This window comes from Micrasema longulum, unplaced genomic scaffold, assembly GCF_059751315.1.
Source record: "Micrasema longulum isolate JH-2025_06_02 unplaced genomic scaffold, ASM5975131v1 h1tg000730l, whole genome shotgun sequence".
Classification (NCBI taxonomy): domain Eukaryota; kingdom Metazoa; phylum Arthropoda; class Insecta; order Trichoptera; family Brachycentridae; genus Micrasema; species Micrasema longulum.
The window spans coordinates 1-72089 of NW_028277925.1; the positions used below are offsets into that span (position 1 = coordinate 1).

The 72089-nt window shown below is 33.1% G+C and overlaps 2 long non-coding RNA genes across 2 annotated transcripts; one reads left to right on the top strand and one right to left on the bottom strand.

The window, feature by feature from the left end:
- Positions 1-988: 988 nt before the first annotated feature.
- Positions 989-4897, bottom strand: LOC148279345 (uncharacterized). Its single transcript, XR_015822910.1, has 3 exons — positions 4518-4897; positions 3129-3341; positions 989-1153 (listed from the first exon to the last, which is right to left on the bottom strand). It is a non-coding gene; the product is annotated as an uncharacterized LOC148279345 (long non-coding RNA).
- Positions 1912-2655, top strand: LOC148279346 (uncharacterized). Its single transcript, XR_015822911.1, has 2 exons — positions 1912-1986; positions 2116-2655. It is a non-coding gene; the product is annotated as an uncharacterized LOC148279346 (long non-coding RNA).
- Positions 4898-72089: the final 67192 nt, after the last annotated feature.

Genomic DNA, 72089 nt, shown 5'->3' on the forward strand with positions numbered 1-72089 from the left:
TGAGGTAATGAAGAAATGAACAAATCAAAAATTTGTTTTTACTTAAACTAAGATTAGTAAATGACTTAAAATGAAAAAAATACGGTATTTTAATAACGAATTATGAGGTATATTGATATGTTGTTCATACATCTATCATGGGTACAGCCAGTATTATGGATATTACAGTAGCTCATGGGCAAGTTCCAGAGTCTTGGATATACATTATCAACAGCAAATCGGGAATTAATATTAATAGCTAAAAAACTAAAAATAAAAACCAATAATTCTTATTTGCTATCTGCCTAGTGGATAGTGCTTCTGTTTACCATGGTTCAATTTCTAATAAGGTTGACAGGAATATTTATTTCAAAAGACATTTATACACTGCAATATTTTATAGTCCAAGGACTGCCACCTGATCGAGATACGCTGCGATTGATGTACCAATACATTGTCCAATTTATCATTGGGTGTAGATAAGGCAATGATGATGATTCTTATTCTTAAATATATTTATCTCCAGTAACTGGTAAAAACTACTTAGAGAAATTATTGGTATTTAATAATTAAGAGAAAATACGATTATTGAGTTGTCATTTATTTAGTATAACTCCATATTATAATTAATAATAATGTTTATATTAAAATCAAACACTGATTTGAGTCTACTTATTTAGCTTATTTGATTTTTGAAACAACAGAAAATAAAAAAAATCATACAATTGTTTCGCCTTGTTAGGGCATTTTCAAATTAATGTAAACTAAATTAGTAGACTCGTAGTATCAGCGTTGTATTTTAATATTAAAATTATGATGTTTAATGTTGATTCTTGTTTAATATCTCTGTTTTTGACTTAGAACTAAATATTTTTTTCAAATATTATTATCACTATAAATGGCTGGTTTCGTCATTGTGCGAAGGTGGTACTAATAACAATATTGGAAAATCTGTAGTCAATTCCAGGTCAAAAATAGAGATTATATTGGACAAACAGGTTGATTCTTACCTAGTTTGGTTGCTTCATTGATCAATGTTTTGCAAATCAAGTTAGGGTCAGCTACACCATCCCCTGGTACCCAAAGTCCTCCTTGAAGGTCATCAATGTGCAGCAATGGACACATTTCTTTACATCTTTGAGGAGATACAAGTTCACAAGGAATATTCCAAGCGCTGTAACAAAGGACCACGAAGCAAATAATGAAGAAATCCACCTATTTAGTCAAATTTATTAATGTACAAATATTTGGAATGTGGTCGCAATATGACATTCTGAGATAGTCACGTGTTTATCAAAAAAAAAACACCTTTGGTAATGTTGTTAGCGCATTTAGCTACCATGCACGACGTTCTGTAGTTGATTTTTGATGAGGATTGTTGGGATTGAACATTGGACCTCATGCATGGTAGTATAATATCCATACAACATCCTAACAGTGTAGATGAGTAAAACTACCCAAAAAAATAATTAATAAAACACTCTGCCAATTCACAATATTGTAGTAACACAATGTGGTAATTATAAAATTTACATTTACAATCAAAAACAGATATTTGTAATATTCTTTCTGCTGATATTTCATAATATGTACTATTGACTCGAGCAAAAACTTAAATAATGTATTTACACTTTATGGTAAAAAATGTCGCAGTAATAATGTTATATTGTTATATAAAACAAAATGCAAGAACATTTATTATGCTATATTTAATTATTTCAATATACAATAATGAAGTGGATGCTTCCCTGAAATTGAATTTTGAAAATATTTCCTTATAATTTACATGTTTAGTAAATAACAGCATTTATCAATATTATTCCTGGCCGATTACCTTTCTTTCCCACCCTTCCCTTGACCTATCCTTATGGTACCTACCTTACATCAAGATAGAAGATATTTAAAATTAGAGCATTTGGATTTGGAACAAAACGAACAACATTTTTGACACATTACATTAGATTGAATAAGAGTCAGAAATTGAAGAACATTCACATGGTATCAAAGGTAGGTCCATATCATTATTAGTTTCCTTTCTTCAAACTTTTCCAACCTGAATAAAATTCGTTTTGTCGCTACAATCCGCTTTTCGTTAACAGCACATTATAAATAATTTCTGATTTGCTACAATTGCAGTGCCCTACGTGCCATAAAGAGTGGATGAGGGAATGATGGTGATGATGGGCATAATGTGAATATTTGTGATATTTAAGAAATTTTCAAAAATTTCATAGAAGAACTTAAAGGTAGGGTGATGTCACAAGTAAACATGAACACGGGGATTTAAAAACCTATATTGTCAAAATAACTTGCAAAAAAATGTTTTTGAAATAATATTATAATCATGATAGTAGAACAGCGACGGATGCGGGAAAAATGGGCACTTTTTTTAATACTGGATCTTGATTTTATATGGGCTTTATAAACCAGGTTTAAAAATAAAATATATATATAACTAACCCAAATATCAAAGGTGTACTTTTGTACTTATCGAGTATATAAGCAGTGTTTTTTTAACCTTTTTGAATATGCGACTTTACGAGTAGAAAAAAGCCAGCGACCCTCCCCTCGGATCAACTTTTGCCTTGCTCTGGGGAGTTGGTTGAAAAGCACTGACCGCTCTCATGTAAAGTTGAAGAAAATCACATGCATCATTGTTCTACGATCATGACGATATGTAGTTAAGGCGCAGCAATAAAAAAAACAATAAACATTCTCATTATTTTTTAACAAAAACAATCGCAAAAATACGTAATTAATAAATAATTGACCGCCAGTGACCTGTGATAAAATGAAAATTGTTCAAGAGAGGAAAAATAATATTTGAAGAAAAAAAACATGTTTTGTTAGCACACAAATACTAATTCTAGTTATACAATATTTGTTCTAATATATTAACTAATAATATATTAATAAAACCAAGAGATCCAATTCATTTTCAACTTTTTTTTCCTCTTTAAAACTATTTACACTTCGTCTTTTACAGCATTTAAAATTTCCGCTAACAATATTATTCCCTACTTAAAAACTAATCAGAATCTGTTGAAATATATATATATATATATATATATATATATATATATATATAGACAATAAAGTGATTAGCATAATATACCCGAATCAAAGAAGATATACAAAATGGGACTTACACGGATAGTGCCTTCATTCGCCTATACACATGCATCCGATCTCTGGACCGAGCTAGAAGAAGAGAACCACATTCTTTCCACCCGGTTGAAAGGCCTTGTGATTCTAGATCCTTCCAGAGTTGTAAAGTGGTTTGAGCCAGTCGTACTTGAGACAATGATGGCTTAAATGTTCCAACTAGTCCTGATGACTTCCATTCACTTAAACTTCCAATTCTGGCACAGGAAAAAGATAGTGTCAAAAAATAAACTGAAATATTTTAGATTTTTAACTGAAGTAAGATAATGTTAAAAATACACATAATAAAACGTGGTTGATAGAAAAAACACTCAATATACCAAGAATATAATGGTAGTATTTTATCACATAAAATGTGTATACCAACAAAGCTAAGTTTCAAAAAAATATATATTTCCAGTGTTACCTTTCATTGTGTTTTGCTGATTGGTACACAGGGTATAGTACAGTATATTATAATATGAAATGACACAGTAAAACTAGTGTTAAATCCGTGCCTTGTATCTCCAGGTCTAGGTGATCACTTCTAGTTTCCTTAGGGATATTAAAAAAACTGACAACGAAGGCAAACCCCGAATAATGAGGACCAGGGCCCGTATTGCAATTGGAAATTAACGGTTATTTTCAATTTTATTCCTAAACATGTTGAATTACAGATTGCCAATGAAGAAACTTTAAATTTTCATACAAATATACACATTTTCATACATAAATTTCAATTTTACTTTATAGACAGTCGAAGATAAGTATGTTAACTTTCCACCCGTGCTTCGGTATCCGCATTTTACTCACAATTATGTAGGTATTACTCGTAGATAGGGGGCCAACCCTCTCGGCTTTACGGGATTCTCTCAAAAATAGGCAAATGATTTTTTTATCTTCCGGTTATAGGAATGCAGCTAAAACCCTGAGAATCGATTGCTGTGTGATGATTACTGTTTGTTACAAATAGTTTGTGAAATTGATGCGATCGAAACAAAGGGCGAAAATAAATATATGAATGTAGAATGAATGGATAATGAAAGAATGGTAAAACAGATATACATATATGGCAAGAATGAGTAGGTAATAAATGTAGGATGTGGCATGATCAGATAAACCAAAATCTCAGGTCTGGTCACGTCAAAAGCAGACACAACCGAAGGGCTTGTATGACAGGATGATTAAATGTGGAAGATGCTAGGAATGTATGTCAGGATAGTTATGTGTGGCGGTCCATCCTCTCTACCTACCCCTACAAGGAAATGGCGTGATGGTGGTAGTAGTAGTAGTGATAGTGAATGTAGATAATAAACAAACAAACACTTGCATTAGATATTGCTTAGTCCGTTGCTGTGTTATATTTCAGATTTTTACAGATAAATAATACCTACGTGTCTCTTTCTATTAAATGCGTTTGGGCACCCCATCCTTTCTTTGCTAATTGATATGCAACAGCAGCTCCCATCAATCCACCACCACAAATAACCACCTTCTTTGGCTTGGAAACATTGCTAGAGGCTAACCGTCTGGGTGCTGAGTTGGAATCTCTATTTATATCGTCAGCTAGAGCTCGCTTATTTAAACTATAGAGAAATCGAGAGTTAAAAAAAACTTCACAATTTAATTTTCTTTGGCACGAAAGCATACTAGCAGGTTAAACAATCCACCAGATTCAATAGTGACCACTGCTATAAACAACTGATATTTCAAATATTTATTGAATCAACATTTGACATTCTCGTTGGTTCCCGTGACAATACGAGATTATAAGGAATATAAATTAATTTTGACAGCTGTCAAATATTGTCATAGACAATTTTTTAAAGCCACAAACAAATACACTCATTGGGGTAAAAAAGGTCTTACCGTACTTACTCAAATATTTTGGAACTAATCTGTTAGTAAATTAAAAATTAAAATAAAAAAATTAATTGTTTTAAGATTTAAATTAGAGATTAAAGTAATTAATTCGAGCTTCTGAATTCTAATTACCAATAAATATGTATTTAAGTGATGGAGGGACAAATTAACACAATTAGTGTTATGTTTATAATATTATGTGTGAAGTATGATTTAAAATAATTTTATAAGTATCAAATAATGAAAACGCACGTCTTATTTAAGTGGATTCATAAGTATTCAACTTATGAAAATTTAAGACATGCGGAAATAATAAAAATTAGGCTGGACGGTTAATGATATAAGATGTGTAAGTATAACTTTAACCAGTCAATGACAGAACGTAAGCCCTGTAAATGCCCAGATTTCCGCATTTCCTAATACTTCATTGTTCTCGTTCTTATATATTAAACGTATTTCCTTCGTCTCTGTTGAGATGTCAGTCTTTAAAAAAGAGAGAAAATGTAATTTGGAGTCTAAAGAAGGATATAATGTTTTATTCGTTGAAGACGAATCAATAAATTATTTTTTTTAATTGGTTAAAGCAACACATCCTAACAATAATGATTTGTGCCATATTGTGTGCTTTAAACGTTAAAAAAAAAAATAAATGCAAATACATTTCAGTTTAAAAAGATATATAATTTAAAACAGTAAATTTGGACAAGTGTAAAACTACTTCTGGAGATAATACTGACAAGACATGAGATGAATTTAAAGGAAGAGGAAGGTTTAGTTTTGTGTACAAAGGATATGCATCTTAAATGGGTCCATACAAACAACGCGTGGTCTATGCATTCCTCGTCAAGCCCGCACTCACACCGAGGACAATCCAAAATCTATTTTTGTATCGAATTCCGTTTCTTGAATTTGAGGTTTTCCAGAACTGATTCCAACTAACAAAACTGTTTTTTTTTATCTGACTGAGTTGATCGCAATTTTGTATGTTAAAATTCAAGGTGGGATTTCCGTTAAGCAAGGATCTGACAAAAACAAGAGTACTCTGTAATTGTAATGTTCCGATTTAGAACAAACCAGGTCTCAGAAATAGCGGTGACCTTTATTTTATGCTCATGTAGAAATGACCTTACTTCGTCTTTATTAGAAATTGCACTTCTGATATTCCAACTGATGTATTTAAAAGTGATAACTTTGGACGATTTTCTTCTTCTCCAAGTGGATATATTTAATATATGTGAATGGGGAAGGCGTAACAAACTTAGGTTTAATGTTTCACGTCTTTCACTAGGGCCCAAAAAACACTATATTTTCGCTACAAAATGAATGATCAGAATCTGATATGAACATCAAATGTTAAGGATCTGGGCGTTAGATTTGTGAGCACCCTGACATTTCATGAACACATAGAGACAATCAGTGGTAATGCATTGAAGATGTTGGGATTCGTTCTGCTTACTGCCTGGGTTTTTGAAAATACCCGCGAACTAAGAACTCTTTACAACTCCTTGGTGCGAAGTAGACTCGAGAGTGGCTCGATGATTTGGGGGCCACATGAACTGAAGTACTCTCTCATGATAGAGAAAATCCAAAAGAAGTTTCTGAGATATCTCTACATGGGAGAGTGCGGGTATTATCCTTGACTCTATTCGACTGAGTTTCTTTAGGGTATGCTTGGCTACAACAGTTTAAAGACTAGAAGGAATGTGTATTTGACTACACATTTTTATCGATTGTTGCGCGGTATTGCCGATAATCCTAAGATTATGCTGAGCATTGGTTTGTTTGTTCCTGATAATTTCCTAAGACAGCGTCAGCATAGATTGTTTCATATTCCGATATACAGGACCAACCTGCCGATGGTTATGCCTGTTGGAAGGGCTACCGCGATGCTGAACAACATCGCTCTGGATATTGATCTGTTCCATATATCCGAAAGAGTTTTGCGGAGCAGGATTCTCCTTCTACTTTGACATGAATCTCTTTCATGTATTTTTTTCTTTTTTATAATATGTACGTATTAAATGTATGTTTGTAATGTATGTGTTTTCTTTCAATAAAATGAATTGAATCCTTTTTAACAGTCTCATCGGAATATCATAAATTTTACCCAGATGACACTGGAAGGAAGACCCCAGACACGCAGTCCGTGAGATATAATCGATTCAATGTGCGAGGAATATATATATATATCATAACGTTTATTTTACGTAACACGTTTTAGAAGTAAATTTTAAGGTGTAACTGTAAGAAGGCAATAGTTCTATTTAAAATGGTTGAGGTTTACGTTCAAATATCTCGGATATGTTTCTACACTCGATCGCTAGAAAAACTAGTTCGGGACGAAGCACCAAGCGAATTTTCTCCAGCCACAAGTCACAACCTACCAAGACTGCACGAGCGTGTGTGGAAAGCCAATAGTTGATTATTAGTGATGCGAATAATGTTATTATAAAAACGATTTTTTTCGTTATTGATGACATTTAAAAAAAAACATCAATGATATGATATTTTGATGTTTAGTTGTATCCCGAACTGATTCTGTATAGCATATTTTACTCACGGAACCTTCCGTGCGTGGGTCAAGTGTTTTAGCCATTATATCACGGAGGCCCCCTTTCTAGTTTCTTCCATATTCGTACATGTAGAGCTACACAGGTACTTAGTAAATAATGGACAGTAAATCTGTCAAAACGCAGGTAAATACATACACACGTTTAAACTTGTTCGTAATCTTACAATGCATGATTTGTGAAAACTTGTAAAATGAATACTGAATAATATATTTGTACGTTTGCTAGTAAATATGATATTTAAACGGTTGGATAAAGTTTTTTTTCATAAACATCGTCTTGCTCAATGCTGAGCGTTGTTGTCCTCAGGCACCAGGTGTTATGATACGTCTCCATTCCGTGTTTGAGGGTCAAGTTGGGGACAGCGGTTAATGAGGACTAAGTTAGCTTCTCTATTTGTCGCCGACAAGAAATAATTATACATGGTTGAATCAGATGGAGCAAACCGATTAAAAAAAGAGAAAGGAATGTAAATCAAGGATACCTATATTATGGCCATTTTGCCTTAATCTAAAAAAAATCGAGATATAGGTAAGAAAGAGACGTCTGATCTCTTATCAGACAGACAGCTTGTTTACCGGAAAGCTGTGGGAACACGTAGAAAATTGTATGAATTTAAACTGTTTTGTAAACCTTGACAAAGAAACAGTTGTTTTCCGGAGCCGATCAGAATATTTATTTATTTATTAATTTCAAATCAAATTACATACTCACAAACTTAGGCTGTGCCCATGTTGAGTTAGAATAATTAACACGGGGAAAATTTTGAGTAAATTAAAATAAATAATTACGTATTACACAAAAGCAGTATTGAGAATAAAAATCCAAAAAATAACGTTATTTAAAATATTAAAAAAATGCAATAGAAATTATTCATAGTTACAAACACTATCCAGAAAACATGCATAATTCGAAAAAAAAAGCTTTAAGTATATAAAGATATTAGAATATATAATATTATAATTTCTTTAATAAAGTGACTAACATAATCCAATTTGAAATTTAATAGTAACATTAACATGAATTTAAAAAAATACATAATTTTAATAATAATTAAGATATGAACTATAAAGTACCTATATATTAAAGTAATAAATTTAAATACAAAATATCAGTTTATTCGATACTAAATTACGAAACAAAATCTATAAAGAGGAAACGAAGAAAAATAACAATTAGAGACTCAATATTGAATTGATTAAAGACAATTATTTTATGATATTTGTTCTTTTTCAATTTATGAATTACTTTTTCAAAATTATTGTTTTTCACATTAAAGAAAGGATGTCCCGTATCGAGAGAGACATTTTGTATAATTTTGAAACAAGCTTTTTTAAACAAAATTAAATCATAATACTAAATACATAATATATAACCTAAGTATTGTATAAGTATACCTATCTATGCATATTATTTATTGTATAAGTAGGTATATATGCATATTATATACACATTTATTTATATGTATATATGTGCCTGTGTATATCAATTAGTTTTGTTTTTTTTAAGTGTTATTTTTGAAATTTTTAATTGATCATTAATTCATTAGTTTTTATTTGTTTGGCAGTTTTGTTCCTATTTTATATTATTTTCTACACTAGACTTTTTTTTCCATACATATATTATTTACAAAGAAATATAATGCCAAACACAAGAGCCTGACCTTTTTCGCCGAGTTCACCCTGAAGTGTTCTATTTTTTATTTTTTTGTTATGCTAAATAAAGGTTAACTAATAACATATTAAATGGTGAATTTAATGATTTAATGAGTTAGCATAATACAGACAATTTCCATTACTCTTGATCTTTTAAAAATTCCACTATATCGTCCCAATAGATGTGCAGCAGCTAATAGCATATTCTCAAATACTTTTGCACTTGTGGAGTTCTTTATGACTATCGGAAGATGATTAATGAATTTAAGAGCCAGGAAGGTAAAGTTCCTTTGAACTAGCTTTGAGCGAATGGTCGTACCAATGTAATTTATCCTTGATGCAGATCGCGTATATTTAGCTATGACCTGATTTTATTTTCTGATTTCCAGAAGTTCATAAGTGCCTCTTGAACATATAGCAGCCGCACATTGAAAACTTTACAGCTTTCTAACAGATCTTTTGTTGTGTAGCGTAAATGAATAATATATTAATTAACTAGCTTTTACCCGCGGCTTCGCTCGCGTGGCATTAGGGAGAAATTATTTACGCAATCAATTATTGTGTCGTTTATCAAAAAGAGTTTTCGTTTATCAATAAGAATTTTCCCGATGTAATGATATATTTTATCGGGATTGAAAGAAGCTTGTTCTTCTAATTATCACTGTGAAAGAAATACGACGATTCGTTTGTCGGTAGTGACGTAGCATCGTTATTCTCCTAACAAATCCAAATTAGTTATGTAATTAAATAGTTTTGGCGTTTATCAATAAGTATTTTTTGTTATTATTAATAAAGTAGATTACAGACTTACATTGATTACCAGTCCTCTTAATGCAAAACCAGAACAAAAATCAAACTAACAATAGATAAATCAAGTGAATTATAGACATTTTGACATCCCACCTTACCGCTTTCACATTTTCAAATAAAGTTAGTCATTGTTGATTTTATAATATATATTTTTTTTATTGTACTTTTTAATTCAACAAACAAACACACTTTCGCATTAAAAATATTAGTATATATTGTAATTAGTGATATAATAGTAATAATAAATGTTGATAAAATATTTTTTTCTTAATTGTTTTCTTTGTATAAATAAATTCATTGTACACGTAACTGGTTTTGAAATTTTGAATTAACGAGTTATTCACATTATGCCCAAACTAAACCGTAAAAACCAACCCGTTTCAGTTTGCAACTGAATGTGAAAAATACATACATAAGTTTTAACCGATTTAAAATCATTAAGTTATAATAATTCGTGGCATAACGACTAATAAATGAACGTAGTTATGCAGAAAGCAGCCAGTCCACACTTTTGATAAATTGAGATATTGATGTTATCGGGTGCAGTAAGGTTAGTTCTATGTTCTTCTAAAAACAGCCAGACTGCTTTCATACAAAAAACTCTAATAATCACCATCTGAAAATAGTGTCGATCACAAAAACGGCATTTCTCAATTTGCAGAAAAATAAAAAAGAAATATCTAACGGTACTTTAGAAATGCATAAGGTATATTTTTGGTATTCGGAAATATGACCATATTTCTCATTATCGTAGGCAACTGAAATGGCTCAAAATTAGACAGCGAAAGACCATCACTCCCTCTCACTTCTGTTCAATGTACTTCAAAGTCCTAACGCTACTATATACCTGCGTGAAAAATTTCAACGCTTATCAGTTCATGGTTAACCTCTTCGTTATAATTCTCAAGGCACTTTCTTACTACCCCCTCACAATCCCTTTTTCTTCTCTAACTCATAGAGAGTTTATGCCGCTCGACAGTGGAATCATCTCCCATCCACCATCAAAGATGTTACTACAGTATCTCTGTTTAAATCACATATGAAGAAACGTCTCCTTTCTCTTCCTTAATCTCCTTTCCTCTTTTTTCAATTTTTCATTTTCCCATTGAGTAGTATTGATTTAAGGTAATTTATATGCATATTCATTTATTTATATTTTCATTAATCTTTAGCATTTTTATTTCTTTAATTTCTATTAAATATGTTTTAACTTGAATTATAAAAATAAAACTGTCATTTTATTGGTTGGTTGAAAAAAAATTGCCATTTGGCAATAAGCCCGCCAATGTACAATTAAAATTATGTACAAAAAGTTAAATAAAAAAAATATACAAAAAATCATTGAAACTGGTCAAATACATCATTAGATTCTCATTAGCAATATAAACAAAACTAATGTATTTATTGTTTCTCACTGGTCAAAGTCAAAAACATTTCAACTGTTGTGTAGATTTGATTATTCACTCTTTTTATAAAAAGTGCTAATATCACGGTTTCACTTTTCTATGGCTGACTGATTTCTGCATAACTACGTTCAAATATGCTAGACCCAAGTACAGGGAATCCGAAATCAATTCCCCGTGAGATCACAATTTTATAATGTGATTGTTTCAAGCTGCGTGCATTTCACCTCTATAATGAGTAAATTCAATGCATTAAATTAAAAATATGAAAAAACAAATAAAAAAGGATCACTTTGAACGACGTCGCTAGTTCATCTATTGCGATAGATTTCTGGTTTATGGGAAGCCTACTCACCAATCAGCAGAACTCACCGACGAGAAATTGTAGGGTCACACGCGGAGTAATTTCAAAATTACAAAACTTGATAAAACGCTACATCTATTTTTTATAAAAATTAGCTCAGTTCAACAGGCAACATTTTGCAAGTATTTTTTTTTAAACCACTTAAATATCTCTTTGGTTTCGGCATGTTTGTTGCAAAAAAGCGGTTTCGAATCACTCGATTATCTCCGTCAATTGGTTACGCGCATCGCTATTGATTAGTATGAGGATCGCGTGGGTTATAGGCACTCCAGACTCAATGTATAGGAGATAAGACGACCCCTACATCCTGCGGATATATATTCCGGTTCAGGCTTCTTATCGGAGTCTGCATACAGACGTGCCCCCTTGGCTTGACGCCCTTAAGCACGAAACTAACAAACCTCCCTTGCATAACTTTTACATTAATCGTTTTTATTGATCAACATTTTTTTAACAAACTTCTCATCATCGACGGAACGTATTCTTTGAAAAAGAACATGACGTCTAGACTTATACCGCCCTTATGAATTGTCCATGACTGGTATAAGACACCATAATTCGTTCGTGTAATATTTATTTTTAGAAATTCAAATATTCCGCCTGTGGAATTTTTGCGATGTTGGTAAATCTTCATTTGATATCATGGTCCCCCTATCCACACCCGACGGTACATAGGGCACTAGATTAGTACACCACATGCAGAATACCTTGATCATCTTTTACACAAAGGTAAGGTGATAAGTCTTATTCTTCAGATACCGATCTAGGGACAGTGAAATATTTCAGTGTAGAGTGTAGAAACACCTTTTTAATTGATATTTCATCTCAAGATAGGTAGACGAACTACTACACTACCAGCGGTGCTATTCTGAACCGCTCTCGAGGCCGCAGAAAAAGCTTTTATCTCACGTATTTTTTATGAAAATACACGAGATAAAAGTTTTTTCTATGGCCGCGAGAGCGGTCCAGAAGAGCATCATAGGGATGATATTCCAAACGCTCTCGCGCAGTAGAAAACTCTTTTATCTCACGTATTTTGTACGTAACTACACGAGTAAAAGTGTTTGTTTATGGCCGCGAGAGCGGTTCAGAATAGCACTGCAGGTCGGCTTATTCCGACTCCATCTCCTCTTATCTGAGAGTAGCCATCGAGTCGAAAACACTTGGTTCTGGTTTTGTTTCACACACAGAAACGTTTTCTTCATCTGCCTGGATATAGACTTGATGTAGGTGAGATTTTTTTTATCGGATCCGTTAGGTACTAAAGGTCGTTTACACGTGGACAATACGATATTATTTTGTCCCGGGACTCGACCATTGTTTACGTCTAAACGGCAATTTGCAGGACAAAACATTGTTCTGAGACATTGCGGTTGAAACAGACGGGCAGGCTGTCTCTGCGGAACAATTATTACCCCAACCACCGAGCACGACCGCATTGTCTTCGAGGACCTCGAGTGAACGCGTACTGACAGGACCTTATATATGGCGTTGAAGACTGTGAAACAATGCTTTCTGACTATCAGGATAAGATGAAATGCATGACAAGTGGAAATGAGACTTGAAATGAGATCTATGTATATGATCTAGAAACAACCGACCAATCAATCGAATACCGTGCAAAAGGTGAGTCAAGACCGAAAAGATCGCGCCAAAGTCGTTCTAAAATCAAGATCATGTTCACAGTTTTCTTCGATTATCGTGGTGTGGTGCATTATGAATTCCTTCCAACGCGACGGGCCAAACTGTTAACGAGGAATATTATTTGAGCGATATGCAACGTTTACGTGAAGCTATTCGCAAAAAGAGACCAGAATTATGTATGACCAGAGGCAAATTTTATATTTTGGTTTATTCTTTAACAATTCCAATATATCTTGGTGTAAAGTAATAATAATATATTAATAATACTCATGGTTTATTAATAAAAAATAACAATTTCTTTATCTACTACATACACACTTCGGTAATAGATTTCTCTAGATCATGTCTAGTCTGCCTAACTAGGTACAACCTGTTTTAAGGCAGACATTTTTATGCAAAATAAACAATAACATTACTACCGTCTAGTCAATTTATTATACAGTTATACAATATTAATTTATACCGTTTATTCTTTAAGAATATTATTTGAGTAAATTTTTCGATTTTTCTCTACTTAAACCCGGTAACCAATTTTTTACAAATTTATTTAATTGAATCCGGGTCATGGTTTTGCAATGTTCGGGTAACATATTTATTATTTTGGAGCCCAAAAACCTGAAATTTCTTTGCTCAAATTCAGAGTTTGTGGTAAACCCCATCCTCGAGTTTGACTTCTGGTAGTATGGGAGTGTTCCTTTTGGGATTTGGCAGAATAATTTTCTTTCACAAACATAATTATTCTAGATATATATAATTGCCTTATATCTAATATATTGAACACAATAATCCACTCCAAGCCTGCTTACCTCGGGTCGTCAAATACGACTTTTCGTACAGTATAGGGTTCTGGTGAAATTGACAAAGAGGACCACATTTACCCCGTTTATTCTGGGTAAATTGTCGGTCACCTCTCAGCTGTGGCCTTATGGTCAACAGTGTGAGAGGATCTTGGTCTCCTTTCCAACCCTGTCCCCAAAACTTCATTGACGAGATGTCTGGCGTCCCGAAAACGCCTCCTGGAAATGGAGATCCTTTTAAAAAGTCTTCAACAACACCCAGATCATCTATCAAAAGAATCAACAGTAGTCCCGAACTGACAAAAGCCGTCCAAGCCCAACCACAGACGAGAGCAGCTGCAAAAAAAACTGCTTCTTTGTCCTCCGTTATGTCACAGAATAAGGGGGAAAATGCCTCACAAGTTAAGCCCAATAAAATTCCAATGATTTTTAGCCAACTCAATCCTTTAGTTGCAACTGAAATATCAACAAATTATAATAATAAAAACACTGAACTGACGCCACCGTTACCATTTGATTGTGCAAAAGATTCTCCCATTTCCGTTTCGCACTCACCCAGAAAAAAATTCCGAATCTTTTTCGGATTCTCCTCTCCGAATCGTTATGGTTGCTTCCGAAGCACTAAAAATGGCCGAACCTCTTTAAGGAACTATAACCAAAGAGATAAAAGATAATATCATAAGCAAGTTAATATCAATAGTACAAGAAGGAACGGCTGTAGTCCAGAAATTCCATCAACTGGACAAAAAGGTTTTGGAAATGGAACTGGCTTATACATCAGATTTACTCCAAAAAGAAGAAGAACATTCAAACACTTTAAAAGATCTAAAAAAAAATGATGTAAATAACAGTATTAATAAAAATCTATATAACCAAAAATTAATGAGCTATGCGTCGATCACTGCGAATAGGCAACAAGAACCAAGGCACGCAGTGATCGTTTCATCGAAGGATAAAGACGCTACTCACGAGAGTATCACCAACTCGCTTAAGAATCACCAGAGCTAAAAATAGGAGTTAGCAGTTTGACTCGAGCGAAAAATAATAAAATTATTATAGCGTGCCCGAAAAAAACAGATGCCATCAAGATAGTCGCCGAAATCCCGAAAGTTTCCAAAAGAATACTTTGCGCTGAAGAAGGAAAACTTAAAAAACCAATACTTGTACTGAAAGGAATAGGAAAAGAATATAAAGATGAAGAAATTCCCAAAATGGTAATTCAGCAAAATGACACAATATTTGAAGCCGTTAATAAAAAAAAACCGGAAGAATGCTTAACAATAATAAGAACTGCCAAAAATAAGAACGAAAACTTAAGAAACGTCTTTATTATGGTTGATGCAAACATAAGAAAGGGACTGTTGGCAATCGAAAGAGTTAATATTGGCTACACGAGAATACATGTCGAAGACTCTTCAGCTCTTCTCCAGTGCTATAAATGCATGAATTTTGGGCATTCAACATCTTAGTGTCTCGAAAAGAAGGACAGATGCCTACACTGCGCAGGTGAACATAAATCAATGGATTGCTCACATAAAAATGATAAATCTATGACTAATTGTTGGAACTGCTTTAAATCTTCGCGTGGCAACGAACATGTTACAAAACATAAGGCCAACAGCAGGACCTGTCCTTTTTTACTCAAAATGGAAGAAAGAGCCCAGCGAAGAATTGACTATGGCTTATAAGTTGCATACTCGTCCTCTTAAGATACTTCAATGGAACCTTCAACGCTGCAGAGTAGCAACTGATGAATTGTATGCTAATCGTAATCGCGTAGATATTGCAATAGTACAGGAGCCATATGTAGGCGCTTTTAACAACATGAAAGCACCACCAGGCATTGTAGTATTTCAAGCGCCTCAAGTCAGCACACGAGTAAAGGCTGCAATAATAGTATTCAAAACTGATCTTTCCATTATGATGCTAAGTCATTACTCACGAACTAATGATGTTTACGCTGAACTAACGCTACCAAACGAAATCCTGGTAATTGGATCAATTTACATTGAACCGGATCGAGATCCTATTCCATCACTAAATATATTGCAAAATGTAGTAAGGATTAATAATAAAACTGTACTTGCTGGCGGAGACTTAAATGCCAAAAGTTTGTGGTGGGGTAGTAATAAAACAGATAGAAGAGGAGAGGCTGTAGCAGATTGTCTTTCCGAATTGGATTTCTACATTCTTAACTCTAGCCACAAGCCTACATTTGAAACGTTTCGTGGCACTCTTCACATAAAAAGCATTATTGACGTAACCTTTTGCTCGACTTACGTCTTAAAAAGTGTTACAAATTGGGAAGTTGCTGATAAATTGAATTCTCTTAGCGATCACAATCCTATTACTTATACAATAAATACCAGCACTAAAATACCACACAAATAGTCTAAAATCTTCAAATATCCAACTAAAAATGTAGATTGGAATTTGTTTAATTTCTACGGAATATGAGCCCCAAAAAAGCACCGGGCAATGACTACTTTACATTAGATATATGCACTAAGGTTACAGAACTATTTGAAAATAAAGTTTTAGAAATGTACAACGCATGTTTATGACTTCATTGCTTTCCTATCTGTTGGAAGTGCTCTAATGTTATTGCTATACCAAAACCTGGCAAAGTCGAGAAAAACGATGTTAAATCGTATAGACCTATTGGGCTCATTCCAGTTTTTGGAAAGGTTTTGGAGAAACTTATGATTGATAAAATTTCTTGGCACCTTAATAAAAAGCTAAGCCCAAAACAATATGGCTTCACACCCCAGAAGTCTACTGAAGACGCCTTAAATGCAGCCATCAGCTCTATAAATGAAGGAAAAAATAACCGCCAAATCGTCATAGCTGTCTCATTGGACATCCGTGGAGCCTTTGATCATGCTTGGTGGCCATTCTTAATATGTCAACTACGTCGAAAAAACTGCCCTAAAAATATTTTGGAACTAGTTATCGACTATTTTGAAAAAAGAGAGGTCAAAATAACACACAAAATATAACTAAACACAAAAAGACTTCACAAGGATGTATTCAAGGTTCAGTTTGTGGTCCAAGCTTTTAGAATATAATTTTGGATGATCTTTTACAAATAGATTTTGGAAATGGAATTGACATACAAGCGTTTGCCGATGATGTTTTTCTGACAGTCAGAGCTCAACTTGTGTCTGAAGCCGAAGAAAGAACAAACTGTGCCCTTTCGACAATAGCTGATTGGGGAAAAAAGGTTAAACTTAACTTCTCAGAGGAAAAAACAAAAGGATGTTAGTAACAAAAAGAAAAGAAAGTCTTCCTAATTTATTCATGAACGGTGTAAAGCTAGCTCTTGCTGACTCTATTAAGGTACTAGGTGTAACTATTGACAAGCATCTCAACTGGTCACTTCATGTAGATAACGTCTGCAAGAAGGCTACTAATCTTTCTGGAATGCTTGTGAGAGCGGCAAAACCAACATGGGGGTGCTCTCCTGCGGTAATGCAGCAAATATATTATGGTGCTATTGAACCTCTTGTTACATATGCGGCCAGCTTATGGGGTGAAGCGGTAAAAAAGAAATGCAATAAGAAAAAACTTGACAGCTTACAAAGACAATTTGCCATAAGATCTTGTATAGGATACAGAACCATTTCAGTCATCCCTGCTCAAGCTCTAACAGGATTTACCCCTTTAGACCTTAAAATTCAAGAAAGGAAGGACATTTATAATGTCAAGAAATTTGCTAAGCTGTACTCCATTCCAAATGATCGCAAGTATCAAGGAACTGCAAACTATTTCGATTTACCTCACCCGTGCGAAAGAATTCCCGAAAGTATTATTTTACTTGACAAAGATATACCTCCTTATGCTCCTAATGAAATTAGAATCTTTACGGATGGTAGCCTGCTTGACGGCAAAGTGGGAGCGGTATTCGTTCCTTTTGAGAGTGATAAAGAATTACCAGGCATAACATTTAAATTAGATAATTTCTGCTCAGTTTTCCAGGCTGAACTACTCGCAAAACGAGAAGCTCTCGAATGGTTATTAAAAAAACCACCAGAGAGATGGGTTATTGCAAAAATATTATCAGATTGTCGTTCGGTCATTCAAGCTATAACGGATACTCGGTCGGTTAATTCATTCATTGTAGATATTCAGAGTAAAATTAAGCATTTAAAAATAAGAGGGATAAACATTCAAATTTGCTGGACATGCTGGTATCGTAGGAAATGAGAGAGCGGATGAACGAGCAAGAGCCGCAACTTGTAAAAGAACGGCACCTTTCTTCTCAGAATTTCCTCTTAGTTTTGCTAAACGCTGTATAAAACAAAATACGCAGCAGCGTTGGGAGGATCATTACCGCGCTTCTTCTGCAGGTAAAATCACTAAAATGTTTTTCCCAACGCTGGCTGATGCAGCAAACTTCCGTCATCATCACCAAAGTACTTTCGAAACGACCCAAATTTTTACCGGACACGGAGCTATGAGAAGTTATCTATATAGGTTTAAATTAAGGAATGATGACTATTGTCCGTTATTTCAGTGCCCATTTTTCAGTTTGCAACGCCATAATCTTGAAGCAGAATGCAGGAAGATGGAATATCCTTAACAGATATCCACACTGTAGTTAAAAGTAGTTATCACGCGCCATTGTTCTTGAACTTTGCAACAATGGTGATTGGACTCATAAAGGTAATAAACCAAAATCAGTGATCGAACATCCCATTTTTAAGACAAACAAAAACGATTTTTTCAGAGTGCCTTAATCTTGTACATGACACGTAAGGCTACTAAATACAGGGGTCCAAATATATACATAAAAAATATATATTGAATTCCTCGAACAACTTGACGCTGGAGTACCTGAAGGGTTTTTTAAAAAACTATTTTAATAATCGATTTTTGAGCAGTTTTGAGAGGTTTGATTGATTTATTGATTTATTAGGTATCCTATTATGCCATAAGTTATAATTGAGTTACATAAAATATAATATAGTTGTTTGCGGTCAATTAATTAGGGATAAAATGTTACGTATCGACTTGAAGATATGGGAAAGTTTTCTAATTTTTTGTGTTATATATTCTGTGTTCTGTCTATTTAAAATATTTTTTTAGTTTTTTATTATAATAAAATATATATAGTTTTTCGTAGACTCGCTCGTAATAAACGTCATCGTGTATTCATTTTTGCAGTGTTCACGTGTAAAATGCAGCTGAATTTTCGTACTGTCCCAACGTTCTGTTTTGCGCGGTCGAGGTTGTTCACGATATATATATTTTTTCAATTAAAAAAAAAAAAATCAGACAAAATTACGTGATCTCTTCAAGTGAAACGGAAGGCCTACTGATGTCTATCAATAGTTCAGCTTCTCTTGAATTAGTTTTCTGCGATTTCCTCTCCATTAAAAAAAGCGGATAATTTCCTATAAAAGTCTACCTATATTGCCAAAATTCCCTCCTTTTACCAAGTGAAGGTAAAAATCTTATTTTGAAACATAAACCCAGTACATTATAAGCAAGATCAATAATACTACGACCAGACATTATTGCCATAACAATTGTATTGTTCACTAGTAAATGATACTTTGGCAAATTCAGAAGATCGAAAAAAATATAATTTAAAAAAAATATTGAACATCTGAGCAAATAGGGATCCCATACGACAAAGTAAATAACAAAAAACCCATGGGAAATCCATTTAAATTTTAAATAAGAATTACCATTTTCTTGGTCGCATATGTGGAAGAAAGCGCAGTAGATATGTGTGTAGTTGAGGCTATACGAATTCCATTTATTATGCAATAACTGTTCCTTTACACTCGGGAAATGCTTACAAAGAAGTTGTTCTTCTTCAGAAATAGGTTTCACTCTTGTTATGCGTATAGTTTTTCAATTTCTATTCCGTAAAAAACACACATATCCATTATCGTACAGCATCACGAACGAAATATTTTATAACATATGGCCGCACTATAGGGCAAGCGGGCGTATATCATCCTTAAATTCAATTTCGTCTAATGTATTTTAGGGCTAAAATAATTTTACATATTTATTCTAGATAAAGCATTATTTTTTTTAATTCGTTCGTTTTATTTATTACGAGCTAAACCCGGCAATGCTTTGCTATTGCTAAATTTAAGTACATACTCAAATACAGATTAAATGAACACAATCGAAAGTTTGATATCAATTATTGTATTTACTCCGAATTAGATATGTACGTACGCATTGTTTTCCTGTCACTGTCTTGCAGATGCCTCCCCGATACTCTGCGAAAAAGACAACTGCATATCAGACCCTTTGTTAGAATAGATAAAATCGACGTTTCATTGACCCGTTATCCGCACCTCAAAACTGAATCAATTCTGCTATTTTTTTAGACAGAGTATCAGAATAAAATTTTCTGTATCGGTACATTTTGCGTTTCAAAAAAAATACTTATGTACAACGTACACCGTGCGTACGAAGATAGAAAATAAAACTGTGCATTTTTACAGCTAAAACAAAAGAACACGTCAATGGTAAATATCTATAAAGTGTAAAAAATCAATGTTCTACTGCCATAATCCAGAGAGAAAATACGGGAATACGTTTGTATGAAGAAAAGTCGGACTGCGTTTCCTCTAAAGATTAAACATTATTAAGTATACTTACAAAACTTTAATAAAAAATCTTTAATAAAAACCGTTCTAATATACGTAAAAAAGATGGTGTAACTTTTCAATGGTAAGTAGGTAACTAGGTACTTGTTAACGATTGAATTCCAAAACTTAAAATAATTCGTTTTCAAAAACTGAATTTTAAAAGGTACCTAGGTACTTGTTTATGGATGAATTACAAAACTTTTAATAATACATTTTCAAGTATATAATTATTTTTGCAAATTTTAAACTCTGGTCTTCTCTGTATTTAGGAATGTGATTTTCAAAAATGTATGAAATATCAGTTGATACAATTGTTATATTACCAAAAATCCAGTGAAAATAAATAAATGGGTACAAACCATAAGGAATTTAGGGAAATAATCTGATTAGGATCCATAAAAAACTAATGTTGTTTGTAAGCATTCAAAAACAAACTTTTTTAACACTAAAAATCAAATCTTTACAAATTTTCATTATATGCATTCTTGTCGAATGCAACCCCGGTGATGGATAAAAAAAAACATTCATGCTTCTAACTTTTTTTTCTAAATACGCATGTGGCAAAGATCTACATTTCGCTGAAAACCGCACGTAAATTGGTCGAGTAGTTATTCAGTCCATCGAGAACACACATACGAACATTGCATTTTAAACCCTGTCACATCCGAAACCACGATGATCAGTATGAGCAAAAAGGCATATTGGCACATTAAAATAAATTTTTAGAACGACTAAAATCTTAAAAAATAAAATATTTAAAAAACAAATGGTTGCTTACTTCTGCAGGGGAAAAACGAAGAGACCAGTCTGTCGATGTCGGTCACGACGAAACCCGGTCACTGGTAAAAATTTATAAATAAAAGTGGAACAAAACTATATACGTATTTTTGTTATTATAATTAAAATGCAGTTCCACCAAGAAATGTCAGTAGAAAAACAAAAATCATTTTTATTATTTTTTTCACACATTTTCAAGAAACTTCGCGCTACATTTTAATGCTATATTTTTATCGCGCGTAAGAATACATTTTTTACATCCACTTTCTCATAGGGCTGAACTTCCTCATTAAAGAATAAATATTTAAAAACATAATTGATGTAAATTTAAACGAAAATTTGTAAAAATAGGTCGAATTTTGTGATAAAAGTCCGTCGATTTTATGACGTCATACAATACAGTTTTTTTGTGTTAACTCTAAAACTTACATTCGATATCCACGGGATGTCATCCCTTATCACTCAATTTCGGCTATAGTGGGGCATCAGTCACATAGCCTTTTTACCGTTGCGTCAACATGTATTAACGTGTCATGGGCTGGTCTAAGTGGCCGTTTGAACATCCACTTTTCCTCTACCCTTCTATCTGTTGACCTTTGTGAAGCAAAATAGTTGAAAACTTCAATTAATGTTTCAGCCATCAGCAGGGAACGTCCAGGGCGCGGGGGTTGAGATCCTTATACAGGCAGGGGAAAAACAGAGTCTCATAACTCATTGTACAAGACTGTAAGATTATACAATGAGTAACTTGAAGAAATGGAAATCCTTGAAATATTTCAATCTATTTGAAAGAATATGTTCTTGAAAAATTTATCAAAAAAATATGTTCCTTGAGTGTTAACTGAATATTTTTTTACATTTTATATACATAAAATTCTAACTTTGTGGTTATTAATTACAATTTTATTTATTAATCATTAATTTCTAAACAAAACAACAACAAACCATCATGCCGTTTCCTAGATAGAACGCCATATCAATCTGTCTTTGCATACAGACATCGCTTCCTCTATATTCATACTTAAAAAGAAACAGTTACGTTCTTGAGATCAACTCAAACATTAAATTTTTTTCACCTCATTCATCATTTTCATCTAGCTGTAAATTACTCACCTTAAGAAAATGGAAATCTATTTGAGGTAGAGTTGGGTTCGAACCTCGGACCTCTGATCCGTGAGTCAACAACACTAGCCACGGGACCACAACCCTATTTATTAATTCTTACGCACGCACGCCGTTAATCAAACTCTTGACATGTCCATCTTGAAGTATTTGTTGGATTTTATCATGCCATGTCTTTTTCGGTCTTCCTCGTTTTCTACATCCATCAACATTCGCATCATAGATCCCTTCAGCCGTTCTTTCGTTGTCCATGATTTTTTTTGCTGTTAATTCATTGTATCCCTTTCTTCTTTTGCTTGAGTTCATGTTGTATAGGGCAAATTCTTCTAATGTTTTGGAACTAACACTGCATTCCTTCACTGTCATGCTGGGTAATTAGAAAAAGGTGATTGCACTGACCATGTATATTTGATTGATCACAAATTGAAAATACTGCAGTCAGGGGTACGAGGAAAGCAGTTAAAGTTTCAATGATGTATTATTTTCGCGGTTTGATTGTAAAGAAATATTAAATTTTCGCTTAGTTAGACAACGAAACACGTTGATTCCTCTATACACGTTTCCGAGCCAGTGTAGTCTGACGATTGGGGAATATACAAAACAATTATGTCTACCAGATGCCACAACAAAGTTAGACTGCAATCTTGTACATTTATTTGGTACTTTGATACTTATCAGTCTCGTTAAATCATTTTTAAATTCAGTATTTTTCAGACCATAAGTTGCACTTTTTTACTCTGAAAATTCAACCAAAAATTTAGGTGCGTCTTAAGTCCAATGCGTTTATTCGTCTTCAAAATACGGTAACTTAATAAATAATAAATAAATAAATATATATAAAAATACCGAATGAAGTTGGCAAGCAGTAGTCATAATAAATAAATCTAAATGGCCAGCTTTCCATATGCCTTAATAGTTCCATTGTCTCAGTGTTGGTATATTTAGGTACAAATATAAAATTATGAGACGATTGAAAATCTTGTGTTTGTCTACAAAGATTTTAATAAACTAAAATATTGTTATTAAGTGAATTGAATATCCATAGTTATAATCTGGTTGACCGAAAAAAGTTAAATGGGAACAATATCCTAATGATAAAAAAATAAAATGTAAGTTAAGGCTGTAGTCTGGTAAAATGCACGTAAATGAAGAAATCATACATTTTTTTTATTTTAAAACGATTGATATTTTTTAATAGCGCAATAATAAAAAAACATAAATTCGATAAAAACAATAATGTTCAAAAATATACTTAAAAGTTTTACATAACTAAAATATAATTAGTTTTAGACCGGCAGATTACGCCATTTCAAATTTAGACTAAACTTAGGTATCTGAGATCTCAATAAAGACTAAGTATCGAACTAAAATTTGATTGAATAATTTGAAGATAATAAATTGAACATGAAAGTGTCCTAAGTAAGATTTAATTAAGATTTAATGATTTAATTTTTTTGTTTTCGAAATGAAAATACAAGCATTTTAAATCACATACATTTTTGTGACATTTTCCTATATTTCTACGTAAGATTATGCCTTCGCCAATATTAAAAATAAACTATATTTATTGAAATATTTTAGTTGAAACCTTTTTTTATAGAATTTTATTCTACTTTTTTTAAAAAGAAGATAATTCTGGTGGTAATATTTAATTTAAAACAATACCTGATCAACATTTTTATGACCTTCATACCTGCCCTTATCGGTACCGGTAAAAGGCCTTAAAGGCAAAATAGAAGTTAATATTATTTTTATCAAAAACAGAAAGCTAAGCAATATTTTAAAAGCAGGAAAAGTAGTCAAAGCAAGGGTAGATTTTCTTGACAGATTTCACGAAAGTGGTTTGTTTCTAGGATACACTTTCGTTTAGTGAGGAAAAAAAAACATAGATGTCACTACCAGTATATTAATACAAGAATTCAAAAGTTTAACGTGTTGATGCTTGGTTGATGTAATTTCAAAGATTTTACTCAAAAATATTAATAATTTAATAACATAATATTTTCAGCTATTTAACCATAGATAAAGAACCTCTTAAAGAAGGTAATACGTAATTCTAAGCTTTTGCAGGGTAACTGGCTAGTTTACGTAATCAATCTACACTGTGTCCAACATAAACCTTTCTGCCTATGTTTGGTCATCCATATTAAATCGTCATCATCATCATACGCCTGTCTGCTCCTGATGTATACGGCACGGCAGGTAAGGTGATTAGCCTTACGCTTCGGGCGCCAGTTCAGAAACGTGAGATATTAGTGTAGAGCCACTTATTAGTTTGCGATCTCAAAAGGCGTGAAACAGGGATGTGTAATGTCACCATGGTTGTTTAATCTATACATTGACAACTGTATGAAAGAGATAGAATGTATGGGTATTGGAGCAAAAATTTATAATTTTTCAGTAAGCTGCTTGTTGTATGCTGACGATGCAGTTCTGTTAGCAAGCAACAAGGCTGATTTGCAGCAAATAGTCTCTAGAATGTATGATGTATGCCTGGAGAGCAAATTGGCGATGAACGAAAGTAAGTCAAAAGTGATGGTATTTGAAAGGGATAGTGAGGTTACTGACTGCATAATAAATGTAAACAACGAATGTCTCGAGCAAGTAGAAGAATTTGTGTATCTGGGAAGCATGTTTTCAAGAGATGGAAGAGTAGAAAAAGATGTTGAAAGAAGAGTGAATGCGGGAAACAAAATGAACGGAGCACCAAGCACAGTAATTTCTAATAAAAATATATCAATCGAAGCTAAACTGGCAGTGCACAACGGAGTTTTAGTCCCAACACTTATGTATGGAAGTGAAACATGGAACTGGCAGAGGAAGGATGAAAGCCGAGTGAACGCGGTTGAAATGCGATCTCTTAGACGAATGTGTGGGAAATCAATGTATGACAGGGTTACGAATGATGAAATCAGGCGAGAGTGTAAATCTGAGACAAGTATAATTGATAAGATTAAGAAAGGGTCTCTGAGATGGTTTGGTCACGTAGAACGAATGGACGACGAGAGAATGGTAAAACAAGTATATATGGCAAAAATGAACGGCAACGTTAGACGAGGACGACCAAGGAAGACGTGGCATGATCAGATAAACCAAAATCTTAAGTCTGGTCATGTCAAAAGCAGACAGCACCGAAGGGCATGTATGACAAGATGTATGAATGTGGAAGAGGCTAGGATTGTATGCCAGGATAGACGTGTGTGGCGGTCCATTCTCTCTGCCTACCCCTACGGAGAAATGGCGTGATGGTAGTAGTAGTAGCCACCTATTTAATCAATATTTCATCTCATGCATGGCAGCCGACAGGCCAACCACATCACAACGGAGCGGACTTATCTCACACATTTTAGGATCTATGCCTGAGAATAACCAGCGAGTCGAAAGCACTTGTCCAGGATTTTATTTCTCGAACAACTGTAATTTTCATAAGACAGGGCAAGTCATTTTTTAAAAAGATATTATATGGTAAATAAGAGTATCCTCTTAGTCGGTGGTTCCCTAGCTAGGACGCTTGACTCGCCCACCGAAGGTTCCGGGTTTGTTTTTCGGTGAGTGCACAAAAAATAAATGTAATTCTGCTTGAGCCTGGGAGTTCTGTGCTATAATTCATCACTGTTACTGGCCTGCTGGAATGTTGTGGTGTAAAATAAAATATTTGCTAAGCCAAAAATGTAGTTTTTCAATACTACAGTGAAAATGCTAAAATATCTAAACTTCAACTATCTCGCGGCAAATACTATCATAAAAAAATATTTTTAGGTTTATTTTTCCCTTAATCTGTAGTACATCTTTTTCGCATAAGGCCGTTATGAATTTCCAAAAAATAAGAAATCGAACGACCTACTACGTGTACCAGCGCGCACGTAGTGGAGTTGAAACATTTATCGGTGTAGGCAGTAAGTATTTTGGCGGACTTATGGCAAAAGGAAATATCTTCCAGCCAACCAAAAAACAGACTGATCAAAAGAAGAGTTGGTCAAAAACTTGTACAATATAAATACACACATATATCTCAAATGGTAGATCTTCTTCTTCTTGCGGTGCATTACCAGGTCTCCCCGGCGTTGGCGATCACCACAGCGAAAGTATGTCGGTCCTGCGCTACTCTTATATTCCGCAGTCAGGACAACTGTTCATTGGATTTACTCGCCATAGTGATTCCTGGGAAAAGATGGCCAGAGTAGTTTCGCGTTGCCTTCTCTGGTGGATTTTTCTGTCGGGGTTACCTTCCCTTAGCTGGTTGGTTCTGATTTGGAGGCGCCAGAAACTCGCCTTTTATACTCTCGTTATCTGCTGTGATCACACCGTTATGAGTTCTTTGTATATATTTAGACCCATGTATTTAGTAGCCTTACGTGTCATGTACAGGGCTAAGGTACTCAGGATTTTTTTTTGTTTGTCTTGGGAATGGGATGTTTGATCACTGATTTTGGTTTATTACCTTTATGAGTCCAATCACCATTGTTGCAAAGTCCAAGAACAATGGCGCGTGATAACTTCTTTTAACGACAGTGTGGATATCTGTAAAGAATATTCTATCTTTTATGCATTCTGCTTCAAGATTATGGCGTTGTAAACTGAAAAATGGACACTGAAATAACAGATGTTCGATACTCTGTGAAAAAATATCATCACATGGACAATAGTCATCATTTCTTAATTTTAACCCATATAGGTAACTTCTCATAGATCCATGTCCGGTAAAAATTTGGGTCGTTTCAAAAGTATTTTGGTGATGACGACGGAAGTTTGCTTCATCAGCCAGCGTTGGGAAAAATATTTAAGTGATTTTACCCGTAGAAGGAGCGCGGTAATGATCCTCCGTTATGAGTGTGATCCCATCACCCAGGGTTCGCGACGTGGATCTAACGAGTTGGACTAGTCAGTAGTGTTGCCGGTGGAATGCAACTGGGCGTTCGCTGCATTTTATAGAATCACACCCTCAATCAAGATTTGACTCACTGCGACCCAGTTCGAACAGATGAATAAATAAAAATATAATATAGCAGCTGCTTTTTGAAAAATTGAAGTCTAGTTATGGTAAAGTTTGATTTGAACCTGTATAAACTCTACTGCATAAACTGTATTTTGTAATTCCCGAAGAGAATAACTGAAAGGGGAATGCTTATAATGATTTCAGAGTAGTTTCTTCATACGATTACACGTTACATTGTTATCACGCTCAATAAAATGTTTTTAAAATTTAATTTTGGGTGGCACATACTTCCGCACTAAATGAAATCTCCGAGTTGTCCGGGAATGAGAGAATGCGACGCGCCGTATATTCAGTTTCCAGTTTCCAGTAATCTCCCAGTACCTAGCGCGTGACATCCACGCCACGAGAGATAAAAAGAATGAAGTTTATACGCTATTTATCATTTCGTTGTTTCGCTGTCACACCATTCGTAGGCATTTTTATATTTCATTTTTGCACCCCAGCCCACTCCATATAGGGAGACACAGTGGCGGCTACTCCCCATGAAGTGAAGGGTTAAATCGGTTAAAAACGTACGAGAAGATTTTTCACTGCAAGCTGCGTAACGTTAATAAAGTTGTTGAGATAATCGCTGAGACCTGAATCGTAATTCACTCCATGATAAATTATAATAAAATAATTAATTTTTAATCGTTTCTGGACTATTGACGCTGTGGTGGATCATTTTTTAAATGCTTTTATTTAATTATTATTTGTCTAATTAGGGTAAAGCATTAAAAAATGTAGTAGGCATTAATTTTTTATTTCAAAACGTGACTAAAGTTAAAACTTTCTGATTTATTAACGATTGTGTATAATAATATTTTCCTTCTGATTTTGCCCACCTATTTTCGTTACTTTTTTAAATAAACTAAATTTAAAGATAATATAAGCATACAATAAACATATTTCAAAGTCATTTGATTATAATTAAAAAAACATGAACAAAGCTGGTTTTAGTATCTGTAAATGACACTAAAATAAAATCTATGTTGTTGTTTTAATGAAAATCTTTGATGTAAGTAAGTCCAGGACACTTACAAAAATGTTTTTTCAAAGTTTATGCACCAGTTTTGGGCGAAAGTACTTCAACTCTTTGAATCACAGTGGCATATAAAACGTACGATATATTCAATGATTTAAAAAAATTCTAGAACCGTAAATATTAATTACGACATTGATAACACAATACAGACATTATATTTTTGCTGACAAAGTCACCAGACTCTTGACTGATTTAAAGAGTTGTTTATTTCCTCAGTGGCATAGTGGCAGTTAAATTTATTCCACCTGGTAAGGCGTTTGGTTTTTTTTTCATTTATTTATTTTACACTTAATAATCTAAGAAGTCATTATTTAATATTAAAATAAAAAGCTGTGCCCCAAAGAGTTAAAACCGTAAAACGATTATACAATTAAAGTAAATATAAAACAACTTTGTTTTTAACCACTTCTTATTTTTTTCTACCGACCGGTTTTTAAGCTACACAAGCTTCTTAATCAAGGTATTTAACTAATGAACCTTATCCTATTTTATTTTAACGATGTGTACTAAATATAAAATAGAAAGATATACATCTTATTTACTGTGGATTTAAAGATCGCACCCATCTTACTTCGCACCTTCCATCTTTTTAACGAAAGAAATACAGTTTTAAAAAAAATATATCAAAATTGCAATAGGGACGTCACAAGAGCAAAATTTTTTGTTAATATTTTTTTATTGTTTTACTTATTAGTTTAAATTATTTTATTATTAATTTTATATATGTACGCGTATGTATGTGCATTAGTGTGTATGTATGTATAAATATATATATATATATATATATATATATATATATATATATATATGCATGTTCATGTGTGTATGTAAATACGTGTATGTATGTATGTGTATGTATGTATGTATTTATATATGGATGTGTGTGTGTATGTTTATGTATTTTTTTTTTTTTAATTTTTTTTTTTATTTTCTTTTATTCAGGATGTATGTTTACATTTAGATACATTTTCATGTCTTTTTTCATTGTTTTGTATTGACTTACTATTTCTTCTTCTTTTCTTCCTTCCCTATTTTCCCATCCCACTTCCTTTCCCCCCTAGCGAACAGTACGTTTTGTTTTTTTAATATTTTTTGTTCCTATATGAAACCCATAATTGGTTTTGTTTTTTGTTGTAGCTTGTGTAACTTTGAAACCGGTCGGTAGGAAAAAAAATAAGTGTCTGTAAGCAAAGCTGTTTGTTTGTTATTTTACAATAACGAAAAACCACAAGGTAAATCTGTATATTAAAATATTTTTCTGTTACAACATGCATACATTTATTCTGAGATCTGCTTTCGTATTTGCTGTACTAGAAAGCATTGTTGTAAAATTATTTTATTTATACTGTCTGGTTTGAAAGGATTTAAAGGTATGTAGATATATTTTACTGGGTGTTTATACAATTAGAACAGTCTTTCCATAACAACGCTGGTGCGTCGCATATTCCTTTCAGAATTTTGAATTGTGTTTTTCTCCCCCATTTTCTAATTAGTTGATTACACACAAATGTAGGATTTGCGATTTGCCCCGGGCGTGCGTTCATGATTTCGCTGTTTAATTGGCATTACTCCAATAGATTTTGATCCATCTAGCAACATTAAGCTCCTATCTACAATACGTATGCAATGCGGTAAGTCCTTCCAATTGTGCATATTGCACAGGAATAATAATCTGTGAATGTACGCTACAGGCATTCATTGCCGAAAGTGGAAAATTTAATCGTTATATAGAACACTCTCCCAAATTGTATAGAATAAGCCGCTTTCATTATAATACCTCCCATTGGGGGTGAGCAGAGACTCTTCATGTACCTACGTAAGCCACGTGAGTACACCATTAAAATAAACGATAAAATTTGATTCAGGTATGCTTTTACTTATTATGCCGAGTATGAGTTTTTGATAAGGAGGGATGAGTAAGACCTAAAGAGTAAGAACTTTAAAATTGCGACGTAAGTTTTATCGTACGTTGAGAGCACGCAGAATGTTTTTGTCGCAAAAAAAACTTCAAACTTGGCTTTGAGGTGATGCGAGGTAGCCTTGATTTTCAAAAGTTAGTACCAACATTCAGTAAGGCCTCAAGATAAAAGTTTGAATTGATTAAGCTTGTAAACGTTAAAACCATAAAATTAAGAATAGTCCAGAAACCGCATACGTGCATTAAACAGAAGGTGACTAAACTACTAGAAAAATACTAGAAAAAATAGTTTCTCACAGGCTCGTTAACTATATCGAGCGGAATTCTTTATTTTCGGTAGGGCAATCGGCATACCGACGTTTTCATTCCACGGAGACGGGAGTGATAAGAGTACTGTCTGACATTATAACGTCGGTGGACTCTGGTAATCTGGTGTTGATGGCTCTTCTGGACATGAGTGCTGCATTTGATACTGTAGACCATAATATTTTGCTTGAACGTCTGGAGAAAACTTATGGTATCCGTGATCAGGCACATATGTGGTTCAGTTCATATCTTAATAAAAGAGAATATGCAGTCGTGTTCCAGGGTAAAAGCTCAACCAACTTTCGGGTGTCTACAGGAGTGCCTCAAGGGTCAGTACTCGGACCACTTCTCTATCTCCTTTACACTAAAGATATAGAGAACATTATCAAAGAATGTGGATTGTGGTCGCACTGCTATGCAGATGATACGCAGATTTATTTTTATTGCAAACCAGGCGAGAGAAGTGTGCTTGTCAATTTAATTGATGGATGCATCAAGAAAATAGGAAACTGGATGGCTGAAAACAGACTAACATTAAACCCATCAAAAACTGAACAACTGTGGGTGGCTTCAGCCAGACGACAGAATTTGATCCAGGATACGGCTCTACCCAATGTAGGGAGTGCCGTTCTACCCACCGTTAAACTACTGGGAGTTTTACTCAATTCTGACCTATCTCTTGACGCTCAAATTAGTAGAACGATAAGTTCATGCTTCTACCAGCTGAGACAAATTAAATGCATACGCAAAAATTTGCCGGTTGATGCCGCCCGTCAATTAATAAATGCGTTTGTAGTGTCTAGAGTCGATTATTGTAATGGTATCTATGCAGGTCTACCAATGAACAAAATGACTCGCCTACAATCTGTATTGAATGCCGCAGCGAGACTTATTTTCGGAATCTCTAAGTTCAGTCATATCACTCCACTACTTCGGGAACTACACTGGCTACGTTTTCCACAGAGGGTCGAATACAAACTCTGTTGGCTTATGTATAAGTCACTGCACAACTCGGCTCCGGAATATCTAAGGGAACTATGCATTCCAGATGAACTAGCTGACAGGCGTCTCACGCTTAGATCAGCTACGTCTACGGCGAGAGGAAAAGTTATTATACCTCTACGCAAACAGCGCACTAAATTTGGTGAGCGCGCATTTGCGGTCGCAGGCCCTATGGCATGGAATGCTCTCCCAGCAGAGGTGCGAGGCTGTGAAAGTGAAGTGATGTTTCGGAAAAAACTTAAAACCCACTTGTTCTCTAAATCATTTGAATAAATCCGTAGCACGTGACAACAAAATAAATTATTTTAATCAAATTACAAATTTAAAGCTTCAATTAAATTAACTTAACAGTAGAATCACCATGTAAAGCGCCCTTGAGGTATTTTATTACGAAAATGGCGCTATATAAGTTATCCACAATAAATAAACTACTCCGCGAATTCAACTATGCCATGTTGCGTCGTCTTAACGTGTACAAATACTGCTGGGATCAATAAGAAACAGGATGGGATCATATTTCATGTGTAAGTTGCAAATGCATGTGTAAGTAGCAAATGCATTACTTAAAAAATTATCTCTCAGATTGTCAAAGAAAACAAAATTGACATTTTGTTAGTGTTGCCAGGGTAGTCAAATTTTTTACGCTCATCTAATGAGAGAATTAATGAAAATTGGACCTCTTGGATTGAACAATGCCGTGACGGACATTTGACCTACATTACCTTTAAAACATAATGGCATGAAATATGATTTAACATGCCATAAAACTATTTGCTTTATGTAAAATATAATTAGCTTAATTTTTTTTATGTTCAAAGTTCATTAATTAAGTTACTCTTATTAAATGATTCTTTACTCATCTACTCTGTTGTGTCAATCAATGTTTCCGCGTGCACAATAAAATTTTAGAGAAATTAACAAATTGCTTTTTTTTAAATATAATTACCTTACATTTGTATAATGATTATATTTTTTGCGATCTGGCAACATTACCGGTAAAAGTGGGGGATTTTTCGGACACAGTTTGATGAAATAAAACATGGTTCTCGGCTCCTTCTGGACTATTTTTAATTCTATGGTTAAAACATAATTTAAGACCCGTGGATTAGGACAAGATAAGGAATATAGTTCTGTGTTTAATAGAGAATCCTGGACGAGTGCTTTCGACTAAAAATCGTGAAAATAAAAAAAGAGTGGAGATAAGTTCACATTGCAGTGTAGTAGTTGGTGCGTTCGCATAGCATGTCCGTGGTCCTGGGTTCAATCTCTGGGAAGGTCGACATAAATACAGTCGACTAAAATATTGATTAAGAAGTTCTACACTACAAAATTTTATTTATGTAAATTGTAATTATAAAGATAGTAGTATACAAATGGATATTGACTTTTGTAACTGAATTTAACACAAGTAAACACAGTTTTTGTTACCATTCGTGTTTACAATGTGGTCATTAGGAAAAGTGACAATATCCAACGAAGGCTCTCCATATAATTTGCCAATCTCACAGTGAAAGTAGTAGAGTCAATTTAATTACAATCGCGATTTACGAAACTGAAAAAAATTAAAATTTAATAGAGTAACTCGTTTATCGACAAAAAAACATTGCTTTTTGTATGCGCGGAACCGATAGGAAGACTCACGATCTTTAAAGATTTTTTTCGGATGAAGAGGGAATATTTTCACTCTAATATTTCATGTTCCTGGACTGGCGCCTAAAGCGTAAGGCTGATTCGTGTTCGCTGGATAAAGTATACAAATTCAGTGCCCAATGCACCATCGGGTGTGGACAGGGAAGTGATGATGATGACGATGCAATTCAAAACTTACAAGTATTGAAAATGGCTAGATACGAAACATTTTTGAGAAGGTAAAAAAACCGGGCATAAAATTTAGTTCTCGTCTAAAACATTTGGACTTTCTACAACCCTTTTGAAGTTATTTTAATTGATGAAGTTGTCAAAAATTCTACACAACATCACTTGGCGGGGAAAATAAAGATAAGTTTGATATACGAGACTGCTCTAAGCGTACATGTAAACCTAATGGTATACTTTTTCCAAACTCACACACGTAGCGTAATTTTAATCGGGTTCTATAAATCAAAATGTTTGCTACGTCTGTCACAGGGGCGCACATTTCCATCTTGATACGGAACAGTGGGCGATTGTAAGGGTTTGTCAACCGCTTGTTAGAAGAGGGATGAAATTCAGCAGGCGTTCTGTGCATACGGCCAGTTATGCTTCACGCGATATGCATATCAAACTCTATTCCGAATGAACGTAATTCGACAATTTTAATAAATGAATATACATGTCAGTACGTTTATATAAATACCTAATATTACAATAGGAAAAAGTATTAAGAATAAATATGCATATGTATATTTTATTCAGATAAAAAATACGAGCATACAATATTACAACTATTTACAACTAATGTTAGAGACGCTCCTTCTTTATTTACATTTAAGTCAAGATTGCAATGTCACTATCTAAATATTTAAGTTGTTCCTTTATCCTTCTTCTTTCCTTTAATTAGTGTTATTTTTTTATTTTCTGAATCTTTGTTTTTGATTTTTGTCTAAAATTGTAAGATTCAATATGTCCATGTACTTGTAATTTTCTCAAACTGACCGGTTTGGGTAGGTAGGAAGAAATTGCCTTAAGGCGATATGCCCGCCCTTATATGTATACAAACTGTAAATGTATATAAATTGCTAAATTAAAAAAAAAATTGATATAAATTTAATACACATATTTACATGAACGTTTCCCCATTACGTAAAAGAAAAAACAATTCTAGTGTACATAATGGTTAGTGACGTCTTACAATAATGTTAACATATTACAACAGACATGAAGAACATTTTGTAGAAAAAAATATAGAAGTCTAGGCATCCACAGGGCTTATGACCTGTCATTTATATGCTCTCTTCTCTAAATTTTCTTCATCCATGTTGTAATATGTTAATAATATCCAAAATAAAAATATTCCTCTGTAAGTATTTATATTTTATTTTTATTTTTATGTATTAAGGAAAAACAACAGTTGTTATATAAGAATACAAAATATAAAAAATAGTACATACATCCACTTAAAGTTTTTTACAAATATAATGAGAGAACATGTTACACAGTAAAGAGAAAAATAATATGTTATATAAGACATGAGAAAAAAAAGAGCTCTTAAGAAGGTTAAGGGATGAGAAAATAGAGTGGAGGAGTGGAGGAGTGGAGGAGAGGGATTTTCATAATATAGTTGACCAATTCAAAATTTTGATATTATAATAAAATAAACATAATTAAAGGAACATAAACTTATTACACACTGACAAATGTTTTATTTTACAGTGTTTTATTTTGATACAATTGTTGTGCGTAAATTTATTGAAAAATACCACAGTGACATTCAGCAGGTATTTCCATTTATATTTAAATGTGCACGGGCTGATTTAAAAAAAAATAATTATGCCGAAAACGGCTACTGCAAACGCCACATGTCATATGTGATACATAATATTATGTCAAAGGTGTCTGATCAAAGAAAAATAGTCCTTCGTAAATAATGTTCGAAATACTAGTTTTAAATTGAGAATCTTCAAATAATATTTGTTATCTAAAAGCTTGTTTTAGAACTAAAAAAACACCAATAGGTCAAAGACGTAAAATATAGGGTACTTTTTGTAAGGAGGGAAAAGCTGAGGCAATCGGCTAGTTTTATTATTCACTTAGACTGGCTAGGCAATGGGCGCACTTTAGAGAAAAAAAATGTAGGAAGATATAAACGGTGGTGGTCATTTATAATAAAAAACAATTGTTTAATTTATTTTTCCATGAACATGGTAACTATAAAACATTATTATCAAAAGTCAAATATTATAATAAGCTGTGCATAATAGCTTATTTAGACGATTCGCCTCTGATTGACGGAGTTTATGAACTGTGTTATTAGCTTGTTAAAGTAATCATTCGTAACATTCCTAATCTTGCTGAAGTCTAAAAAACCAAGGTGAATCTGTTAGTTTTTGCGAAGACGAAAAGCTTAAGTCTTTATTTTATGCATTTGAGATTCGTTTAGATGATTTCACCCGCTAGAAAGCGCCTGAAAATATTTTTCAAGTATTGCATTTCTTTATAGACAGTTGTTCTATGAGTAATTGCCGCCTCGTAGTCAAACGGTCGGTGCGTTTGTCAACTATGTGAGACGTTCGATTCCTGACACAGTCCATACAAAATATTTATTTAAAAAGGCGTTTTACAGTAGAATATTTCATAGACCCAGGACAGGTAACTAAAGTTTGCATTCATCTAACAAAAAAATTTAAGACACGTTGCGGTTGGTGCACCAATACAGCACCCTATGCACCATTTGGTGCGTGATAAGGGATGATGAAATTATATTTCAACTGCCAACATTTCAACGATATCCATTAAAATTTTTTCCTCACAAAAAAGCTGAAAAAGTCCATCATTGAGAGCATTGAATTCAGTACTTGTTAACAAATATTTAAAAAAATTGCTTCCAGAATCCAAGACATTGACTTTATTTGTAGAATTAACCAAGCTTACAAAAATAAAACAATTAAAATTCCTACTCCCAGGTATTTTTTTTACAAATATAATATAGATAGATAAAATAGATTATAGTTGAGCAAATATGAAATCGCAAAAATAAAATAAAATATTTATCATCATCATCATCTCTCTTCTGCACCCAGTGGTGCATAGGGTATTGCATTGCTAAAACAAATGCAGCATAGTTAACCAACTGTTACATTTTTAAATATTTTTTTAAATAAGTTTTATTTATTTTAACAAATAAATAACAAACATAATTGTATTTTTGTTCCTGCAAAGCCAAAGCTTGTCTGCGGGTTCATTACATTTTTTTTTTTTTTTTTTTTAATTTATAAAAGGTAAGTACATACTTTAATAATAAATGAAGAATAAAATATATTTATGAGCACACTTAAGTTTTACTTGCTGTTTTTAATAATAACATGAAGGTAAGGTGATCACACTTACGTTTCAGATGCCAATCCTGGAACAATTAAAAATCGCAGTTAAAAAACCTTTGGAATCAATAACTCAAGTCTACCTCGCCAGGAATCCAACCCGGGACATCTAGAGTGGTAGGAAAACGCGTCCACCACCACATAAAGAGGCGGACAGATTTTCATACGGTTTCCTTATTCTGGAATTTTACCATAGAGCAGCCGTCGAGTCGTAAACATTCGTCCAGGGTTCGGGTTCTATTTATTCATCTGTCGGAACACAAAAAAAACAAAATATAAAAAAATAGCATCATCATCATTCACTATTCGCACCTAATGGTGCACAGGGCACTGGATTGGTATACCAATCGCAGCATATCTCGATCAATTTTGTTTCATGAAGGTAAGGTGAACAGTCTTACGCTTAAGGCACCAGTCCAGGGACTATGAAATATTCTAGTGTAAAAACACCCTTTCAAATAAAAAAAAGGAATACAAAAAAAATAATAAACATAGATAAAAAAATCGCATATTAAGAAATTCATAGCTACGAGTATTTACGAATATAGTATATATTTTTTTAATATATATTTTTATTTAATAAGCATCGAGGCTACTTGTCATTAAATTTTCCTGGTTGTATTTTTATTAGGAAAAACATTTTTAAAAAAGGATGTAGAAACGCGATCTCTCTGGTGAATGTGTGGTAAAACGTTATATGATAGGTGCCCAAATGTCGAGATTTGTGCACTATGTAAGGCTGAGACAAGCAATATCGATAAAATCAAGAAAGAGGAGCTGCCTTGGTTTGGACATGTAGAGCGAATGGATAGCGAAAAAAAGAATGAAAGGATATACGATGCAAATGTTGATGGATGCAGAAAATGGGGAAGACCGAGAAAGACATGGCACGATCAAACCCAACAAATACTTCAAGATGAACATGTCAAGAGTAGGAATATTTGGCGTGCGTACATGAGAAGATGTTTGAATGTAGAGGAAGCGAGGTTTTTAGGAGAAGATCTACCTTTGACAAGCACTTGAAGATGGACTTGTCAAATGTCGGAATAATCGACATGCGTGCATGAGGACATGAATGAATAAATGTAAAGGCAGAGTGATATGGCATTCTATCCTCTTTTCCTACCCTCACGGGAGAGTGGCGTGATGGTTTGTTGTTGAAAAACAACAAATGTTATATAAAAAATAAGATTTTGAAAAAAAAAGTACATCAAGTTAATTTATTTTTACAAATATAATGATATAATAAATCAAATAATGAAGAGAATAACATAAAATATTAAATCAGAAAAGAAAAGAAGAGAACTGTCAGAAGGTTGGGATGAGGAAATAGAGTGGAGAAGAGAAATTTTTATAATACAGTTAACCAGTTTTAAATTTACTTATTAAATTATTACACACTGACAAATGTTTCATTTTAGACCGTATGAAAAAGTACAAATTTAGTAGTAAAAATATCTTAATTAAATCATATTAAATTTTAATTAGACTATATTATGAACGCAAATATACACCTAATCGTAAAGAGAGCATATTCTATGTAATGGGTTATTGAATTATATATTTGAATTGCATTTTGAAATTTTGAACAATCGACAATGCCTCTGAGGGCGAGCAGGGTGAAGTTTATTTTCTGCAAACATCCAGTTGAGTAAATGATCTATTTTCATTATTGCTCCTAAACGACCGAGTAAAAAATAAAAGGTTCATGTGAAATATACGTTTGAGTAAACAATAAATCGAGATTATCGCACTTACCTATTTGTAATGCAGCTCTCAGTTTACATAATATTTTTTTCCAACTGCCTGAATATCACGTTCCAATGTTTGATTAGAAAACAGCGCGACAAATATGCAATTTCAATAAAATCCCAAATCCACACAGCAAACTTGTTAATCTCAAAACGTGTTCAATTCACGGAATTAGGGATATTTTGCGCCTTAATGATTGCCTAGTACAACATCCTTGTTATTACAAAGCATATAACCTATCTGCGTGATCAGACAGCAATATCCACCAAAGGCTGTGCTGATTACTCATACTAACAGAGACGCACATCCAACAGTTTCTCATCATTTTGAAACTCGGAGTTCCAATAGCGATCTGATTTTTCAACAAATGATTGGAACTTCTTTGGCAAAGAGACGTAATAACCCACGCAAAGAGCAAAGATACAAAATACATATAACCAAAAATATATAATATAATGCCAGAACCGTGGAAATAGTGTAAGAACCTCAAACTAAAGACGTAACTGACTTCTTTCCTTTGTCAAATTGGTCCCGGAAAGTCTGGAAGGTTGATGATATTAGATCCACAATGGCTAACATATGTTGATGTTTGAATTGTTATTTTTTGTTAATTATTTTTGAATGATTTTTTTATTGTAAAATGACTTTTTTCTGAGAATACTGTTTTTTTAATAATTGTTTTTGGCAAATGAAATAATGTATTTTTTCCTGCCCCAGAACAGGGTTATTTACCTTAGTAAAAAAGTCAACTTTATTTTATTTCAATGTTATAATTTTATGTGTATAGGTATAATAGGATAAATAAGCCCTACCATGTTTGATTTATGAATGATTTTTGGTAATTACATATATTCTGTTCACAATTTTCTTCTGGCATGTAGTATGGTCCTGTAGTAATGATGCGGACTCCAGATCAAATATAAAGTTCCAGGTCCGAGGTTCGTTCTTCGCTCTACAAAAATATAAAAAAACTAAATTCTGATTTTCTAAAATGGTTATTTATTATTTAGTTTACTATTATTATTAAAATGGGAACAATACTTTGAAAATGTATACGCAAATACAACTAGATAAGCCAAGTCATCGAAGCAACTACAGAAGAAATATTTATAGAAACTAAAACTCTAGTTCATATAAAGAAACTTAAAAAAAGGAAAGCTCCAGGAATTTACATATCCAACAAAATAATTAGGCACTCTGGCTCGAAATTGGGAAAGAAAATACATAAATTGTTTAATCAAATTTTATCCGACTGCACCCTACCACAAGGTGTAGAACAAGCATCACAACACAAATTTTCAAGAAAGGCGAAATGAAAAACCCTGAAAACTATCGAGGCATATCATTTTCGTGTACAATGCTTAAGCTGTTTACAAGTATTATTAAAACGAGGCTGGAACGAAAGATTAATTATTAATACCAGAGAAGAGTAAAAGGGTTTCAAGCAGAATCAATCCACTACCGGTGTGATCTTCATTCGTAATATAATAATTCACAAGCTTCAGATATTTAGGAATTGACATATCCAGCAATAATGATTTGTACCATGAAGTCCGAGCTCAAGACAACAAAGCCTCGTATTAGAATGTTTAAAATAGATTATATGGAAAAATAAAAACGTGTGTCTTGACAGCATAGTTAGAATATATATGACACGTGTGAGGCCCATATTCCGTAGAAATACGAGCGGACACCACGAGAACGAAGAACCTGCTAAGAACACCAGAAATGAGAGTTCTCAGATCGATGATCGGGTCAAAAATAACTTTATAAGGGAAACGTGCAAAATCGAAGATATAGTGCACTGGAGCAGATCGCGTAAAAAATCTGGAGATCACGTAAACAGAATGAGCAGCGATAGGCTGGTGTCATAATGCCATGCATAGCAGCCAAAGAATTGCCCTTCGGACTGCGCTCACCTGGAAGACCCCCTAAGCGATGGAAGGACCTCTCCTCTCTTTATAGTATAGTGTTATTTTATTTTTTTATAATTATTTATTTTTGTTAATCTTTGCTTTTAATTTTTGTATAAAATTGTAAGATTCAATATGTCCATGTATTTATAATTTTCTCAAACTGAACGGTTTGGTAGGTAGGAAGAAATTGCCTTAAGGCAATATGTCCACCCTTATATGTATTTATATTGTATATGTATATAAAGTGTCAAATAAAATAAATAAATAAGAATAGTTAAACGTCTTCAGATCTACAAGAAGAAGTAATTTATTATTTACTATATACTTGAAAATATTAATGAAATTGAATATATATTTCATAAGAATTCACATGTTTAATGTAAGAAACATAATATAAATAACACTCAATTTTGAAATACATTATCAAATAAAATATCAGATTCCGTCGAATTATTGCAAATCTACAATACTCTGAAGAAATATATTTATATGTATTGTACCAAGTTTCAATTTTATTTGCCTCTTCTATCATCTAAATAAATAAACAAATGATTATTAAAATGTAATTACCTGGCTTAGAACAGGATAAGTACTCTTGTGAGCAGGGCACAGTTTTGATTAAAAATAAGTTAATATGATGAAATGTGTAAAAGAATAAAATAAAATAAAAATTAGTGTTACTATAATTAATACAATATTTCATGAAAAATAATTCTTAAGTAAAAAACATAAACATTAAACGACAAAAACAAAATATTATACATACTAAATATTAAACTTATCAAAGTAAGGGTAGTATCCACCCTGAAGGTTCTGCAATCAGGAATGGAGGTGCTTCTTTGGAACCCTATTTTAATGTTTACTCATCCGCAACTCGGACATATTTTGCAATATGCATGTCTATGATTGATCTGCTTGGGTTGATTTTTGCGCTAAAATTTAATTTCCCTCATTATTAATAAAATATCTTGATTATCGTTAAATTTGTGTTGGTGACAATTTTTCTTAAAATAATCCTTTTTTTTTCTGCACAATACATACATATAGGTATTATCGCAAGAAGTCGACACTTCCAGATGCCATAATATAATGCAATAATACTCACGAAGTTTATTTTACGACTGTTACAACTTCACACACATTTGAAATAAGGTTTTACTTTTCCACTTCCTACTTTGTGGCAACGTTCTGCATGAGGAGGCTCCTAGTTCCTGTTTCCTGTGTCTATGCGGAAATGTTTTTTCCCGTAGCAATTTCACAGAGTAGCAGAATATTGGAGAGAAAAAGTGCGAATATTTTTTCGCAGCAATATCGTTAGTTGATTTTATAAAAAAAAACTTTTGACGTGAACTTTATGTACGATTACAATACTTTCAGAAACAAAATTATGCAATCAAAAATTGATGTTTCAAGAGAATCTGTTATCACATATTTTTAAAATCTAATCGGAAGCTAACTGATTAAATTAAAGATATTGAATAAACAGTTCTAAAAAAATAACGAATGGGTTTGTAGGTTTAGAAAATCAAAAAAATTAATTGATAATATAAAAAAAGTCTCCCAAAAAATGATCCAGCTTCTGTTTTTTTTATAGTAATTTAATGTCTTTATATTATTTTGTTTGGCACCTAAAAAAATGTTTTATTAATCAGTTTTACCAACATGTGCATTCATTTTGTATTATTGTATCCCTCTCTCTTCTGGTTTAAATCCTCTGGATTGGTTTGAAGCAAGGCTCTGCATCAAAGCTCTACCTCTCTTTTGCCTCTCGGGTCTGTCTTATGCGACTCTCTTTGCATATGACCTGCAGCTCATATCTTTGCATAAATCCTCAAGAAGTCTTGGCGAGGGCGCCTCCTGCAGTTCATCCTCTCACACATTTCCCCTATTACCTCGCGACGCACTATCTAATCAATCCATCCTGCGCGCCGGAAATGCTCTTAAGAAAGTGCCTGCCTATTTTAATGTGATGCGGTTTCTCCAGAAAGTGTCCAGAATTTTTTTATGGAACCATATCTAAAAGTCTCAAGTCTCTTTTTTTTTCTTACGGGTAGGCAACATGTCTATATACTAAGACACTCCATACAAATGTCTTAACAAGGAACTTGCGCAATTCCAGGTCTAAATGGTTTGTATGAAAAAAAATGGATCTAAAAAAAAATCTAATTTGCATTAGTCTCTGCAGACAAAAAATTACCAAAATTAGTTAAAATGCTATATTATAACTTGAGACTGCAAAAAACAGCCTAAATTAAATTAAATTATAGCCTAAAATGCATTATTTCATAAGATTTACTACGTTTTAGTTGGTTTTTAGAGACACAATTACAAAACAAGAGGAGGTGGTGAGTTGATAGCTATAAATAAGTGTTTAATATTAACAGCACTACGTGACGTGTATATGAATGAATAAAATAAAATAAATAAATCTGACTGCAGAAACTTGCAATTGCAATTGCAATTTATTCTAAATTTAGATACAAATAAGTTTTGCGATTTTATTGCGGATTTTAAAAGATTTCTTGTCTTGATTTTGTGAGTCTGCAGATCTTCATCGCGAATTCTGTGCTGAGCGAATCTTTAGGGGCAATGAAGAGGAACTTCTTTCGAGAATAAGCAGTTTGAATTAAAGCACACCTTTTTTTTTAAGTACTTTATTTTTTAAATTATAATATAAAACTTAAAAAAAAAACTCATGGCGTTTATTTTTACAAGTAAAAACTTTCATCATAATCGAACTAAAAATATTTAATGAAAAACGCATGTTAGTTAGTATGATTTGTGGGTTAAAAACTTGATATTATTGCATGAGGGTATAAAATTTACAACCTTCTAAAGAAAAAAAAAAGTTGGATTCACTTAGTGCTTATTATGCTGTTTACGAATTAATAATTAATAAATACCTAAAAAACGACAAGATGTGAGTTGCGGCGGTTAAGGTTCTCCACGACAGTGTAGATGACGAGACCCGTGCATAATGTAAGGCTGAGATAATCATTTTCGACAAAATTAAGAAAGGAGTTTTGCCTTTGTTTGGAAATGGACGGTTAAAGACGGCTAAAAGAATTACTTTTCAATCGTTTTTGATAGATGCAGAAATGGATGAAGACCGAAAAAGAAATTAGGTGACCAAATCCAGCAAGAAGATGGGCACGTCAAAAGTTGGAATAATTGGCGCGCGTGCATGAGAAGATACATAAATGTAGAGGAAGTGAGGTCTGTAAGAAAAGTCAGAGTGATATATTGTTATATCCCCTCTGCCTACCCTAGATTATGCTCATGTTTCCATGTCCGATTTAAGCTGTGAGCAGCTTGACAAACTTAATTTATTTCAAAATTAAGTATATTTTTGGTCTAGAAAAATATGATCACATTTCTGCCAATCGTTGGCAACAATAGCTCAAAATTAGACAGCGGAGAGGATATCCCTCCTTCTTACTTTTGTTCACTGTACTTTAGAGTCCTATTGCACCTATATAGTACCCCCGTGAAAAATTTCAACGCTTACCAGTTCATGGTTTACCTCTTCGTTCTAATTCTCAAAGCACCCTCTTAATACCCACCCACAATAGGGAAATATTACATACTACGAATACTGATAAAATATATGAAATGGATTGAGAATAATTAACTGTATTTTCAAAACCAATAGGCATATTGTGGAGAAATATTTTCATATCTAAAATTTACAAAATATATTTTATTTTAAATACGCCACTAGAAAAACGCATGTTTGGGCTTGATAGTTGTGACATCAAAATTTGTGACAATGTTCTAAACAAATTTGAATGGTCAGAAACAAATAAACATGAATCGTGACGTATCAAGGGCATGCTCAATGGAATGATCGTTTTTGCGGGAATTGAAAATTACAAATTAATTTTTTAAAAATGCTGCTAATAAGTAACAATTTTTTTTTTAAATGAACAGTATTTCATAGACGTTTATAACTTTAAAAATGCATAAAAACCTGATATTTTCATATTCCTCATTCTTCTCTAACTCATATAGTGCCCACGCGGCTCGCCTGTGGAATCAAATGTTTAAATCACGTCTGAAGAAACATCCCCTTTCTCGTCCTTAATCTCTTTTCCTTTCCTCTTTCTCCCTTTTTCCCATTGAGTTATAGTTCTGATTAAGGTTATTTATATGAAAGCACAGTCATTTATATTTTTGTATATCTTTAGCTTTTTTATATTTTCTATTTAATATATTTTGTAACTTGAATTACATAAATATATCTTTTATTTCATTGGTCGGTAGGAAGCCGACCAATGTACAATTAAGGTTATGTACAAAAAGTTTAATAAATAAAAAAAAATACCACCACGGAAAAGAAATCAAAACAAAACGTCCTGCATTGAATTTCCTTTTTGAATAGCGCAATTTATTGCATGTGCTCGTAAGTGGGAAAACTCGTCCATATTTCCGTGCATTAGAATACACAATAACTCTGACAGCTTACAACGCTACTGCATGTTCAGACAATCCAACTGATATTATTTCACGCTAGAGATTTATGTACTATATATATAATTCCTCTGCACGTGTGATGTCACCGAATTTCTCCTAAACGGCTTAACCGATATACATGCGGTTTTCAGAGAAATATAGATCTTCGCAATGTGCGTGTTCGTAGATATTAAAATTTTAAATCCAATATGTAAAAAAGAAGTAAGGAGCATAAATGTTTTATTCATCGATATACCAGGGTGGCATTCGAGAAGAATGCATTTACAAAAAAATGGAATGATGTTGTTTTTTGTGTGGAAAAAAATTGTTTTTGAATTTTTACAAACAGCATTTGTTTTTTTCCTTAAATTTCTTATGATTTCTACCCATTTATTTATTTTTACTGGATTTTTGACAATACTAAAATAATATTAAATTTAATACATTAAAAAAATCGTATTTCAACATAAGTACACCCCTCTGTTGGTGAGAAGACCGGAGTCTGACGTTTGCAAAAAGAATGTCATATTTGAAAAAAATATTTATTTTATGTTTTGGAATTCAACCATAAAAAAGTACCTAGGTACCTACTTATCAATAAAAAGTTTTTTTCTAAGGTAATAAATAGCAGGCAAGCCAACGTTCGGGCAGGACAACGTCTGTCGGGTCCGCTAGTGTACTATATATTATAAGTATTCTTCGCCTCGTGGTCTAATAGCCGCGTTTGCGTACTATGCAAGAGATCTTGGGCTCGATTCCCGGTAAGGTTATTGAATATTTAAAATGAATCGGATTGTAGTATCGTGGCTAGTGTCTCGGACTTACGGATCAAAGGTCCGTGGTTCGAATCCCACTCTACCCCAACTTGATTTCCATTTTCTAACAGAGAGTTATTTACAACTCGTTGAAAATGCCCGCCAAAATTCAATATTTAGGTAAATCATGAGAACGCACATATTTCTTTTTTTTAAAAAAGGTGTTTTTACACTTAAATATTTGAACGTAGTAATGAAAAAAGCAGCCAGCCGTTGAAAAGTGAAACTGCGATAACAGCACCTTTGTGAAAAGAGTGAATAATCAAATCTACGCAACAGTTGAAATGTTTTTCACTTTGACAAACGATAAACAATGAATTCATTGGTTTTTTTTTACAAATAAGAATCTAATTATGTATTTGACCAGTCTCAATTATTTTCAAAGTACTCTTAGATATTTTTAGTCCTGTGGGAGTTTTCTGCAAATTGAGAAATGCCGTTTTGTGATCAACACAATTTTAAGATGGTGATTATTAGAGTTTTTTATATGAAAGCGGTCTGGCTGTTTTTAGCAGAACATAGAATTGACTATACTGCACCCGATAACACCAATATCTTATTTTTTCTAAATTCCCATTCTCTCTCCCAGGCTGGCTGCTTTCTGCATAAATACGTTCATTTTTTAGTCTCTGGACTGGCACCTGAAGGCTAAGACTGATCATCTTACCTTCATGTGACGAAAATAATCGAAATGCGCTACGGTTGGTGTACTAATAAAGTTCCTCATGCACAGTAGGCGTAGATCAAACAGAAGGCGACTCAACTACTCATAAATGAGTAGGTTTACGTTTTGACCCATTAGTTTCTTTGTAGACGTCGCTCAGTACGCAACTCCTGATTTGAATTCAACTATACCGTGTTGTGTCCCCTTAAAGATTAGAAATACTGCTAGGATCTTAAAAAAACAGGATGCAATTACATTTCATCAGTAATTTGCAAATGGATGTGTATATAACAAATGCATTACTTAAAAATTGAACTATTTTTCCATCTGTCAGATTGTCGAAGAAACAAAATGAAAATTTCGTTAGTGTTGCTAGGTTTGTAAATTTTTTACCCTACTTTGCTAATCTAATGAAAGAATTAATGAAAATAAGACCTCAGATTAAACAACGCCGTGGGGGACATTTGAACGACATTATCTTTAAAACATCAAATATTATTTAACATGATATAAAAATATCCGTTTTATGTCAAATAAAATTTGTTTTATATTTTAAGTTCAAAGTTCGAAATTCAATTACTCTTATTAAATGACCCTTTACTTATCTACTCTGTTGTGTCAATCAATGTTTCCGCGTGCACAATAAAATTTTAGAGAAATCAATAAATACTTTTTTTTTACCTTACATTTCTGTTATGATTTTTTTTCCCATCAAGCAACATTACCCGGCGACTTCACGAATGCGAATGCGAGCGGCGAAAGTAGGGGAAATTATTGGACACAGTTCGATGTATTCAAATATGATTCTACGCTCCTTCTGGACTATTCTTAATTCTATGGAAATTATATATTTTTGTATATAAATATCATATTATATGTGACAAATGGAAAACTGAGGCGAAAAATATAAATTTACAGTTTTATAACGGGCATTAACGGCCGTAAGCTAAGTATTCGTCGAAGTTTCTCGCAACAGATGAAAAAAAACAACACCCTTGGATGTGAAATCTAACAAAATTCATCTAGTTGAATAAACCAGAACTGTTTACCTAATCATTATCATTTTCAAATCCACACCACACCTAATAGTGCATTGGGCACTGCATTATATACCGAAGGCACTTTAGGGACTGCGAAATATTCCAGTCTAAAAATTTTATATTTACATTCGGCTTAAAGGCATGACTAATAACTAATGTATGGTGTATGCAGATAATTGGTAAAATTTCATATTAAATTCGGTAAGGTTGTGGAGGACATCACCATCAAGCCGTAAAATTGACAGGGCCGAATACCGTTTTGTCCCGCAACGCGTAACCCGACGAAACGTCAGCTCGGACAAGAATTTAAACGTCTTACAGCGAAAAAATATGCACATTTCATGCACACGCACACAGAAAATTTAAAAAATACAATATAAAGCAACAAAAGATAGAACAGTGTTTAGAAGTAAAGTTGGTATAAAAAAAAGAAGATGAGTATATTAATAACATAAATTTAAAAAAAATCAATATAAAGAAATAAAATTTAGGAACATTGTTCAGAAGTATGGTTGGTATAAAATATAATAAAAAAAACGAAGTTATGGAAGCTAGATATTAAAAAAAATATACGTATTTAAACAAATACAGTTAAAAGGTTTAAATTAGCTAATTAATATTACAATACAATATCAACAGAATAATAAGTTCTATTTGATATGGAACATACGCATTGATTTTTAAAATTTACAAGACTCACGTTAAAGACATCGATGTTGTTAGCATATTGGTATGATGGCTGATACGCTGCGATCGGAGTACCGATGCAGTATCCTATGCACCATTATGGAATGATGACGGCAATAGGACATACATAGGTACTTTCAACCATGTACACATTTTGTTTCATCCTAGACATGAAATTATTATCTGCGTTGGATTTGACATGTAGAGCGAACGGACGGTGAAATAACGACTATAAAGATTAACAATGCGCATGTTGATGATATTGATTTTAATGCCTTTACAACAAATAGATTTGGATGCACTGCGATTAATTTGTCAATGCAGTGCCCTATGAACCATAATGTCTGAATGAGGAAATTGCGAAGATAGATAGTTATTATTTTTTTAATTTGGCCACCGCCAATGCGCTACGCTATGTTTTAATTATTTTTATGATGTTTTCTAAATTTAATATTACACTAGTTGCGTTGTAAGAACTTTTCAATTAATAATTTTAGGTAAGTCTTTTAATATAGAATCATAAATCGTAGAAACCTGAGTAAGAAAATATCTCGTTTGAAACACATTTTCCGCTGATTAATGACCTATTTCTTTTTCATTTCCTTATCTGCTTTAACGGAATCAAACAGATCATTAAGCATTGCGACATTGGTAATCCCAAACCCAAAATATTAGATATAGAGCAGGGGATTGGTTAGTCTCCAAGAAGACACATATATTAGGTACCAAAACGCGCTTGGCAAATAATTCTAGAATAACGATAAAAAAGGACCCTTTATCAAATAAAAGATATCATGTTGTCATTCTTAAGCCAAATATATTTAGGTACTTTCAACTAGAAATATATTTTAGTTTTACTATTTTTAAATAATCAAACACACATGTGGTCTTCAAAGAATCTAGACATTTATTAAAAACAAAATTGTTAGACTCCATCATGGATTAAAAATGAGAATTCGCTCACAGACTTTCACTTTAAAAAATGTTATTTTAAAAATTGTTAAACGAACTTCCTCTTTAAATAGGACCATTTTGCTATATTACAGATTTAGCAACTTTATGCAAAAGTGTATTATGCATAAAACGTTTCTTATCAAACAAATATTTTGACTACAATATTTAAGTTTGTCCAAATGTTTGTAGACAAAAGACTGGATTTCACCCCCTCGGAAGTCATTAAGATAAACAAATTACAACAAGGATGGATGTTCAAACATAGGCAAAATGGTGAATGTTACACGGTGTGTAAAGTGGCCACTTAAACTAGCCAATGACAGGTCATAAGCTTTCTTAATGCCTAGACTTCCATATTCTCTTCTTTGCGGTATTCTCCATCCCCGTTGTAATGTGTTAAATATTTTGATGTAAATGTTTCATCAAATATGGAATTTTTATGTAATTAATATGTATTACGGTTTTATAGTCATTAGTTGTATTATTTGAGGTATGTATTTGAACATGAAAAAAGAAAAATATTTAACAGGTCAAGCTAAATGAAATCTGAAAAATTAATAAACATATTGCCGGGATCGTTGAATAACGACAAAAGTGTGAACAATGCGACATTGATTTTCTTATATATTTGATATTAAAAATGTTAAACAAAGGCTGTTTTTTCCAGGTTTGAAAAAAAATCATATTATAACTAACATAAGTAACAAATTATGTGCTTTTGTACTTATCGAGTTGTGATATAAAGTGTATTTAAAAAAATAAAACTGCCCCCACGTAAAGTTGAAGAAAATCTCATGCGTCGTTGTTCTACGATCCTGACGTTATTTTTAGACAAATAAAAAAAAATGTACACATATAAACATACTGAAACGTTTAGAGAAGGCGATCAAATCAACAGTTTACTCCTATTAAAAAAAATATTCAATAATTTTTAATGCAACAACTAACAAACCTAAGTTTCTTTATTTTTTTATTTTATAAGGTAAACAAACAATATGTACACTAATATTGCCTATTTCTTGGTATATTAGTGTAAGACACTCATGCAAACATCAAAAAAATTGCTTAACATTTAATACAATAATTAAAATCGGCGGCCTCCGTGGTGTAGTGGTCAAGACGCTTGACTCACGCACGGGAGGTTCCGGGTTCGATTCCCGGTGAGAACACAAAAATTAAAAATGTGATTTTTCTCAAGCCTGGTTGTTCTGTAATGTAATTCACCACTGTAATTGGGTTCCCTGGCCTGTTGTGGTGCAAAAAAAAAAAAATATGTTCAATATAATAAATGTAAAAGAAACGAAATGAAAAAATATGTATAAAATGATAAAGTTAAATATCTGCTTCTCTCAAAATTTCTATAATTTTTTATCTAAATTTACATACATTGTCACAAAAAATATCAGCCTCAGTAAATATACTGTTATATTGGTCGCATATTCTAGGTATTGTAGATTGCTTAAAATAGTCTGTTGACGCGTTTTCAGTGTAAAACAGAATATTTTGTTTTGTCGGTCTAGATGGCACACGGAATGGAAGTCTTTCAAGTAGGTTAGGAGAATCAATTTTATTATTTGTTAATTTGAATAAAAATAACTGGTCTAACATTATTCTTCGATTTATTTTGGAACTCTATTTTCTCGATAGCCCATAATAGTGAGCGACGTACACAAACACAGTATGCTAAATGTTAGCAGTTAGCAATAGTGCGAAGCAAAGTATGTATGCAGTCTGTGAATGCGAAATATCATGTAAGCATTAACATTTCACATGTTATGTTTAAATGCTTCGAATGCTAATAAAGAAAACATTATTTTAATCACTAATAAAGACTAATATCCCAATGATAAGTAATCGATTGAATCCATCAATTAATTAAGCATATGTATCTTAGGATTACGTTAATAATACAGACGCTGACGGCCGTGTATAGTGTGTAAGTAATTAGAGAGATTTGGACGGAGATACGAGTACCTCTCCCACTTCGACCAACCATAGCCCACATTTGCAAATACGACGAATGGGAGGGAAGGGTCCTTGCAAGGTATTTACAGGGTACCTGCTTACACAGCGAAGGTTCAACTAGATTAATCTAAGACGTGTCCGTATCCGAGCGGATGACGAATACACAATATAGTAGAACCAGAATTGTGGACGAATGTTTTCGACTCTATGGCTACTCTCAGGTGAGATTCCTGAATAAGGAAATCAAGTGAGATACTTTTTTTACACGTACGGAAGTGATACATTGAATTGGCAGGAGAAGGATGAAAGCAGGGTGAACGCGGATGGAATAAGGTTTCTTAGACGAATGTGTGGGAAATCGACGTATGAGAGGTTAACAAATGATGTCAGACAAAACTGCAAATCGGAGTATAATGAAAAATATTAGAAAAGGGTCACCAAAATGGTTTAGTCAAGTTAAACGAATGGATAAATAAAAAAATAATAAAACAGACAGATATATATGTAAATACATATAAGGGATTTTGAGTATTATTCAATTTAAATGTATAACCTACTTCCATTATGTATTAAAACAATTAGTAACGAGAAAATGTTTAAAAAAACTATAAAAAAATGGATAGTGGAGCAAGGTAGAAGTAAAATGGATTGTTTCATTCGCCTAAACCAATATTGAATCAACTGCTCCACAAGTGTATAACTTATGTTAGGTTTTTGTTATTTTCATTGTACGTTTTGTAATATAAATCATCAAGATGTACATATATACCTAGTTTTTAAAACAGTCTGAATATTTTGTTTATTACCTCTGTTTATTAAGTAAGTCTTCTTTGTTTATTTACAAATGTAAAAACATTTCAAAAAAGTATATTGTTAAGTGGCCTCGGCACGGGTAACCCCAGTGAGGCCACATTATTTTTATTATTGTTTATAGATTGTAAGAGTAAAATATGACGAGAATGGATGGTAACAAAGTACGAGAACGAACAAAAAAGATGTGGCATGATCAGATAACCAAAATCTCAGGTCTGGTCATGTCTAAAGCAGGCATGACGGATGTGGGAGAAGCTATGAATGCATGGCAAGGTGGACGCGTGTGGTGTTTGCTGAAAAACCAACCCGAGGATTTAATCTAGAAGATGAAAGATATTTTACTGAACAAACTGTTGAAATAATTATCCAATACTCGTCTTCAAAGATTTAGACGTCATTTTTTATTTTTCTTACAATTATATTAAAATTGTATTAATGTTCGTCCTCGTGGTGACCATTAGGTAAGCGCGTTTGCCTGTCATGCAAGAGGTCTCAGGTACGATTCCCGATATGTTTGAAGTGAAATATTTATTTTAAACGGTGTTTTAATATTTCACAGTCCCTGGAATGGAACCTGAAGCGTAAGACTGATCATCTTTCCTTCATGCAACAAAAAATAACCAGATACGCTGCGATTGGTGTACCAATGCAGTGCTCTATGCACCATTAGTTACGGAAAAGGAATGAAGAATAAAGTTCGTAAATAATTGTATTTATATAACCACTTACCGATTATTGTGCGTCATTAGTATTAGTTCCTAATTGCATGTGTCCGATCGGCACGTTGGTTTTATATTTTTGAGCAGCTATTACTATGGTGGAGTTGTGATGGGGATTAACTTGTTAGTGTAATTCATGTCCTGATGAAAAGATAAGTGCGTCTCGAAACCGGTAGACATAAAAAAGTCGGTAAGTGGTTAGTTACAATTATTTGAACATAAATTTAAATGCCTTAACACAAAGCTTAGCTAGTTTCGCTTTAAATATTAATAGTGATTTATATTATGATTAAGTAGAATATTTTTTCTGTCGATATGTTTATCGAATGCCATGCAACGGATTATCAATTTGCGCGATGGAGCGTCCGGCTCGATGTCTCTGGGCGGCATCGCAGATATCTGACGTTCATCACGACTCATCACTCATATCGTCGTTTCATCGTCCCCTTCCCCCACATTATCGGCAGTATCATCCATCTTTATTGCTCCTTCCCTCGCAGTAATTCCCAATCCTCACCGTGCCCAAAATCCCGGGCATAATTCAACGTAAACCAATGGATCCCGGCGTCAAAAGAGGGAAAATACCTTGAAGAGGAAATGACAAAGATTTGTTACTCTGTGGATTATTTTGTCGGGTGTTTTCTATATTGTTCAGGGCGGGCTAGGGCCTCTACTACGTACACTAGCTCCCTTCGCTAACGTTCCAACTGAATGATCTCATCCCTTGCATTAGAGCTAGTGAACCATTATTGTTGAATTTTAGAGCGCTGTTGCTGCTTATGTATGTACACGTACTATAGACGTATACGTAAAATGCACGCACCGCTAAAATGCGGCCTCCGTTAGCGAAACATATACAAACTTGTCATTCGTATATTATTATTGTATATAAATTGGTACTCACATTGTCACTATATTAAAGACTACTTTATTTCGAATCAAACATATGTGGTTAATATTATCAGGGCCGCGATTATTAAAGGCTATCTTCGTCGGTACATACCGAGACAGTATACTTAACTTCTGTACTATATCAACCTCGGTAGAACATACCGACTTGTCATCTCGACATCATACGATCGAATCCAACCAATGAATAACTTAATTTAATTTTAAAATAGTTCTGATTTATATTTTAAATAGGCTTCTGTGATGAAAAGTAGTCACTTTAAAGCGATTATAAACTCCAATGTATCCAAAAGCTCGCTTGAATGTAATTTTTATATGACTTTTGACAATTATCAAGACGGTATAGTTAACTTTCGTCTGTATTTATCTACCGAGCAATTACATAAACGGTCTTTAAACGTCTCAATACGTACCTACACTCAGAAAGATAGTGAAATAGACGGAAATAAATAAATATATATATTTTATAATGGCAACATTTTAACGCTTAGATGCTTTTAAATGCTAATAGGGCAGAATCTAGCCACATTATCTCAGCATTTAGCCATTCGTTTTTAAAACTGACAGTGATGTCACTATTTAATTTGACTCTGAAATTTCCTTATTTCTCTCAAATTTGAAATAGGATTTTTTTTTAAAAAAGATCACCCCAGAAAGACAAAAAAATGTAATTAAAGCAAAAACTGCTCAGCGGATTTTTTTTTAGTTAGATAGATACTTGTACCGTGAGATACTAGACCCGTCAGTACAAACCGATGAACTTACCTTAAAACAAGGTGGAAGGACAGTAATGTGTCTTCGTAATCGCTCAGGATAATTCATCTTCAACATTGACGTCTTAATGAAGGTATGTCACTTTGGTGCATAGATATGTGTACCGTGGTGTTCGCTTCCTCTTGTTACGTATCGATGTATATACCCAAAATTTGATGGTGGGGGGTCTGTAGTGTATCTTCGTAATCGCTCGGGAGAACTTATCTCTAACTATACCACCACGGTGAAGGTATGGCGTCCTTAGCTTTCCATTGTAATCGCGGCCCTGAGCCGCGATTAAGAACGCTATCTTCATCGGTACGTATCGATACGGTATAAAGTAAAATCGAAAAATGTGTAAATTTGTATGAAAATTTAAAATGATTTCGTTGATAACCCATAATAAAACAATTTTTTTAAATGTATCTATAGATATTATATTTTTCATACGAAAAACTTCATTTCACTTAGAATACGGGCCCTGGCTGCGCTACATATTCGTTGATACGTATTGTACTCCCACTTGCTTTTTAATGATGCACTTGCTTATACACACCTGGACACTTATTCCAATGCAAATACATACAAACACTCCTTTATATACGCACGCACACATTTAATAATGTACGACGATTTACTATGTATGATTATTAATTATAAACCCCACTGGGCTGCCGTTCAACCTTATTTTCAATATGCAATAATTGATAGTCAGATGAAGATAACATTTAAAAGGTAAAATAAACTCATTGCTAATATGACTAGATTTCTGAAATCAGTATAATCATTTTTTCCCCGGTTCTCTTTTTTTTCAATTTAAAAATGAGCATCAATCATTGAACAATAACAAACTATCTCATTGTTTTCCCGTAAGGGTCGGCAGAAAGGATAAAACGCCACAGCACTCTGAATTCAAACATCTTCCCATGCACGCGCGCTGATTATTCTGACTTTTAACATGTCTTTCTTCAAGTTTTCGTTGGATTTGGTCATGCCATGTCTTTTTCAACCATCCATCAACATTCGTATTGTAAATATTTTTAGCTTCTCTTTCGCTGTCCATTCGCTCTACATGTTCAAACCAACGCAGAGATCCTTTCTTGATTTGATCGATAATGCTTACCTCCGCCTTGCATAGTGTACGGATCTCAACATTTGTGCATCTATCGTACATAGTTTTACCACACATTTGCCTAAGAGATCGCATTTCGACTGCATTAAGCTTACTTTCATCCCTTTTTTTCCAAATCCATATTTCGCCCCCATACATAGGGATCGGAACAAAGACTCCACTGTAAACTGCTAATTTCGCCACTGGTGACAAACATTTATTTGCCAAGGTTGATTTAAGTGCACCGCTCACTCTGTTTCCGGCACTCACCCTCCTTTCAATATCTTTCTCAGTCATTCCATCCCTAGTATACATACTTTCCAGATACATAAATTACTCTACTTGTTTTAGTATAACCCCATTCACAGTTATTTCATATTTAGTCATACTTTCATTTCTTTATTGACATATTAATAAACAGACGTGCCCTGGCCCTAAAAAATGATGAGATTTAACTCATGCCCAAACGCTCAATCATGCCCAACGACCAACAATCATTGACCGCCAGTTAGGCGTGACGTTTAGAATCGAAACAAAAATGCCCACTTGTGTCATGAAAACGTTTAAAATTTTTTCGGATAAACATCGTCAAAAGGATTGTACAACATTCATTCGTTCATGAGTGATTGACAAAACTTAAAATAATTCATATTCAAACATAAATATGATTTTTTTAAAACGCCAAACTACGCCTAGAGGCGCAATTGCGAAGCTCTTCTTTGTTACAGTGGTGAACTGATAGTTATATGTTTTAAAAATATAATAAACGTGAGTCAAATCTTATCTTTTCGTTCGTAAAAGTCCACTGAAAAGATATAAATGGGTCGAAATTATAAGGAATGAACCTGATTGCGATCCGCCAAAAACGAATGTTGATTTTCAACGTTAAAATACAAACTTTTTTATGTACCGATAATGAGAACATTTAAATTTTTGATTGCAAATGCCCGTTGAATGCAGCCATGGTTAAAATAAACAGCACCTAGTAACTATAGGTGCGTTTTTATGTCACTACTTAAAAAAATATTTTACTCTAAAGGGCAAATCTATGTATTATATGTCAATGTATTTATTTATTATAAATTTACGGCCTAAGCCAATTACAACAGTTACATGAAGAAACATCAATGCAAGAAACTGAACAAAAAGAACATAAAACTATTTAGCAAAGACAAACAAGGGCAAAACAATAATAGTGTACAATATATTTAAAAAAACGAAAGACCAAAAACTTCGAGCTAAACCATGCCAATCCAACTTCATCCCACACTATTTAGTAGCGAAGAGATCTACGAAAAGCCGGAAGACCTATCCCAAAAAATTCCAAGTCGTGTGATGAATTGACTAATCTACACATTCTGGACATTGGGGCATAAAAACCAAAGTTGCTCTTAGAAGATTTTATAAATAGCAGATTTTGTCTTCTGGTGAAACGGTTGGGAACATGAAAATAAATTGATTGCAACAGAGATGGGACATCACTTAAAGCATTAAGTATTTTGAAAATGCATATAAGGTCCATCTCAGTTCTACGTCTCTCCAATGAAAACAGATTAAGAGATTGCTCTATTTCAAAATAAGAATAATTACCCCTTTGTAATCCGAGCAACCATGCCACTTTTCTTAAAAAACGGTATTGGACAGACTCGATATGGTCAATATGAGTCCTGTAGAATGGAGACCAAATAGGAGAAGCGTATTCTAGATGGGGTCGAACTAGTGAGCAATAAAGAGTTTTGATGGTATTAATATTTTTGAAGTCCGCCGTCACTCTATTGATAAAACCGAGAAGTTTGAGAGATTTGTTTACAATATTATCAATGTGTTCACGATAGGAGAATTTACTATCTAAAGTAATGCCAAGATCCTTTATTGACGAAACCATTGAAAGGGAAGTAATTTTTAGTTTGTAGTTGAATTGTATAGGTTTTTTTCGTCGAGAGAAAGATATTATTTTACATTTGTCAATGTTAAGTTGAAGACAATTGATGTCGCACCATTCGTTAAAACAATTAATATCATGTTGAAAAAGAAGACAATCATTGGGAGATTCAATCAGTTTCAGTACCTTGTTGTCATCAGCAAATAGCCAGAATTTTGTATTTCGAAAAACATTGATAATATAATTTATAAAAATATTAAATAATAATGGAGCAAGGTGGGCTCCTTGAGGTACTCCAGAAGTAACAGTGATTGGAGAAGACAAGGAATTATTAATTTGAATCAACTGTTTTCTTTCAATTAGGTAAGACCTGAACAATGATAATAAAGGATCTCTTATACCAATGGCTTGTAATTTAGCCAGAAGAATTGTGTGATTGACTTAATCAAAAGCTTTAGAAATGTTTGTATAAAGCACATCAGCCTGAAGATTGTCTTCGAGAGCGCAAGTAATAGCAGTAGTATAAGCAAGCAGATTGGTTGTAGTAGATTTGGCAGCTCGAAATCCATGTTGTTGATCTATCAACACATTTTTGAATACAGGTGATATTTTTTTTTGTTAAAATAGATTCAAATATTTTAGGAACAATAGATAACATTGATATAGGTCTATAATTTTTGACATTAAACTTGTCACCTGACTTAAAAATTGGCCTGATATATGAAGTTTTCCAAGAATCAGGAAATGTGTCACAGGAAAGAGAAATATTAAACAGTATACAAATAGGCGAGGACAGTATAAATTTGCATTCATTTAATAACAGTTCAGGAATACCATCAGGACCGATACATTTTTTCCTGCCTAATCTTTTCAAACAATTAAATACTTCACCAATAGATATTTCACACTTGCTAAGATCTACAGTATCTATATAATTCAGGGAAGACTTATTTAAAGCGTAGGAAATATTGTTAACAGAATATACAGAAGAAAAATGATCAGCAAAAAGATCTGCAATATCTTGACTATTATAATAATCCATTATTTTATTTGATTACAAGCCTTCAAAATAGAATGTCAAGTAAACAAAAGTGAGCAATTTCGATGCCTCCATCTGTCCGCGTTCAATCGAAGGAATGCAGCTGCTCGCGATATTTGGTCATTTTACGGAGAAGATGCTATGAATTATTGACTAATTTGTTCTAAAATTAAGAAGGAGAATACATTATAGACCATTGTCATGTCGTGTTTTTCTCTTCATTTAGAAAAAAAACGGACATGATTTTTGTTAACACCCGTTACAAATCATACATGTTATTAAAAATATCAAAAAATTGAGTAAAAAAATAGGCAAAAAGCTCATAGAGTTCAAACTTTGAATACAAAAGTTTTACTATGATGCAGTTGGTTAACTTCATTTGCAGTGGGCTCATACTCGAATTTAAAAAAAGTTCTATTTTTGTTTTTTTTATTTTTTTTAAATATATTTGGACCCCTGTATTTAGTAGCCTTAAGTGTCATGTACAAGGCTAAGGTACTCGGAAAAAAAAGTTTTTGTTTGTCTTGGAAATGGGGTGTTCGATCACTGATTTTGGTTTATTACCTTTATAAGTCTAATCACCATTGTTGCAAAGTTCAAGAACAATGGCGCGTGATAACTACTATTTACTACAGTGTGGATATCTGTTAAGGATATTCCATCTTTCCTGCATTCTGCTTCAAGATTATGGCGTTGCAAACTGAAAAATGGGCACTGAAATAACAGATGTTCGATACTCTGTGAAGAAATATCTTCGCATGGACAATAGTCATCATTCCTTAATTTAAACCTATATAGATAACTTCTTATAGCTCCGTGTCCGGTAAAAATTTGGGTCGTTTCGAAAGTACTTTGGTGATGATGACGGAAGTTTGCTGCATCAGCCAGCGTTGGGAAAAACATTTTAGTGATTTTACCTGCAGAAGAAGCGCGGTAATGATCCTCCCAACGCTGCTGCGTATTTTGTTTTATACAGCGTTTAGCAAAGCTAAGGGGAAATTCTGAGAAGAAAGGTGCCGTTCTTTTACAAGTTGCGGCTCTATTTTTGATTTGTCAAAAATCAAATTTTTTATTTATTTAATTGTAAAAGTACACATGAATAAAAAACACTAAGCCACTTTTTGTGGCTTGCTGGTGAAGTTGACTACATAAATATTAACCCTACTTTAAAAAGAAATCTTTACATGAACAATTACAGTCAAGCCAGTCAATAAAAGCTTAAACCCAAAATAACCTCATGAAGGTCATTTTTGAAATGTGTGTTTATAACATTATTAAGATAAATTATTTTAATCTAGCAATGTTTGAGTATGTCCAAACTCTTGCAGACTGGCTGGATTTCTTCCCTAGGGAGTTATTCATATTCAGCCGGATGAATCTCACCCACGTGATAAAGGTTTCAGCTCTTTTACTTCACAAAAGTCAACAATTGGAAGAGTTGAGGAAATGTGGATGTTCAAACATGGGAAAAATGGTGAATGTTACACAGTGTGTAAAGTGGCCACTTAAACCAGCCAATGACAGGCCATAAGCCCTGGAAATGCCAAGACTTCCATATTTCCTTCTCAAAAATGTTTTTCCTCTCTGTTGAAATAAATTTTGATATTTTGATATATTCTATCATCATCATCATTTCTCCTTAACGCACCTAGTGGTGCATAGGGTTAACCAAATGCAGCGTATTTCGATCATATGTTACATGAAAATAAGGTGATCAGTACAAACTTCCAGATGCCAGCCCTGGAGAAAATAAATATTGCTCTTTAAACTACTTTTGAAGTTCATATTTCACGTCTCACTTGTCAGGAATCAAACTCAGTACTTTAATAATGGTAGCCAAATGTTTTCTGATTATTTTTATGTTATCTGTACGTTCCTACGGAAAATGGCGTGATCGTCTGTTGCTGTGGACTTTATGGTCTTGAAAAGTCTGAACGTTCTCTTGAGATGACATTATAATATTGGGTGTTAGGATAACTTGTGTGCGTTTTTTTCCAAATGAAGAGAACAAGACGATGAAACAAAAAAAAAAAAAAATTAATAATGCATTCTCCTTCATTATTTTGCTACAAATTACTCAATAATTCATAGCATCTTCACCGTATACTGTGCAAATATCGCGGGCATCTTAGACAGCTTTATTCCCTCGATTGAAGGCCAATAGAAGGGGTGCCGAAAATGCTCACTTTCGTCTACTGGACTTGAAATAAAATAACACATGTGACAATATTTTGAGTTTGCCCAAACTTTTGTAGACAAGGACTGGATTCAAATCCCTGGGGAGCTTTTAATATTGACATAATACAATATAGATGAAAAACATTTTAGAGAAGGTAATATAGAAGTCTAGGCATCAACAGTGCTTATGACCTGTCTCATGGGGGGTCTTATGGGCTTAGAACCTGTCTTAATATGTATGTAGGTGAAATAATTCAATTAGATGAATCTCACCCGCATAAATAAAGGTCTCAGCTCTTTTATTTCACAAACATCAACAAATGAAAGAATTGAAGGAATATAGATGTTTAAATATGGGCGGAATGGTGAATGTTACACACTGTGTAAATAAGCCACTTAGACCAGCAAATGATAGGTCATAAGCTTTGTAGATGCCTAGACTTCTATACTATATTCTTTTAAACTGTTCTTCATCTCTGTTGTTATATGTTAATAATACATGTGACGTTAAGGCAAACTCTAGTTCTTGTAGGGTAAATTTTTTTCTTTCGGATGACGTATAACTTTTACCATTTGGTTCTGTTAGTGTGTATTTTATTATTTGGAAAACGCTGGAGACCGCTTATTTTAATACCTTATATTAAAATACATAAAACAACTAATACGAACTTCACTAAGAAGATTTAATTTGATGCCAAAAAAGGGATAAAATTTTCTAACAGAAATCGGGAATAATAATTTGGACAAAAGGAATATACCTTAAGCAAATGACAGATTAGTTTAAGATTATGATTTTGAATAAGACTCTATAAACAACACGTGGGAATTCTGAAATCCGATAGTTTATGAAAGTTTTCTGAAATATTAATTACCGGCTATGATATGAAAGCTATTTCCATTTATTAATACAAAGAGAGCCATGCAGTGATCAAAAGTCAATATGTTAAGCGAACGGTTCTTGAGCCAATAGTGGGCGACCAATAGTTGGCGCCAGGCGGCCTCGCTTTAGTTTAGGCCTCTATTTTTCTTGTCAGTCGAGAGGGAGCAATCGAAATTAGGACTCGCGAAGAGAAATTGTAGAAATGCCGGCAGTTTTCCCCGAGTGAAAAGTCAACAGAGAGAAAAACAACTGGAATTTTTACTAATTGAAACGACATCGCGAACCGATCGCCAAAATACTTTCTTCTTATATCCGAAATGAATCGAGAAATTTAGCGCTTGAAACTGGATCAACTCAATAATAGTTATTGTAAAAACTAATATCGGAAAATGCATTCAAAAGACTACTAAGACTCGATTTCAATTTTGAATTATTTAGGTTTTTTTGTTTGTTCTATAACAATTTTTATGAATGACTTTTTTTAAATTAAAGATAAATTCCCGAATAATGTCTCTGGGGTGTCCCGTGCCGAGGGAGACATTTTATATAATTTTAAACCATGCTTAGTTAAACAGAATAAAATCATAACCATAAAATTTAAACCGGGTTATGGTCCTGTGGTAGAATTGTGGACTCACGAGCCATAGGTCCGAGGTTCAAATCCCACTTTACCACAACTCGATTTCCATTTTTCCAGCACAAGTTATTTACGACTTTTAGGAAATAGTCCAAAAATTTAAATATTTGACTAAATAATAAGAACTCTAGTATTTTTCTTTTAAAAAAAAATAATTATAATAATCTCAAATACATATAAAACATAATAAAAACACATAAAACTTACAAAAAAAAACACTATAAAAAAATCATTTTTCTACCTACTCGTATTTGGCTTGATCCACTGCGCATCCCATCTCTATGATTAATTTCTTAATAGCGATTTTATAATGATAGTTTTTACTAATTGTCCTAATGGACAATGGAATTAGGTTGTACACTTTAATGGAGAAGTAGGCCAATCTTCTTTGACCGAAAGTTTATTTTCAATTGCTGTTGCGGTATCAGGGTAGAATGTCTAGTAACCCTAGTAAGTGTTACTAGACATTCCGTCGACATAGAATCGGGTTGTGGCCCCGTGGCTAGTGTTGCGGACTTACGGATCAGAGGTCCGAGGTTCGAACCACACTCTACCCCAACATGATTCCTATATTCTAATAGAGTTATTTACCACTCGTTGAAAATGGCCCTAATAATAATAATTATCTTGGTTTATAACAACAAAAATATTAATTACTTTATCTACTACATACACACTTAAGTAATAGGTTTCTCTGGACCATGCCTAGTCTGCCTAACTAAGTACACCCTGTTTTAAGGCAGACGTTTTTATGCAAAATAAACAATAACATTACTACCTACTAGTTCATTTATTATACAGTTATACAATATTAATTGATACCATTTATTATTTAAGAATGTCTTTGAGTAAATTTTCTGATTTTTTTATACCTGAACCCAGTAACTTGTACAAATGTATTAAATTGAATCCGGGTCATGGTTTTGCAATGTTTGAGTAACATATTTAATATTTTGAAAAAAACCTGAAATTTCTTTGCCCGAATTCAGAGTTTGTGGTAGACCCCATAACCTATCCTCTAGTTTAACTTCTGGTAGTATGGAAGTGTTCCTTTTGAGATTTGGTAAAATAGTTTTCTTTCAAAAACATTATTATTCTAAAAATATATAATTGCCTTATATCTAAGATCTCAAATTCCTCAAATTACTTGACGCTGGGGTACCTGAAGGTCTTTTTAAAAAAAATAATTAATAATTGATTTTTGAACAGATTCGAAAAATTTTAATATTGATTTATTAGTGCCTCCTCATTTTATTATGCCATAAGCTAAAATTGAGTTACATAAAATACAATATGGTTGTTTGAGTTTAATTAGAGATAAGATGTTACGTATCGACTTGAAGATATGGGAATTTTTTTTCATTTTTAGTGTTAAATATTCTATTTATGTGTTCAGCTTATTTACAATAATTATTTAATTATTTTATTTTATTTTATTTGGGAAATCAACAGTTCTACATACAAATTTTAAGTAAACAAACAGATATAGTGTATAAACTCAGAACTAATAACAGATTTCCACATAGTAAACAAAGTTAGTAAAGAAAATATATTACATATCAAATAAATACATACAATTTATACATGTCAAAATATTATTATCATGTACTCAATAATTAAAGAATTTTTTAATATTTATTTTAAGAACATTAAGTTACTGTAAATTGGGCGGGATAAGGACAAAAATGCTTGAAGAGAGGATAAAGAGGGGAGGGGAGATGTACATATTTATTATTATAATGTCTACTAAGTTACATAATACATTTTTAGTGTTAATTTTAAATCTGACAGAGTGATGTTTGTGTAATCTATATTTTTAAATTTTGTATTGTACATTGAAAAAGTCCTACGAAAAAAAGCATTTTTAACATACCATGTTTTACTTATTGGTACATGAAACAGGTGGTACCGTCTACAAATCCTGGCTGGCACATGTATTGTTATCAATATTTATTCTTCAATATTTTATATGGACTGACCTTTTTGAAGATTTTCGTTCCTCTGGAAAACAGCGGCAAAACTGGGCACTGATAGTATCTTCCCTTTCACAAATAAATATTAAGGGTTTATTATTAATTATATTTTGTTTTTAAGCGATGCGTTTTTACCGAAATCGATTTGCGATTAACATGTATTTCTATTGAGTTCCAAACGGACACTGACCCCAGGTGACAAATAATAAATTTAAATGGTTTTTCGGAACTTCATACAGGTGCGAAAGTGACAGAATTGAATTTGGTGAGAGAAAAGGAGACAGGTATAGGATTTTATTTACGCTGTGACACAATATCAAACGGCCTAACCACTATGACTGTTTTCTATGAAAAATAAAACAAAACGTTCTGTCAAAACAGTGCTGATTGAATAACTTACTGTCAGAAGAAATACCGATGTTTAAACGTAGGAAGAATGGTGAATGTTACACAGTGTGTGATCAAACCCGTCCATGAAATTTATTTATTTATTTTATTTTATTAGGTAAACAAACAGTTTGTACACATATATTGCCAATTTCTTTGTATATTAGTGTAAGAAACTCATGCACACACCAAAAAAATTGTGTACACTTAATACAATTATTTAGATTACCTATGTTCAATATAATAAATGTAAAAGAAACGAAATGAAAAAATAAGTATATAATAATAATAATAAAGTTAAATATCTGCTTCTCTCAAAATGGCTATAATTTTTGACCTAAATTTACATACATTGTCACAAAAAATATCAGCCTCAGTAAATATATTGTTATATTGGTCGCATATTCTAGGTATTTTAGATTGTTTAAAATAGTTTGTTGACGCGTTTTCAGTGTAAAACAGAATATTTTGTCTTTCAAGTAGGTTAGGAGAATCAATTTTATTATTTATTAATTTAAATAAAAATAAGATCCGTAAATGCCAAGACATTCATGTTACCTTCTAAAAATGTAACTGGTTTATATTGTAATACATTTTCATTTTTATAAACTTCCTAGGGTTAAAATCCAGTACATGTACACAAACATATTTGCATGGTCGAAATATTGTTTGATATTTTCTTAATTTCGATCAAAAGTTATTTTGTTCAAAGGGATTCATTCAGGTAAGGAAGAGTTATTTGAGGAATTCAGGACGGGTAGTAGCAGGAGCGGGTTAACATACACAGAATTAATACGTGATGCAATCGTTTTTCATATCAAGGATAAATATCCCGCAAAACCACAATGTCCGCATTCCTAGACATGAAATCGAATTACAGAATGGTGTAAATGCTTCTCAGAGATGCAGAAATATGTTTCTAGCGACCTTAAATATTTAATATGCTGTTGAATTGATTCAAATAAAAAAATCAAATTATTCTCAACAAAGGCAAAGAGAATATAATTTGTATATTTTTACATTTAACAACAAAATTTAATCTGACGAATTAAAAGGTCCCATTAAAACATTTAAATTTGGAATCAGGTTGTAAAAAAGTGTTACATAAAAGCTAAGTCACAAATACTATTTATATATTAAATACTCAATTCCAATCTATCTAACGAAACAAAATGCCGACTATTCAATTATTGTATAATACCTGTACTCCTACATAGTAAGAAACCTGGCACCTTAGTAGAACTCAAAACACTCAACTTCTGAGTTTTGAGAGTAATTATAAGGTGTTAACGTAAGTTGTGTCGGTTTTTTCCGAATTAAAAAAAAGCACCAAAAGTAAAACAAAATGGTTATTGTTATACGTCATTCGTTAGAAAATTTTCTGCTTTACAAGATATTATATTTGCTTTTTCGTTGGATGATCACAAGTATTCAAATGTCGTCAAGTAGACGAACGTGAGCATTTTCGACGCCTCCTTCTGTCCGCGTTCAACGACAAGAAAACAGCTGCTAATTGCGATATTTGCCCAGTGTTCAGTAAAGATGCTATGAAATTTTGACTAATTAGTTCTTACCTCATGAAGGAGAATGCATTATTTAAAAAAATGTCGTTTTTTTTTTGTTCTGTCCTCTTGTTCTCTTCATTTGAAAAAAAAACAGACCCAACTTATGTTAACACCCCTATTGGAGAAGAATATTATTCACAGAAGGGCTCGAGTTTATTATCAACATTGAATTTCAGGAACGGACGCAGCAGCCTCCTATAGCGAGAGTCTTGAGGGTGCGGTGGTGGACCTGGCTTGGACACGTAGTGCGGATGCCTCAGGAGAGCCTTGACCCAAGTTGCCACTTCCGTACACCTGCAGGCTCCGGGGGTCCTGTAAGGCCGTCGATATCAGTTTTCGAGTGAATTTGGTGGAAATTAGGGATGCGAGAATGAAGTGGGAGGAGCCAAGAGTGCTCTCTGGCGAAAGGGTTTCTTGTAGGCGACGAGTGATATCCACATGTTGCATTTAAGAGTGGATGTGGAAAAGAAGAAGATAAAGAAACACATAATATTTTAATAAAATAAATAACCACAAAGTAAGTGCTTCAAATATTAAAAAAATACATAAAATTTTGTTCCAATGTTTCAAAACAAGGATCCTCAGAACAGTGAAAAAAATCTCACTAAATAGTAGTACCGATGTGTTCCTACAGCAAATACAAGCATTCAAGCATTCAAGAAGCTAGCGGTGTTATCACTCCTGACTTCAGATGACACACCTGCCATGTCTGTCCAGATCATGCCTTGACCATACCTATTGAACATTGAAATAAATTATAAGATTATTTAGATGAATTTAATTAAATATATTCAATCTATTGAGGCTTTCATAAGCCTGTTGATAAGCCTTCAAAAAACCTTTACTGGAATTTATAAAGGTATATATCTTAACAAACACAAATGAAAAATGTTCTTACGTATTATTTTTTTAATTTCCAATAAGACTTTATTTTATTATTTTCTATTCATTTTTATTTTACTTTATTTATTTTTGTGCACATAGTGCTATGTTGGTATAAAACATATAAATGATTACAACTAAACATAAATCTAACACGGTTACAATTAAGTACACAACAGAATATATATTATAACCTATAATAACAGAGATGAAGAACATTTTGGAGAAGGGTATATAGAAGTCTAGGCAACTACAGGGCATGGTTGAGCCGATAATTTGTTTCGATGTATTTTATCCAGAAGAATAATATGTAAGTAGTTACTGGCTAATTTTGGTTTTGTGAGATTGCTACGTCTGAGGGGATTTTTTCGGTTTGGCTACCCCGTTTGGCCCACGCGCTCCTCCATTCGCCTTTTCAACGAATCATGTTACGCACGTTTTTTTGAATTGATAAAAGTAATTCGTTATTTGCACCGTGTACTAAACTTCGCCTAAACTCGCACAACACCGCAAACATTTCATCATCCATCGCCGTTCATTATCACCCGCCGCAGTGTTCCCGAAGAAAAAATCCCCGATTGCGTGAGCTGATTGCCGACAAGAAGGAAGTCTCAACAATTGGCCGAATTATTACACATGTTGATTTTCTCTAGTCCGAGTACATCTTTAGTAAATTGTTAGCTGCATAGTTCACAAGCTCATATTGTCGCTTTGGAGAAATTAATGTAATTGTCCGCTATTTATATTTATTTAAAACGCAAAGGTGAATGTATTTACACGATTCACCAGTGCTTATGACCTATTATTGTCTGGTTTAAGTGGACTTTTTACATACAGGTGTTGGTGTTGGCATTGTTTTTTGAGTTTGGATTGTGGTGCTTGGTATATGAAGTGATGTATGTGGAATGAGGCGTGTATCGTTATGAGATATTAGGTATTCGGTATTTTTATAAATATATAAGTATTTCATTGAAGGTAAAAAAAAATACCATACGGAGTTCAAGTTTTGCATTTTATTAAGAAAGGGATTATTTCTAAATTTGCTTATTAAAAAATGAGAGATTTGCACCAAATTTTTCGATTTTTTTTTTCCGACTAATAGCTTTGTATGAATAGCTGAATTAGAATTTCCCAATAGAGAAATATCAAATACAACAAATACCGTTAAGAATATATAAAATGGATTTAGAATAATTAATTGTATTTTCGAAATCAGTATGGATATTGTGGAGAAATGTTTTCATACATAAATGTAAAAATAAATTTAATAAAAATAATTTGCTAGAAAAACATGATGTGTTTGGCCTTGATTGTTATGACGTCCAGATTTGTAATAATGTTTTGAACAAATTTCAATGGCCAGGAACAAATAAACTTAAACCATGACTTGTTAGGGGCGCGGCCAATGGAATGACAGTTTTTGCGAGAATTCGAAATTACAAATTTACAAGTATTTATTATGCGACTAATAATTAGCAAAATTAGGTTTTTTTAACTGGACAGTACTTCATAGACCTTTATTACTTAAAAAATGTAAAAAAATGTGACTTTTTCTATTACGTCTTGAAAAATTCATAGAATTAACAAGTGTCATTTGAATCGGTTTTAACATGATTAAAGGACAATTTCTAAGCACCCTAATATTTAGATGGGTAGATCATGTATTTTTTTTTTTAATCGTAACGGCAATGGTAAAGTTGTTTGACTCACGCACGTAAGTTTCCGGGTTCGATATCTGGAGAGAACACAAAAAATAAATGTGAAGTTTCACCAGCCTAGGTGTTTAGTACTGTAATTAAGCTTCTTGGCCTGTTGTGGTGTTGACAAAATAAATAAATCAACTCATTGTTTAGATTTGGTGAAGATTTCTACGTCCTGGTACCCTAATAAATCTATTTACACTAACCCCTTGGTCCCTGAGGCTACTTATTTGCCCAGGTGTAAAACAACTCATATATCACTTTTATGAGAATGCATTTAATGTAATCACAGAAAAATATAATTGAACTAATTTCCAAAAACATAGATTATTTCCTAGTAATAAATTATACGTAGAGAGTGGACTCCTTAGTGTTCAAAAGTTATGTTTTTTTCAGTGCCTATAATATGTTTACTTGAATGAGGAATTGTTAAGTAATAATTTAAATCGTATTAGTAATAGATCCGATAGTGTACTGTCAGTTTCAGGATGCAGAACTAAGTTCACACAGAGGCACTCCTTACATGTTGGTCCAAGATCCTTCAATCTTCTAACCAAGGAACTACAAAAATTAAACCACTGGTACAGTTTAAATTAGGTTTGAGGTCTTGGATTAGCATGAAAGGAGCAGATAGACACATTGCATAATGCATACTGCAAATAATTCATATTTTCGTAATTTCAGCAAATGTTTATTTGGTTTTTCTTTTATTATTTTTTTATTTTCTTTTCATAGTTATGTCATATCATATATATGTGCTATAAACTATTTAATAATTAAAAAAGGAATGGCCCACGCTCAGATGCTGTAGTCTTTGTGGGCATTTTTTCCAATTCATGTTATATATAGCTTAATTGTAAGATGTATTTTTCTAAACAGTATTTTTGTAATTATATTTCTATGTAAATAATATATGTATGGAAAAAAAAACAAATAATAAAAAAACACTGTTGGCAAATATTCTAGCATTTTTGAGTAGTTTTGGTTATTTTGAAGTAATTAATTCTAATAAATGACTTGCGTAGAGCAATCACGCATATAGTTGTGTAAAATTACGTCTCCTTCACAAACCTCAATATTATAGAAGGCACGTTCAGAAAGTACACTACTATATTTTTACCTCTACACAAACAGCGCCCTAAATTCGGTGGACGCGCATTTGCAGTCGCAGGCCCTATGGAATGGAATGCTCTCCCAGCAAAGGTGCGAGGCTGTGAGAGTGAAGTGATGTTTTGGAAAAAACCTAAAACCCACGTGTTCTCTAAAACATTTGAATAAATCTGTAGCATATGATAACAAAATAAATGGTTGTACTTAAAAATCAAATTTAAAAGTTTCAAATAAATTTGCTTATCTATAGAATCACTTGTAAAGCGCCCGTAAGGTTTTATATTACGAAAATCACGCTATATATATTGTCCATAATAATAATAATTTGAGAACTAGATTTTGACTAAGGAAAACACAAGGGTGGAATTAAATTCTCAACCGACGAGCAGGTGCAGACAGAGGTTCTGAAGTGGAGGAAGAAGCTGGCAGGAGAGTTTCTTCGAGGTGGGCATAAAGAAGCTTGTGCCACGGCTCACCACATATACATTGAACGGAATTGCAGGGATGAGGAAAAATAGTTAACAAAAGTATCAATAATATCTTATATAAAAATCTAATTCATCTACTTTCTGAATATGTTTCGTAATAATTGCAATTCGTGATGATTACAAGTAAGTTTTTTTTTTCAAATATTATGTTTATGTGGTTCAATAATGCGCGTTTTTGATTTATTTCTGTAAATATATCGTATTGAAAAAATAATCATTTTTATGTTGCAATTCTCCGACGGTATTGATTTGTCCCACAGTTTTTTTAATGACTTGAAAAATAAAAAAAAATTAGGAAAAACATTTAATCGTTTTTATGCTATAAATAAAATATTTCAAATGAAAAAGTTTAAAAAATCTACAGCGTAACTCAATTATTTGTTACAGGACGGCAAGGTGATCAGTCTTACGATTTAGGTTCTAGTTCAGGGACAATGAAATGCTTATGTGTAGAATCATCTTTTAAATCAAAAATTTCATGTTAACACTCCCAGGGCTGGTATTCCAAACGCTCTCGCAGCCGTATTATCTTGTGTATTTACATACAAAATATAATACGGCCGCGAGAGCGTTTGGAATACCAGCCCTGGGAGTTTTAACATGAAATATTTGATTTAAAAGATGATTCTACAAAACTGATTTCTCGTGCCACGAGAGTGGTTCAAAATAGCACCCTAGGATACGAACATGGGTCCTCAATCATGGTAGGCGAACGTGCCAACCACTGCATTACGAAGCGGACATTTCTCCACTCTTGAGAGCAGCCAATAATACTTGTCCAGGATTCTGGTTCTGTTTCACAAATAAACCTGTACTTTTCATCCGCCCGGACACACGCATTAATAAAACGGAAGAAAACATGTGTAATAAAGAAATAACAGCACCCTCGTATTGCGTTTAAATTATATTTTCAGAGCGTACCAACTACCTTACTTCGACGTTCGAGCCGAAGTTCTGTGGACGGACCTGTTGTGTTCAGGGTCGAACTTGTTACCACGGGATTTACTGGCGCCTTCCCCCGCCCCTCGTTTAAGCCCTCCCGCCATCATCCACCCTACCTTCCCACATCTCCCCCCACGCCGCACCACAGCTCCCGCGACATAAAAAGAAACAGTTCGCACAAAGCAAACCCAACAATACATTTCGATGTTCGAGAGGTGTAGCGCAGTAACTCTCGAAATGGCTAAAATAAAACAATACTGAGGATTTCGAGGTCGTAGCATCTACACCCACTTAAATATGAAAACCATGTAAATAAGATAAGTTTATTTATTTATTGTTTCCGCATTTGTGGAAAGATATTTTTTTATTTTTTTTATTTTATTTTATTTTGGAAAGCCAACAGATTACAATGTTTATTAATTACAGTGTAGGTTAAATTATATATTAAGATCCAATTACAGGCCTTCTCGTAAGCTAAAAAATAAATATTACCAATAAGAAGTTAAGAATAGATATTAAATTTAGATATGTATGTACATTTTACAGTGCGGATAACATAATAATAAGTATACATACATATGCAGCGAGTATAACATTTGCGATAATTATTGAGCCTTATAAGAAGAACAACTTAATTGAAGAAAATAATAATTATAAAAATAAAAAAATAAAAAAATCAAAAACTAAAATAAAATAAAGTGTTTATAATAATTAACCAAATATCAAACTCACATACACATGTACATGTACATATCCATACACAATGTAACTGCACAGGTAGGTATTTCGGTTAAATAAGATATCATATAAGAGAATATTAAAAAACATATTAAAAAAAAAAAAAAAAATTGTGAAACATTAATTGATTTT